This window comes from Rhipicephalus sanguineus, unplaced genomic scaffold (assembly GCF_013339695.2).
Source record: "Rhipicephalus sanguineus isolate Rsan-2018 unplaced genomic scaffold, BIME_Rsan_1.4 Seq308, whole genome shotgun sequence".
NCBI classification, from domain to species: Eukaryota; Metazoa; Arthropoda; class Arachnida; order Ixodida; family Ixodidae; genus Rhipicephalus; species Rhipicephalus sanguineus.
Genome location: NW_023614985.1, coordinates 99,401 through 171,489, shown reverse-complemented (window position 1 = coordinate 171,489; position 72,089 = coordinate 99,401).

The following is a 72,089-nucleotide window of genomic DNA, read 5'->3' as shown; positions in this document are numbered from 1 at the left end:
ATGTACATGTGAAGAGGCAGAAGCAGACACAGATCACACTCCTTCTACACTGCAAAAGTTATGCTGTTCCCCCGCAAAAATTCTTAGAAAAACTAAACAGATTGGATAGACGGCCGCTATTATTAGCAAATGTTTTGGGTCCATGGCCAACAGAAACCTTTCAAAACACTGCTGCACGCGCCCTAGTACATTTTGGAAGAGTCGGAAATATCGAAAAGATACTGATTCACATTTGTAATTATTCTTCACATGAGATACTTCTGGTCACATGTTTCGCGTTGCCTCTTGTGATTTAATACAGCTGTGTTAAAGTACGGGCAAGGGCCCAGTGACTGTTCTGTGATCGCAGCATTATACAAAGAACCGTGAGGTGAACTTCGGCAAAGTGCGAACGCTTTTGTGTGCCTTGTGTGTGAACATTGTTCTCGACACGAGAACATTATGCATGACGTGACAGCATTCCTTTTAAAAAGACATTGCCGTGAGTGAGTTTTGCAATACTCTACTTTTATTTATAAGTTCGTGACGCAAATTAATAAGTAAGAGAAGAGGAGTAGCCAGAGCCATGTATAGGCACCAACTTCTCCTTAAATACATTTAATTAAAAAGCACTGCTCTATTGCCTCCTCACTTAGTTTACCACAAAATGGCACTCGATGTACATTGAAACGGTGTAAGCATAATGTACTCTACATTCGAACAAAACAAGCGAAGGAAGGAGTGCCAATGCGGACAGCAATGCTCCGCAGAAACGTGCAAGCAGGCAGGGCGCAGCGCGTGCAAAGTATCACACAGCACTATCAAAAGAAGCTGTAGCATAGCGCTATAAAAATAAGCATTCACTCTTGTACAGAAACACCGAAGGAACACTGATGAATCCATCCCCTTCCGTACGTGAAACGCTTCAAGCTCTTCACTTGCTAACGTTTGCCTGCTTCTTCCTATACCACGCGTTTCTCCATACAGTAGTGCGCAGCCACACGAAGCACAATGGAACGGCAGGTGTGAACACACACCATTCTTGATCAACAATCATGCTCCCCCAGGCGATCAATAATGCAGCAGCCGGTTTGGCCAACATATGGCTTCCCACAGCTCAACGGAATTTCGTAAACGACGCCCACCCTGCAACACAGAACTGGTGGGCAATCATCTGCAGTTTTTAGACATGAACCTGCCAGTAAACGCTATACATTCGTGCTGAATGTACAGCTCCTGCGCTCGTAAGGACCTTGTGCCTTATAAATCTGCTCCCTCAAAGACTGTGAAAAGAACTATACGAAACTGTGTCTCCACTCTGCGTTATTGAAGTCGTGCGAGCACACTATGGACGACAGTCTCCAGTTACAGATTTCAAGGCTCATTGCAGCCGGCTTCCTTCGGTGGTCTTGACCAGTGTGTCTGAATGTTTGCTCCGGAAGTTGAAAAGATGAAGCAGGCAGCCCGAGGCCGTGCAAAAAAAAAATCCACAGCATATCCACGGGGTGAATGATGATGAGTGGGGCGAAGCTCCGGAGGAAATCATCGGTAAAACGTGAATACTCCGAGTAATTCGCCCAGCATATGATGAAGTGAACACGTGAGAAACACCGTGATATATAAAAAATCAAACTTTTTGTACTGTTGGTTTACGTGGTCCCTTCATTACAACGGTCCCCCTAGCGTACGTCGCCGTACTAAATCGAACGATTGCCTTCCACCAATGACACGCGCCATATGTGGATATTCCGTGAATTCTGCCCAGTACATCATCAGCGACGTGAGATCGGGCGCGTTTATACTAAAGGGTCGATGAGAGTCATGGCGACTTGCAGCTCACTTTAATTTGACATGTACGCTGTGAATTGTTGTTGTTTAATCACGCACAGGAGAAATCTCACACGGGCACTACCTTGGAGGTCAAAATCCAGTGCCTATATATACGGGGTAGTCAGTGAACGGTTGTGCAGCGCGAGCAGTCGGTTTTTTCAATGAAGAAACTCGCTAGCAGACGATGCCTGCGTCGGCCTCGCGAGGCGAGAGGGGGGGGGGGGCGAATAGAGCACGCATCTGCAACGCAGCGAGCGCGGAGCGTCGGCGTGGCGAGGCGAGAGAGGCGGGGGGGGGGGATTAGAGCAAGCATCTGCAACGCAGCGAGCGCCTCCGCGCCATTTTGGGATCTTTCTGAGAACTAGAGGTGGCTACGACAGCGCCATCTAGTGAACATTCCAAGAACTAGAGGTGGCTACCTACTACTATTAATACATACTACAGAGGAGGGTCGACCCACACCCAAAGGAGCTTCGCCCCTAAAAGAGACCACCGGTTCTCCTTTACATGAACAGAATCGTCCACAGCTTCGAAAAATATTGCAAACAGGCAAGATGTTCTGGTGGTTTCCTCGGCACCCAACAAGCTGTCGCAGCTTTGTGCCCATATGTCTTCACAAAAGTGAAGCTCTCGTGCAAAAAGAAGCCCGCCAGTCCAGTTCTGCGTTGCATGGTGGGCGCCGTTTACGAAATGCCATTGAGCTGTGGCAAGTGGCGCGCAGGCTATACCGGCCGCTGCGGTAATATTTGCCTAAGGGACCATGAATTACCGATTAAGAATGGTGTGGGCTCACACCAACCTTCCGTTGTGCTTTGTGTGGCTGGGCACCACTGCTAGGAGAAACGCTTGAAGCATATCACATAGAGAACAAGAGTGAATGCTTACTTTTTGACAACGCTGTGCGATAGCTTGCATGTACTGTGACGATATGCGGAAAATGAAATAGCTGAAATGTCTGGAGCCCTATCCTTTGTTGGCTCGCATTTCTTCCTTCTCAGTTGCGCAAAAAATATTTCACTAAGCTTTGCACCAACTCACTCAATGTAGAACTCTGCCTTTCAGAGCACTGCCAGAAAGGGGACCGCCAAAACCACACATATCTCAAGGGTAATTCCACGAGAGATCGAACATGCAAGTTCTGGCGATAAATATTTTTGTTTTGTCTGTTTTTTATATGCTATGTGGGCACATTCAAAGCGCATGGAACCAAGAATTTTATTTCCGGAAAACGCTTCCAGCACGGGTGTGTCGCGCGATCCCTGGTGACATGCTAAGACACCAGTGCAGTTGAGCTCTATTCATGCTACTGGGTGGAGCTGGGTCTCTTCCATGTCTCTTTGCTACCACCGATCCGGCGTGGCCATGCCGGTCATGTGACCCGTGCCTCGCGGACCAATAGCCATTCTTCCCCCTCCTTAAAACCACCTGCAATAAACTCGGGAGAGCAGTCTCCCGTCAGTCTCGCCGAAGCTTGGTGTCTGCGTCGTCACTCTCCCGTCGTTCGGCCTCTCCGTCGCCCGCCGAGGGTCACGCCGCGCTCCTCCCTACACAACATGGCGACGAGGTAGTTGAACCGCTACGCTACTACGACAGGCGACGCCAGGAAGAGCACGACGTAAGTGACACTTACGCGAGTCACATTTCTCCTGCGCGTCGGTGCTTTGTCCTTCCTGCTTGCTACATAGGCGTCGACCTGACTTTTCTTTGTTCCCGCTCCGGCTCCCTCTACGACGCCACCTTCCTGCTTGAGCCTACTCCTACCTCCTGCACACATGGCGGCCTTTCTTGCAAATCTTCCTCCGTTTCTCAACGTTCCCGGCAAGCCTTCCATTCCTTGGCATTTATGGAAAAAGATTTTCGAGGTACACTTGAAGGCGGCCGGCGGAAGCGGCTGGGAGGACGAAAGACGCGCGTGAGCGCTTCAGCGCGCTCGGTGTCGAGGGCCAGCGGAAATGCGCTCGGTGTCAGCGGCCAGCGGAACGTGTCCAAAATGCTCCACACACAACCAGCACGCCGGCGGCGCTGGGCACGGGCGCGGTGTCGAAGACGGCGACGGAGTACGACACGTTGCTACAATTCCTGGACGGGCTCTTTGCCGAGACGACGAACGTGCTAGCCGAGCGGCACCTGTTCACGAGCCGCGAACAACTGCCCGGCGAAACCTTCCTCGAATTTGTCGCAGCTCTCAAGGAAATGCCCTCTCGTGCAAGTTTGGCGCCACTTACGACGACAGAGTGAGGGACGGGGTCGCCAACGCACATGTACGGGCCAAACTACTGTCGTACGGGGAAGGCCTTACGCTGCAGAAAGCCGAAGAAGTTGGACGCGACTTGGAGGCGCTCAACAAAGCCAACGCGGCATTCGGAGAGAATCAACGGCTACTCGGCTCGCTCGCCGGGGACGGCGGTAGCGTCCAGCGCGTCGCACGTGGCTTCGTAGCAGCTTCACAAAATGGCGGGTCGGCTTCCTCGGCGGCCCTGCATGTGACTCAACATGGCGGCGGCTTTCCCCGCAGCGCGGGTGGCCGCGACCAAGATGGCTACGCGGGCTCGTCAGGGTGCCTCCAGGACGGCGTTTGCGGCCAAGAGGGTCAGCTGCTTCCAAGCCTCAAGTTGGCCCTTGTTTTCGCTGCGGCAAGTCAGGGCATTTGGCGACTTCCAGAAATTGTCCAGCCAAAAACAAAACTTGCCAATTTTGCCGCATCAAGGGGCATTTCGTGGCAGTCTGCCGTGAACGACAAGCGTCAGTGCAGGAAGTTGCCCCGTCCAAGACGCTGATCCGGCACTGCCAGAGTCCTGTCCGTGCAAGCTGCGCCGACTAGCCCAAGGGAGTTGCGCATCCCTGTTGTCGTAGGAGGACATATCCACATGTCATTGTTGGTGGACACCGCAGCCACAGCATCGATGATGACGAAGAGGGACTTCGACGCGCTTTTCGCTTCGAAACATCGCCTGTTGCGAGCGTTAGCCCACTTCAAAATTATTTCGAAGCACCGCGTACTGGTCCTGGGACGTTTTCGCACAGACTTGCAGCACCGTGGCAAGCACGCCTTTGACACCTTCTACGTGACAGCACACGGCACTTCACTGCTGGGGCTCGATGCCATCCAGCAGTTGGAACTCCTGATCGACGGCGACACATTGACGTGTCGTCTGGCTACACCAGTTTTCTCGCAGCTTCCGCAGGTATACCTCCGGGGTTCCAGCACCTGCCTGGTCGGGCCAAGAGGCGGCAGCACATCGTGCCAGTGTCTTTTTTTCTTTTCTTTTCTCTTCGAGCCTGATGGCAGACATGTCACCGCCCCGTTGTAAAGGGGACGCTCATAGCATCCATCCATCCATCCATCGTCTGCCAAGCTGCGTCGGCTGCCTGTGGCGCTACGGCAGCAGAACGCCAGCGAGCTGCGCCGGCTCCAGGACGACGACGTCATCGTCGACGACCGCATTCGAGATTGGACATCAGCAACCAGGTGCTCCCTGCGCAGGCCATTCGCGGTGGCCCTGCTGTCCAGTGCGACTCTACACCTACTGAAGCCCAGCTTCAATTGCCTGCGACCCAGTATCGCCCGTTGGGACGTCAGGAGGAAAGTCCTCGGTATTCCTCCTCACCTACAGTAAATGCACCGAATTCCAACACGGGGGAGGGAAGTAATGTGACTGGGTCTTCAGAATCGGCTCACGGCAGCCGCAACCCGCCAAGTTCTTCTTGGAGAAATGGGGACAGGTCTTCGAAGTCGGCTCCCGACAGCCGCCACACGCAAAGTCTTCCTGGGGGGCCTGGGTCACGTCGCCTAGAGCGGACGCGTAAGCCCCAGCCTACAGCTCTAGTGCGTGTGTGTGAATGTTCAGTGAACAGTGCAAGCTGGCACTTGTGTTAGGTGTCGGTGAAACGAATTTTCTGTAACCTACGTTGTGCTGTGTTCTCCTAGGACTGAACTTCTGCGTTATTGCAGGTCCCATTGCAATCGGAACTCGAATGTGAATTTTTTTTAGTGTTGTTGATGTACCACAGTTATACTTCAAGGATTGTATAAGGGTGCAATTCTTCCCAGGGCGGGACGATGTTGTGTCGCGCGAGCCCTGGTGGCATGCTAAGACGCCAGTGCAGTTGAGCTCTTTATTCATGCTACTGGGTGGAGCTGGGTCTCTTCCATGTCTCTCTGTTACCACCAATCCGGCGTGGGCATGCCCGTCATGCCCCGCGGCATGCCTCGCGTACCTGTGCCTCACGGACCAATAGCTATTCTTCCCCCTCCTTAAAACCACCTGCAATAAACGCGGGAGAGCAGTCTCCCGTCAGTCTCGCCGAAGCTTGGTGTCTGCGTCGTCACTTTACGCGCCCTCCCGTCGTTCGGTCTCTCCGTCGGCCCGCCGCGGGTTACGCCGCGCTCTGCCCTACACAACGCACGGCAAAAAATATTTGAAGGCGCCGGCGCAGGCGTCCTTTTTGCTTACCACAATATTTTCCGATTCCATGGATGAATTTCATTAGAGTGATAAGCGTGTCGGAAATGTTTGCTGCCGGTTTTAATACGCGTCACTGTGAATTACATCCATGAGTTCCTTATGCTGTCTTCAACACAGAAAAAAATTTGAAAAAATGGCAAACACGGCCCAAAACAAAACAGTTTGCAAGCTTTCATGCGCATTGACGTGTTTTCTCTTTAGCAGAGAAACTTGAAAAAAAAATGCCAAATATAAAACAAAGCCTTCGCAACATTTCTGTAAAAAATCGTTTTCTACAGGCCGCGCAAAGAAGAAAAAGGTAATTGAAGAAGCAAGAATTCGTAAAAAAAGCTCATTTAAAAAAAAACGCAGGTCTCGGTTTTAACAATTTTTTTATCTAATAGCGCTTATGTGAGTCAAAACATGGTTTAAATATTATGTATCCTGAATTGCTCTGTTCTCAAATTGGAAATTACTGCGGTAAGTAAAAATTGGACGCCGCGCTTCCACATTAAAATATTTCTTTGCCCCCGCTGGGAGCCTTTTTTTTACAAATTTCGGTTCCATGCACATTGAATGTACCCACACAAGATATAAAAAAACGGACAAAACAAAAATATCGTCTGGATATGCATGTCAGACCTCTCGTAGAATCACCCTTAAGGAATTACAGATACAGGCGTGACTTCCAGTACACCGGACTACATTGTACTTTGTCGTTACTGTGTGTTCTGTCAGTGCTTTTACGGCATTTTGTCCTTATCCGCATCATTCCTACTTTGGCGCAACTGCTGTTAAAGTTGGATATCTCTTCATTGTAGACAGGGTCTCTTACCTAGTCTGCTCAGCAGGTGTAAAAATGCCAGAAAGGTATTTTGACAGCCTGTCCTTTTTTTACGAGTGCGTGCCACAGTTCACACATAGGAAGTTCAGCAACCTCAATGTTATATTTACACAGCACGTGTGATGTCTTGCACTTGAGGAAAAGAGCGAAACTCTCCTGTCAAAAACTGGAAGGCTGGAAATGGACAAACGGTGTCCCAGAGCATTCATGAACTCAAGAGGGTAACCTTCATCAAAAGGTCTCTGCATATTCGAAGTCTGGTTTTCAGATTTCGTGCAAATGTGAGTGGTCCAATGGGAAGGCAATTAGTTTCTTTTAGTGAGTGTCAGGATGTACGGACATGAAGTCCAGGCAATCAGTATACGTACTCTTTTTGTAAACGTTGAAAGAATGTACCAAGTCCCTTTCTAGAAACATATCCAAATACTGCCATATGGTCTGCCCCATCTCCACCGTGAACTGAATGGAATCTGCTTGATTGTTTGGATGCGTTGTGGATGCTTGTGATTGTTTGGATGCGTTGTGGATGAAAATTGCGCGAGGAAAGAGAGCGAACTTGTGGACATTTATATGGCTAGGTGGCTGCCTAAAAGTTTTATTCTGATTCGTCCTGGCTGAAATTTTTGAAGGTTGCTGAAGATAACGTTCCCGTGATAATTTGAAGTCCCCATGATAAAGTTGGTAGATGAATTTTAATCTGGATACTATCCTGCGCTGCTCAAGTTTTTGTAGGCTTGCCCTATTACGTAGATTTGTTACACTATAATGTCGGGAGTAAGCGGAATATATAAAGCGCATAGCTAAATTCTGGACTCTTTCGATTTTATTGATCAAATATTGTTGCCAAGGGCTCCAAATAATGTCGGCATACTCCAATTTTGGTCGCACTAGTGCTTTATATGCGTTCAGTTTTACCGTGGGAGGAGTATTACGCAGTTTTCTCTTCAGAAAGGTCAATTTCTTCAGTGCACCCGTACAAACATTTTCAACGTGCATTTCCCAGCTGAGGTTACTGCTAAGTGTGACTCCTAGATATTTAACGCGATCAGCTCTCGTTATGGTAGCATTTCCTAATGAATATGTAAAGTTAAGGGGCCTCGATTTGTTGGTAAACATAATGGAATTTGTTTTTGAAGGATTTATTTTAGTCCCCACCTTGCACACCATTCATTAATTGAGCGTAAGGCATCATTAAGTTTAATTTGGTCTTCTTGATTATTTATGGATGTGTATACTACGCAGTCGTCCGCAAATAGTTTAATTTGGATCGGTGGCTCGACGCAAAGATGAATATCATTAATATAAACTAAAAAAAGAAGAGGCCCGAGGACTGAGCCCTGCGGACACCTGAGTACACTGCCAACTCCTTCGAGAGACAGCCATTTATGGAAACACGCTGTCTTCCGTTTCTCAAGTAGCACGCGATCCATGCTACAACTCTCCGTTCAATGCCTATAGCTAATAATTTTGTTATTAAATTCTGATGGGGAACGACATCAAATGCCTTCGAGAAATCCAAAAAAATGGCATCGGTCTGACCTTTCATATTGAGAGTGCTAATTAATTCATCAGTTATTTCAGCCACTTGGGTAACGGTAGATAAACCTGACCTAAATCCATGCTGTTGGGTATAAAGTAGTTTGTATTTTCTAAGTAAGTGTGATGGCCTTAAATATAATGTGCTCAAATAATTTACAGCAAGCACTAGTTAAGGAAACAGGCCTGTATGTAATTGTTAATTTCCAAAACGGAGCCTGATTTATATACCGGGATTATTTTTGCCGAGCGCCAATCATCAGGAATAACTGCAGCGTCTAACGACGCAGTGTAAATGCGATGTAAATATTTTGCCACCCAAACAGCATATCTACTCAAAAACGTATTTGATATTTCATCAGGACCAGGTGATTTCTTTACATCTAGTTTGTGCAAAAGGCAAAGAACACCATCCTCAGTTATTTCTACTTCTGGCATAAGACAATCGTAGTCGTATGACTGCAACTGAGCATGCGTGGCTGTCCGTGTGAAAACGGACAGAAAAAAGTCATTAAATTTGTTGGCAATGGCAGTCGCGTCAACAATACTTTCACCCGCGACTCTAATCTCTGAAATGCTTCGTTTATCTTTTGACAGATAGCGCCAGAATTTTTGGGGTTCTTTCGTCATGAATGACGGTAGAGTAACTGAAAAAAAGTTTTCTTTTGCCGATCGCGTTAGTTCTCGCAGCTTCGAAGTAAGGCTTGAAAGATTATTCGTGTTTTGACGCTTGCGCCGACGCTTAATTTTCCGTTTCAAATGAATCATTTCTCGCGTGAACCACGGACATTCCCTATTAATACGTTTCTTTTTTAACGGCACATATTTTTGCTCGCAAGAGAGAACTATTTCTGTAAAATTTGTCCACATTTCATTGACATCGTTAACTTGGCTAAAACAATCAAAGCGCGATTCCAAATAGTCTAAAACAGCGTTATCATCCGCATGAGTGTAATCTCTTATGAAAGTATCCGACGGCCTAGTAAAAGCACGTGTACCTGAAACAGGACATGACAGAGCAATCAACTTGTGATCGGATATCCCTTCTTCTACACTGGCGGAACAACCTTGAAGTGAGCTGCTAACGAGTGCCAAATCAAGAAGAGAGGATGATGAGCTGTCCACCCTGGTAGCCTCAGAAACTAGTTGTTGTAAGCAGAAGTTGAACGCGGTCGTGATCAGTATTTCTGAACTTCGGGATTCTTTGCCATCATAAGAATATACGTAGCGTTAGCAAAGGTTCAGCTGATTATTCTTAGCTTTCCAGATTGTCTAGGATTAGCATGATTGTCATGCTTACTACTGCTCCAATGACACACACACGGTATACGTATTATGTGTCCCATGCATATTTTTTTGCTCAACGTCAGGTTGCTTCTCTATCGCCTCAAAGACGGCTCGGTGGTCACTGAAGTAACACGCTGCCGTCGCATGCATCCTGGCGACGCCGCTTTGCTAGGCGTTCCTCCCTTTCCTCCAGTGTCTCCGCAGCACGTTTAGCCTTCTTCTGGTAATTCTTCGTACGCTGAACCGCTAATTGCCAGGAAACTACTTCTGGATCCAATGAGATAAGCTTCTCGGCTCTTCTGGGCCGTCGAGCAGCATTTGCGCTCACCTTCTCCATGGCGTTACCCACCTGCAAACGCCAGTTAGAGGCGCTAGCGGCCCCAGCGCAGTGTCAGACGGCGACTGCACAGCGAAGGCGAATAGCTGCGCGCGTGCTGGCGCCACTGTGTCAACGACGTCACTCCTCTCGAATGCGGCGAGCCGCGCGCGGTGGTGTCGGAGAGCGCGTATGATGCCAGCTCCGGTGACCCAGCTGTGTGACATCACTAATCCTCGCACATGCGCAGCACGGCTCATCACGCTCCACGCGAAATCGGCTCCAGCTAGGTAAGTTAGCTAACGCTACAAAAGGCCCGCTACTTTAAATAGGCCCACGGTGCCTGCCTGAGTGACCGCTGCGAATCTGATGATGCATGGCTGGAAAATCCTGTCCTCGCTTTTCAGTCCAATACCTAGTATTCTGGTGTACTGTGTAGGCTGTTCTTTATTGAGTGATTAAGCTTGCTGCTTCAGAAGCTTCATCACTCAACTACATTGTCAAGATCAAATTGAGGTCACAGGATAGGTGGAAACTGACTAAAAACGGCCTTTTTGGGATGTGTTGGCAAAGGAAACACCCTTACAAAAGCTATTTCGACAGTTTATAGATTGTGTAAACCCATTTTAGACAATCTATACACTTTCTAAATATATTTTTGTAAGGGAATGTAGCACTTTCCGCCTGCATTTAGAAAACGATACGTGGAGTGTGCATATGCAGATGATATATCCCATTTTTAAGGAGTGAAGAAAGGTGTTATGCCTTTTACGAATATTTAGCACTTATTCGTATTTTCCGGCGCCCGCTTGAACAAAAAAACAAGCAGAGCGATGGTCTTTGGAAACATCACATTCGCCCTTGATGGTGAAGTTCATTGGCAAGAAGGGGCCGAGGTCTTGGGAGTAGGTTTCCAGGGCTCTGGAGAATTGTAGCAGGAGACGTGGAGACACCTGCGGTCAGTGGCTTCTAAATTGTCATTGATCCTAGCCGAAAGCACCTACTTAGTAAAATCCAGCATTTGCGCGGCCTTCTTCTACGCTCGCATAGCGCAACCCCCACGCAAAGCTTCTCAGAGGCTAGTCATATACGGTTATTTCCTATAGGAAAACGAAACGAAATTAGTGGCATGTCCACTCCTACACCTTCCAACGCATCTAGCGGGCTCCACCATTCCGTGCACTACAACGATAAGCTCAGTCCTGGCAACTGCGAGTTTCTCGACCTAGTAAACAAGCCGAATACACAAGCAGGAAGCTAGTTCAATATTTCCTAAAAACTTGGAGAACGCTTTCATATCAAAAAAGAAAAGGCAGCTCCGACGGTGGAGCAGCCTCCACCATTTTACAGATATTGTGAAAAACACTTGCGTCCGTAGAATTGGCTTTACCTGATGTGGACGTGGCTAATACACGTGGGACGGAAGTAGTTAGCTGTAGAGCGCTTCACACCGGAAGAGCGGCAGCGAAGCAGGAGCGTCAGCTGACGCAAGCTGACCACGTCGGCCGAGCCAGCCGAACTACGAGACTTCGGGTGGAGGCGAGGATGGCCCATTTTGCCCACACGGAAATGCACTTCAGCTTGGGGAATAACCAACAATGACAGCTGCCCACAGTGCAAACAGAAGAAAACGTTGCAGCACGCGTTGTTTGACTGTACAGAGGCTAAAACATTTTAGCTCTTGATGTGGCGTATGTTCCACGTGCGTACAAATTTGTTATCGAGCCCGCGCGCGCTCTTCGAGGTGGTCTTGTGGTGTGTGGGTGCATTCTTCCTGAGGCGGCAATACGGCCCCACAGCGCTGCAGGCGAAACAAAAAAAGTATGTTGCTGCTACTGTGCAGTGTGCACAAGCTAATGTACGAGGACGCTTGTGCGGACATGATTGATTTTAGTGAGGCGCAGTTCCCACGAAAACGTTCGACACACTTTATACAGTTTCGCAAAAGGCGCACTACAACGCAGATGTTGGTGCCTTAACTTGGTAATTTTGCGGTGGGCCGCAGCTCCTGTCACACCGGTATGTCACCTTAACGTCTGCTTTTATTTCAGTCGTATGCTTCCAGGTGTCTTCTGATGTACAGGTGCCCACAAAATAATTCGGAGCGCTGCACCGGTGGAAATTCGTCGGCGGAGCGCGCCGGCGAAAAAGCAGCGCCAGGGGTCTGCGCATGCGCGGTATCCCTAGGTAGCTCGCCTCGATCACCAGTGCATTTAAATAGGTGTTGCCTTGCTCCGAAAGAATATAGTTGGGTAACCTTTAGCAATTCGCAGGGGGGGGGGGGAGGGCGTGCGGATGCGGTCTCTAAAACGCCCTCTGTGCGCATATGCACGCGGTGGAGCATACGCGCGTATGCATGCGCGGTAATGGTAATGGGCATCGACGCCTTTAAAAGCGAAAGGCTTAACTGAGACATTTGTCTCGGATTGTCGCCATTTGGTCGCCCGTCGTCGACAACACTTGCGGCAGCAATAAGTCAGAGCGTCATATTGCGCATCTATCCTTCAGTAATGCGCATAAAAGTGAATTGAGCACCAAGTAACTAAGAGTAATTCAAGGGTCACAAGACTAATTAAATGTAATTAGGGTACTAAACAAGACCAAAACACCGACACCACATGGTACCTTTATGAAAGCGTGCTAATGTGGGTTAATAAGTGTAACTGCCAATAATTAAAATGTATTTATGGTTCGCGAACAGTACTGGTGATTACTTAACATCAACTCGAGACTCCTTGATAAACTGGTCACGCCAAATAAGACTAATTGAGGGTTCATTTAGGTTAATAATTAATACGAGTTCATTATTAAAAGTCCATATTTAAGAGTTAATTAAGGTCATGCCACAATATTTTCCTGCATTTATAGATTACGCTGCACAGTGCGCGAGCACGCTGTATCCTACAGGCCCCGATCCCTCGTCGGATGTGTTGTCGCAGCGCTAAGAGGGACAAACCGCGTATTTTTAAACGCAGTACAACGCCTGTCTTGATATACTCGGGAGTGAAGCTTGCTTGCGGAATGCCGATCACGTACACATGGCTGTATGTTTACGCGGATGTGCTCGGTCGACGAGTGGCCAACGGCCCGGCGCTCCGAATTATTCTGTGGGTACATGCACGTGCCATTCTCGTCGTCATGCTGCCAAGTATATTCGTTCATCAAGTATACTTCGAAGTCGCTCAAAAGCCGTTGTCTGTGTGCGCAGCTCATGCGATCTCTCTTTGACCAATGAGGTCTAAGCGCACGCAATTTCTAATCTAGCGGCGGATTTACGACACCACGTGATATCGCTAGCCAATCACATCTACTCGCGCACTTGACGGCGTGCAACTGGCTGAACTTCTTTTTTATGCGATAGCAATTATATGACAGTCTCGGCTGGATTTTGCCGTCGCCGTCGCCGCCGTCATGCACCGTATATGTATAAGCATGATTATATATAAAAGCCCCAAAGAAAAATAATTCAGAAACATGCTTCCGAAGCGCGGAATCACACAAGGGACCTCTTGCTCCGCAGCGAGTGGCGCTAACCACTACGCCACGAAACGCAGATCCTCCACGTAGCTAGCGGCGAGCGTTATATACACACCCTTTACCGCTAAACGACTCGGAGACGGCAGGCGCTATAAGCGTTTCTTCATTACCAGCGAGATGGCGCTAGGAGCGCGACGGGCGCATTTAAATGTCGTCGGCTCGCTCGCTCGCGCTCGCTTCTTCTTATATTTGCGCAGGGAGAACCTTGCCCTTCCGCTGTCAGCTCGCGCGGTTTTCTCGTGGTGAGGGGAAGAGGGATGTTTCAAGCTTTCACCGTGTGTCCGCGCTCATGTTACGGAGCGTACGAAAGTCACTCGAGCTCAAGGGACGCCGCTAAACGACAAACAGAAGATGAGCGCGAACTATCAAGTGTCCAGCTCGACACTTGAAGCACGCTAGTTTCCTTCGCTGCTTCGGCCGCCTTTGCAACATGAGCGCTGTTCAAACTGAGAGCCTCACTTCGTATAGCATTAGTTTGTTGCTGTCGCATTCATTGCTTCGCCCTTGCGGAGAAACTGTGACTTTTTTATTCGGCGTCACTGGGCGCAAGTGACTAAAGCCGAGTGATGACGTTCATCCGAACCGAGATTGTTTCCGGGCATGGGGGTACGCGGTGGGGCGTTATACTTACTTTTGTCAGATGTTGATATACCGCGAAGTACTTGCCATCGCTGGATGTTTCTTCCGCGTGGTACGACAGAAACGTAGCGCCACCGAAGGCGCTCGCAGTGTGATTGACCTGCGCCACTTTTAAACCTCTTTCTTTACAAGCCGGGCCAGCTCATCGCGGAGGAAAACTGGCCGTGCAGTGGTGGTATAATGAGGCTAAAAATTACCATTTCCACAAGGAAAAGGCGTCGTGTAGATTATTTCTCGTGTTCCTGAAACCACGCATGGATTCATATTCCCACGAGTAAAGATCGCCTAGCACTGTTCTTGGCAGGCTTGTATGTGCCGCTGTCGAAAAGATGATGAGGACGAGCTCGTGGAAAAGACGATGAGGTCGTTGTGCCAGTGATCGGACCAGCCTGACGTTCTGCTGTACTGCTAGTTACAGGTTCCCGTTACAGCATCACGTGACATTACTGGTGGAGGTGCGGGTAGCAGTCTATGCACTGCGACCACCAGGAAGGTCCCGCACCAACAGCGACGCCTCGGAAGAACCAGCTGACCTTCGGCTAGTCGGCGGCAATTAGGCCTCCACCCCAATTCGCCCTCTTCCAGAACGCTCTAGAAGCATGGCAAGCGCGACAACGGCAAGCCAACGGAACAGACCATGGCCCCGTCTGCCCCATGGCCTTTCAACGCCCTGCGAACCCCAAAACCCTTCCATGGGGACGCATACGAAGACGTTGAAGACTGGCTGGACCAATACGATCCAGTCGCCGTCGCCAACGAATGGGACGAGCATCGGAAGCTCCGGTATGTTTACTTCTATCTGGACGATTCGGCGCGCATTTGGTTTGAGAACCATGAAGCTGCTTTGACAACCTGGCCGGAGTTTTGTACTCAGCTGCGGAACACGTATGGAAGTCCCGACCGGAAAGAGCAAGCAGAACGTCTCCTCAATTCCAGGAATCAAAGACCAAACGAAAGCGTTGCCATGTTCGTTGAGAGATGTCTCGGCTGTTCCGGCGAGCTGATCCCGCAATGGCAGAAGACAAGAAGGTACGCTTCCTGATGCGGGGCGTAAAAGAGCAGCTGTTTGCAGGACTTGTGCGCAACCCACCAGCTACTGTGGCGGAATTCCTCCGTGAAGCCACAACGATGGAGCGAATGCTAAGACAGCGGTCTTCTCAGTATGAGCGGCCGAACAACCTTTCATGTTTGTCATCGGCTTTGGCAACACCGGACGTCGCGACCATCAGGGACCTCGCGGAGCTAGTGCGCAGCATCGTACGCGAGGAGCTGCAAAAGTTTCGCACAGTGTCTCACCAGCCCCAAGTGGCTGCTCTAACGGACGTAGTCCGCGAAGAGGTACGGCAGCTGTTACAACCGTTGGTGGCGCCTCCAGCCGAAGCTCCTCTCAACGTACGCGGAAGCTTTGCGCACTCCTGCGCCGGCTGTCAGCTATTCCCCCCGACCTTCGACCTTGCAGACGCCGCAGTACTTCTCGGGCCCGCCGCATGACCAGAACCCGCGACTTAATGTGCGGAAATCTAGTGTGTGGCGCGCCCCCGACAATCGGCCCCTTTGCTACCATTGTGGTGAGCCAGGACACTTGTACCGTGAGTGTTCGTACCGACACATGGGCCTCCCTGGCTTTCGGCCAGATGCTCGTCGACCCCGTGATGGTGAACGGCCCCGCGCTATTGCCGAGTACTTGGCAAGCCATCTGTCGCCAGGTCTTCAGCGACGCCAATCCCGCTCTCCGTCTCCTCGACGTTCTACATCCCCGGGTCAACACTCCACCTTCGCCGACGTTGTTGCGGGACGATCGCCTAGGTCCCCTAGCCCACGCCGGGGAAACTAGGAGCAGCGGCCTCCGGGGGTGGGACCGCTGCTGCACGATCGTTAAAACATCCTCCTCCGACTCGTCCGCCGACATACGACGACACCCCCATCGACGACAACGCGTTTCTGCTGACATTTCCATTCTTATAGACAAATCCAGTAACTGCTCTGGTCGACACTGGCGCCGATTATTCTGTTATCAGCGCTGAACTCGTTGCTCAACTAAGGAAGGTTACGACTCCTTGGGGCATGGACCAAACCTCCGGACAGCAGGAGGTCACCTCTGGACACCGATCGGGAGATGCACCGTCAGGCTGCAAATCCGTGAGTCGACATTCATCGCTTCGTTCATCGTGTTGCGCGAATGTTCCCGGAAAGTTATCCTTGGCATGGATTTTCTCCGCGAGCACGGAGCTGTTATTGATCTTCGAGACTTACTCATAACGTTGCGGACGGCCATGTCCCGAAACCAAGGGTACCATTGTGCAGAGGACAGCGCTTCGCATTGTCGACGACGCCGTCACACTTCCGCCGCGAACCAGTATGTTCGTGACTGTACAGAGCGACACAGATCATGGCAGTAGCGGTATCGCCGAAGCAAACCTGTCGGTGCTCTTGGCTCGGCAAATCTGCGTTGCCCGCGGCATAATCCAAATCCAACGTGTGATGACTGAGCTCTTGCTTACGAATTTCAGCGGCGAATACCAACATTTGGCCAAGCGGACGGCCGTCGCTCACTTCGAAGCAATTGACGATGAAGCATGTTCAACGATTGCTCCGATTTCCGCAGCCGTCAAAGGTGACACCTCGGTGGCCAATACAGTCGATGTCAATCCGAAGCTGTCATGCGCGCAGAAGCAAATCCGCTGTATGCTACACATGTGTAGTGACTGTTTTCGTCTACATCCAAAATAAAGCAAACCCCGACCATGAAGCACCGCATTATAACGAACCCTGCTGAACGACCAGTACGCCAGCACCCTACCGAGTGTCACAAAAGGAACAAGAGGTTATACGTTCTCAGGTGAAGCAGATGCTCGACGACGACGTAATCCAACCCTCGACCAGTCCATGGGCGTCCCCCGTCGTACTGGTAAAGAAGAAGGACGGCACTCTTCGATTTTGCGTCGATTACCGGAAGCTCAAAAAAGTGACGAAGAAAGACATTTACCCTCTTCCACACGACGACTCACTGGATCGCCTTCGACATGCACGATATTTCTCCTCCATGGATTTACGAAGCGGCTACTGGCAGATCGAAGTCGATGAACGCGACCACGAAAAGACAGCCTTCATAACTCCTGATGGTCTGTACGAATTTAAAGTGCTGCCATTCGGCCTGTGTTCTGCTCCCGCTACATTCCAAAGAATGATGGATACAGTACTGTCAGGTCTTAAGTGGGAACTTAGACGACGTTGTTATCTTTTCACAAACGTTTGAGCAGCACTTGCAGCGGTTCCGATCTGTCTTTGTCGCAATCCGTACGGCAGGCCTATCACTGAAACCAGAGAAATGCCATTTTGGTTACGATGAACTAAAGTTCCTCGGCCACCTTGTTAGCCACGATGGTATTCGGCCGGACCCAGAAAAGACATTGGCTGTCGCTGCATTCCCACCACCTGCCAACAAACGTGACGTGCGTCGATTTTTAGGCCTCTGCGCATACTACCGACGTTTTGTGCAAAATTTTTCAAACATAGCCGAACCTCTGACCCGTCTGACAAAAGATGATGTTCCCTTTGTATGGGGTCCTGAGCCATGAGTCATGAGTGAAATCAGCACAGCGAATTCCAGGCACGTCCGACAGCTTGGAAATCCTAATAGCGTTGATAATACAATACTGTGGATGCCATTGCCAGTGTTCGTGAGTTCGGAATTGTAGCTTAAATTGAAAGGTACGCATATTCCATACTTAAGGTAAATTGTGCTGAAAAGTTGTTATAGCATCTACGACGAAAATAATTTTGTATTCACTACTGGATATAGCTGACTTTCTGTTAATGCTGCACTCAAAATTCTTGAAATGTCCTGGAGGAGGAATAATTTAGATGGAGACAGGTAAGGGTACTCTAGTCCCGCACCTTAAACAATGGCTAGTAATCACTGCTGCTGAAAAATGTTCTGGGGTTTTTAAAATTAGGAGTGTTTTGAAATTCTTCAGAACTTGAATTTTAGACGCATTTCTCGTAAACGAAATTCACTGTTCTGCTCTGCCTTTATTTCCAGCTGTCAGCGACCAGAAACCAAGTGGTGACAGCGTCACAGTTTATCCCGTCGTGTATGAATATCGAGAAGACATCCAAAGGAAAGTCGTTGTTTTTAATAAGGAACATTCACTGGAATTGGAAAGAGCATCCGTCCTGGCGCCAAGAGTTCTGCTTCGTGACTACACCGAAGATGGTGTCCATGACAGATACGTTAGTACCTATACATGTGCATAAGACTTTCCCTCACAACTCCGCTTGGAGAAATTTTTTTCGATTGGCTTATCACGTGACTTACACTGTGTAAAATTAAAGTAAAAAAGAACCAATGGAAATATTGTGCGGATTGCAGCGATCCGCACTTACGGGATTCTGCAACCCTTGTCAAAATCACGTAATAAGAAGCCTCACCAGATGGGTCATCTTCCATCACAAAGACAACGAGAAAGCCAACAGTCTACTTAGATAGCGCTTTGGATTACATTAGCAGGAAAATATTGACACCAAAGAAGAGGCAATCATGTCACGATGAGTCTTTTTTACACGAAGGTATGTCATGTTAGGATCCGTCAGGAATTTACTGACGCCAACGCTGTCTTGCAAGCCGACGACGCAAATTAACTGCTGTCAGGCCGTTTCTGTCAGAAATGATCGCTGAGATAGTGGACGTCAGGCACATATTATAGAGAGCAGAAAACAGGTCCATGAAGACACGGTGCGTTGCCCGCGCCGTAGCAATAGTACCTCGGAGAATGCAGGGAAAAAAAACGTAAGGCAGCTTCTTGCTAGTGGTGCCAAGCCTGAGGGAACCGCGGTGCTGGGCTGATTTTCCTGTTTCTTTCTTCCTTTATTTCATTCTCTTTCTTGCTCTTTATATATTTTTAACACGAAAGTATTTTATGCCGGGGTCCACGAAGACATGACGTATTTCCATCATGAAAAAATGTCAGCGCAATGCACACGATCAAATGGCAAAAAAAAACTAGAAGAAACAATTACACCACCTCCGCTAAAGGGAACCATGTGTTGATGCGAAGCAGCGGGGAGATGGTTCGCTTGAGCGGAATATGGTGTAACTTTTTTTTCTTGCGTTCTCGAGCCTGTGCCTTCCACTGGCGTAGAATCAGCACTGTCTTCAACAAGGGTGTTCCAGTGTCCACCAGCTCCCGCTGCGTGGAACTTCCGGCGTCAAAGGTATTCGACTCCCTTAAAGTCGCAAGATCATGTGCGCCTGCGTCTCTGCAGTCCATGCCATTGGTGTCGTCGTGGGATTCTTCAGCGAGGAAGAAGAGCACGAGCGCCCCGCGTCTATACTCCGTTTCACAACTTGTTGGCAGCGTTGTGGAAGGTACGGGTGCTCTCAGCCAATCATGACAGAGCACACTTCATAAGTGTGTTCTTACGCGGATGTCGCGTCCGTTAATTCAACCGGTGGCCCCGTCTGTATGGAAGTAGCTGTACTATAATAATTCTTTTAATTTTTGTAGCACATGGCGCTTGGTACCTTTTTGATCTGTTTTCATCTCTTTTGCTCATTTACGGACGGGACGACCAGCGTTGCAATGAAACTGGCCCGACCTTCTCTATTTATCGTCACCCGGTTCGTATGAATTCTTGGGGCGTTAGATGTTTTTAATTGTTTATGCACCGTGTGTAAGAATAGTTACTGCACTCACTGAATCACTTAACGAACGAATGATTGAATCAATCAATCTGAAGCTTTATTTTCACTTCTCAGTGTGACTTCCTTGATTCCTTGTCATAATAGCAGACAGTTCTGTGTTTTCATTTTGGCTACTCTCACTACGATAGTACTCAATGATCCTGACCTCTACGCACACATGTAATGATAGACGTGAGCTTGTTACAAGAGCTTGCATGTCATGGTCCTCATCACAATTGAAGTCTGAACTGCTCATTGTTTCGTCCTCCAGGGTGATTACGACAGCTGCATTAGTGTCAACAACATCATCGATGAAGTGGTCCAGTTGACTCATTACATCTTCCTGAGCGATGACGTGCTCCGCATATCTCTTCCACTTCTCAGCGGTTAATTGCCTAATTCCTTGCCACAGTAGAGTGTGAACGTCTTGAAGCTTAAACGTCTTGTTTGCCGCTGCTACGAAGCCCTTCATGTCACTCCAAACAAGCTCTATGGGGTTAAGCTTGCCGCGGTAGGGAGGTAGGCGCCAACGAGGTGGCCAGCAGCCTCAGCGATGCAGTCCACACGGTATCGGTCCCCACTTGCGTGTGCGTTGTCGACAAGCTTCATGAGCTCCGCCTTCACCATGTCACTGCTCCACGGAACACCTTTTTCGGAAAGCCGCCTGTATGTCTTTTTTAGGCTACTCATACGCGGCACTTTTTCCTGCTTCACAGAATGATAAGGTGCGTTATCCGGGACTATAACACTGCGAGGTGGTAGTAGTGGAAGCAGCTTCTGGGAGAACCACTTTTCGTAGTGGTCCCCGTTCATTTCTTCGTGGTAGTCACCTGAGCTTTTTAGGGGCGATTGATTGATTGAATACTTTATTGGAATATATACAAAGTGCTCTCGCTTGTTGGCTTCAGCACCATGGTGTAAAAAAATGGGAAAGAAAACAGAGTAAAAAAAGATAAAAAGGTGATTTTGTCAAACTGGTGATCTTGTAGTGCTTGTTATTGCTGGGCAGGGGATGGCCGTCTTGCGCAAGTCATTGCACCCTATATTCAGCCTGGCTCTGATGAGTGGATCTTCGAGTATCCAGTGGGTGGTTTCCTCCATGTCTTGCTGTAGGTGGGGCAGCGTACGTTGGGCTCTTTTTATGAAAGCAGCTCGGCTTGATTCATGAATTGGGCATTCCCAGAGGATATGCGCCGTGGTTGCTGGGGCTTGGCAGTGGTCGCAGTTGGCGACAGGGCATTTAGTCGGGTACATCTTGTGAATTACTGGATTGTTGCGAAGCTTCGTGTTTGTAGTCTTCTGAGTATGACCTCGTAGGGGCGGGTGGATCTTGGTGGCGGGGCGTCGTGTTTTGTAGCTTCTTCTAATTTAGCCCTTAACTTTCGCCGGCGCTGGAATTTTGCTCGGTAGTTGGCTTCATGGGTGTCCTCTTGGATTAACGTTGCGGTCTGCTTCGAGCTGGCATCCCCGAGTTGTTCCTTACTTTGATGCTGCAAGGCTCGGTGATGAACTAGCTCGTTCCCCGGCATATTGGTGTGCCCAGGAATCCAATGAATCCTTACCCGGATGGATCGTTCTTGAAGTTGGGCGGCATAGTTGAGGATGTGCCTGGCGTATTTTGGTAGCTTCGAGTTTGGAGCGTTCGAATCACTTGCTGCGAGTCTTTGAAGATGTGAATAGCTTTTGGCGATGATTCTGTTTGAGTGTAGTGGGCTAGAGCTTCCGAAATAGCGTGCCCTTCGGCGGCTTCGGGTAGCAAGCAAGAATGCGTAATAGAGAATGAGGATGCTTCCCCTGTTCTCAGGTTCGAAAATGCCCCAGTGTTGTGCCCTTCTAGAGTGCACGAGGCATCCGTGTAGATGATTCTTCTTCGTCAGATACAGTTTTTAGGTACTCAATATGCCGCTGAGCGTATTAATCTCTTCTCTGTTTGTCCGAGGCTTGGTTCATATGTTTCGGAAGCGGCCGATTGTCTGTCACGGTAATATCTTCCCATGGTGGAATGGTGGGTAGAATTTGAGGTAGGTCTTCGTTGCTTAGGCTTAGTTCGCTTCTGATGGCTCTCCCCCACGGATTAACTTGAGGCGCTCATTTTGGGCTTGCAGTGCTGGCTCAACGTAGTCGCCTATTGGAAGTAGAGGACCTGTTCCGTACAGGTCTTCGAGCTTGGCGCACTTCGGTAGCCCTGTGGCGATACGAATGCACGTTTTGTTGATGCATTCAATTATGTCAAGCTGGGTCGGCGTCATTGGCAGGAAGGGTATCCCATATAGGAACCTCGAGTGGACCAGCGCTTGTGCGAGCCTTTTAATTTGACCTTCGGATAGGCCCGAGGCACTGCTTGTCAGCTTTCGCAGCACTCTTATTGTCTGTTTCGCCGTGTGCAGCGCTTTTTCTACCCATTGAGTAGACCTTGCATTTTGTTTGTATATTATACCTAGAATCTTAATGTGCTCTTTGCGTTGTATGCTCGTGTTTCGAACAGCAAGTTGGATTTTATCTCGAATGAATTGCTTTCTTGTGGTTTGTGGGTTTGAGAACCACTACAAAATCGGTCTTTTCTGGTGAAACCTGGAGACCTTGTCTGTCAGGGAAATTGGTGATAACATCTATTGCTTTTTGGAGTTGCTGTTGTTGCGTAGACGTGTCTCGCGCGTTAGACCATATTGTAATATCGTCTGCATAGATTCTCACCGAGATGGACTGCACTTCACTTAAAAGATAGGCAAGTGGACGCATTGTTATGTTGAACTGTGTTGGGGAGATAACAGCCCCTTGCGGAACTCCGATTTTGTTTGAATATGGTTCACTGGTAAATGAGCCTATTTTTATAGAAAAGGTCCTGTTCTGCAGAAAACTTCGAACGTAATTGTACAGCCTTCTACCTACAGGTAGTTCTGACAGCTCTCGTAGTATAGTGTCATGGGGCACCGAGTCGAAGGCCTTCCTTACGTCAATGCCTACAATAGTGCTCGGCCAATACGGTGAGGGGTCCTTTAGTACATCGACGTATAGGCGCCGGAGTGTGTCCTGCGTAGATAGGTAGGGTCTGAAGCCAGTTTGGGTCCAATGATAGTGTTCCCCATTTTCCAACATCCATGTGAGGCGTTTGTTTACCATCGCTCCATCACCTTGCCGATTACTGAAGTTAATGAAATGGGACGAAGGTTACTGGCACTTGTAGGAGGCTTGTTTGCTTTAGGGAGTGGTATAACACTGGAATATTTCCACTCCGTAGGAATTTGCCGTCTTCCATGATAGATTGATGATGGCAAGAACGGGGGTTAGTTGGTTTTCTGTAAGTTACTGTAATTGTTTAAACGTGATCATATCGGGACCCGGAGCTGTTTTACTATTTGACTCCTTTAGTGCTGTCATAAGTTCTTGGATTGTGAAAGGAGCATCCATTACGTCGTTGCTTTGCTTGTCTTCTGGCCATTTTGGATACCCCGGATCCCTTGCCGGCTGTGGAAAAAATGTGTTGGCACAGGTATCGGCGGTGGCTTGGGCTGATGAGTGGGAAGCCAAGCATAGGTTTTCAGCGGCTGTTCGAGTTTTGCCCCGGCCTTCCTATGATTTGACAATGTTCCATAATCTTTGATTATTATCCGACCGTGTAGCTGGTTGCAGCAATCCTGCCACTGCTGCCTACGTAACTTGCACGCGTACTGATGTTTGTCTTGTGAGAAACTTAAGCTTCAGACGATTACGAGCTGATTTTAGGGGCGAAGCTCCTTATAGCGGCACCCGTTCGTCCCTCGTAGCGTAGTATGTAACCAGTCTTACGCTTTGACCTGCAAGGTGGTGCCGGTGGGAGATTTTTCCTGTGCGTTGTTGAACAATAAAAAATTCGCAGCGTTAGCTAAAAGCCGACTTCTTCTGTCTCCATTCCCATTAGCAGCCATTGCTAGCAGCCATTGATGAAATAAACCAACAAAAGACGCCAGATGTTTTGTAAAAGCAAAACGAAAGAACGCCAGATGTTTCTAAAGCAAAACGAAAAGACGCCAGCTGCTTAACGAAAGACGCCAGATGTTTTCTAAGCAATGGTTTTCTAAACAATGAAAATTCACCGCGTACATGTAAAATTAAAGTGCGCTGCAAGTCGTCATAACTCATCGAACCTTTAGTATAACGCGCCCGATCTCACGTCGGTGATGATGTACTGGGCAGAATTCACGGAAGATTCACGGTTTACCGATGAACCTCCGCAGCTTCGCCCACTCATCGTCATTCACTCCGTGGATATGCTGTGATTTTTTTCTGCCCTGTATGCATGCAAAGCAGCTATGCGTCCCTCCCATAAGTTAAGAAGGTGCTTGTCGGGCGCAGGCTTTCGAGGTGCTTTCTTGTAGGTTTTGCTTGTCTTCCGTGTCGCTTGTCGTATATGTTCTGTAAGTTCGTTAAGGGTCGCTGTTTCTGGGCATCCGTCCATATAAGACCGGTACTTGTCCCAGTCAATGAATGAACCCTCCTTTGCCTGAGAAAAAATCCTGCCCCAGGCAATCACAATTGGTAAGTGGTCACTGCCAATATTGTCGGGCCATATGTCCCAGTGAGTACCTTGTGGTAGGTGCCTAACCCACATGAGGTCCGGCGATGTATTATTCTGCTTCGCGCCACCGATCCTTGTGTACTGGTCTGGCGTGTTAAGAAGAGTAAAACCGGCGTCTTCCAAAGCTTCCTTGAGTTGCTTCCCTTTAGGAGAATCTTTTGAGTATCCCCAGAAGACGCTAGGCGCCTTAAAGTCTCCCAATTAAAGCTGGAGCTTTAGTGTCCATTTTACTGAGGGGAATTTTCGCATTACTTGATTTTGGAGAACTGTAGCAGTTCCTTATGCCGTGGATCTGTCCATCCTCCGTTTGTAGCGTTGTAGTAGCCACCTCTAGCTCGTGAGAAGCGCGCGTTCTGGTAGGCACTAGAAGAAGAAGACGACGTTGACGAGTGAGACTCGTGCGTGTTCGCCTGTGGTATTCTTTCTTCTTTACTGCGCGCGTTCTGGTATGCAGTATTAGAAGAAGACGACGTTGACGAGTGACACTCTCGTGCGTGTTCGCCTGTGTGGCGTTTCTTCTTTACTACGTCTCGTGTTTTCGACGACACCCGAAGACAACATTTCAGAAGTAACGCGCCATGAGGGTCCCTCTTGGCACGCTTTCTCTTTAGCTCGGAGTCGCCAGATGGAAGACAAGGCTGCGGAACGGAGGCACGGAAGGCGGCGGCAGCGCGCGCTCGCAGACAGAATCCTGAGGTGAGAGCCCGCGAGGCCCGAAGCTGCCCGTCGACGCCGCGAAGCAAATTCCGCAGTTCGAGCCCGCGAAAGCTGACGACAAGTCACGGTGCGGCGAGAAGGGACCCCGCCGTTCGAGCCCGCGAGGCCGAAGCTGCTCGACAAGCTGCAAGGCTGCGGCGAGAAGACCCCGCCGTTCGAGCCCGCGAGGCCGAAGCTGCTCGACAAGTGCAGGCTTCGGCGCGGCCGAAACCCGCCGTTCGAGCCCGCGAGGGCGAAGCTGCACGGTTGCAGGGCGCCGAAATGGATCTCCAAATGTGAAGGACCGTGACTAGCACGGAGACCGGAAAGCGCGCGTACCGGCAGGCAGAGCCGAGGCTGTGCGAGCCACGTGAAGTGGCTGCAAAACGCATCAGGCAGGCTCTTCCCGAAGGCGCCGACGGCGCGCTTCCAGCGGGACTTCCTTGACAACAGTTCGGCCATAGTTGCGGGTTGTGTGCAACATTGTGGTTCTCAAACAATCTAGTCACAATTCTTCCATCAAGAAGGACCACGCTCGCGCCAATGCATGCCGTGCGGACAGCGCGAGTTCGCTTCGCCCCAACTCCTCATCATTGCACCACGTGGAATGCGTGATTTTTTTTAGCTTGGAAGACTTCGCTGCGCCTTCAACGAAAAACCGTTCGCTACCGCAGTGCGTGACAATCAGTCTACCTCTTTGCACTGGGGTTTCGAAGACAAGTCGAAAACCAAATCGACGGGCTTCGTACGGATTCTGGACACTGCCGTCTATACACACCCGACTACGCGTATGACCAGCGTTGACCTCGTTTAGTCGGTGAAAACAATTGCCCTACCCTGGCGTCGCAGCTCCGCATTTGGCGCAGTACGGCGGCGACTTGGACAATGTGCGTCGCTTCTATGAGAAGGGCGTTCCGTGAGCGTTTCTTGTACCTGAAGCAAGCTTTTTGAGCATACTCGCATCACGTTGTGGACACGGTCGGTAGCGCCTCGTCTTCTTTGAAACGCGCACACTTGGCGATAGTTGGAATTTCGCCTTTCTCAAAAAGAAGTGCCAGGCACTCTTCGCAAGACGCTGAAGTAAAATCGTCAGCTTTTTTTTCCGCTCACGGCCTTTCGCACAAGAAACGCTTCTTCGGTGGTAGGACTTCCCCGGGTCTTCCATCTCCCTTTTCCACTGATACAGCGTTCGCTCGCTCACCTGGGTCAGTTTCGCGGTCCTCTTGATAAGGCATCCACACTTGCACTGTCCCGCACTCGACGCGAATCCCTTCAAAAACATTTAAAGCTATTTGCTCGCCAGCTTGGGAAAACGCGCACATTCGAGGATGGCTCGCTGGCCGCAAGCCTGAGAGGCATCTTGCACAATCCAACCAACTCGGGCGACGCCAGATTCCGAAAGGCTGCGATCACCACCTCACAACAAGCCCCGCAGAGATGCGGCCATGCGGGCTTCTCTTTTAATTCCACTAATATACAAAACACTCTGACGCTTTTGAAAAGTGCATCCTAACATATTTTCAATTTGTTGTAGCTTTTCGAAATAGACTGGTTGCTAAATTTTCAGGACATTTCCTGTGGCCCCTACAGCCCTGATTAGACGAAGAGCTCTACCTTTGGCTGCACTGCCAACAGCTTGTGAAACAGAGTATAGAGCCTAGAAGCACAGGCGGCCATCGGCCACTCGTGCCACGTCAAGACGCCGGAGGCGTCCCTGCTGCCTACTAGTCGCAGGAGAGAAGGAGGCGCGCGAGCGGGGGAGAGCGTAGGAGAGAGAGAGGGGACGCGTATGCGCTGGCGCATCATCACCTTCCACGTGGTCCGCCGCGGGGGAGGAGTGAGAAGGCGACCGAACCCTGCTAAAGTAGGGAGTGGGAGAGAGTAGTGCTGCGCAGCGAAGCGCTGACGCCACCACCGTCACCGGACACAGCCCAGAGCAAAAGCTGCTTCGAATCTAAAAAGTTCCGCAAGCGGGAGATGAACCCACGAGTTCTCGGTCGGCGACGATAGGCGATGGACGCTCTAACCACTGTGCACGGTCACACCTTCATCTGACAGTGCTGTTGGTTTTGCGGGGTGGTGTCGCCGTCGGGGTGGAAATGTGAAGTAATGCCGTCCCATCGGCGTAATTTTGTCAACGCCTTACACCACGAGATAGCGCCTTTAGCCTAACCCTCGTCAGAGCTCCATCCATACTAAAAACGCCAGCCTGCGCGGAAAGCGCAGCACAGTTACAGCGAAAGCTGGAAGAGCGGCATTTCTAGAACCTGTATGAACTCTCTTCTGGCCAGTAATACAAGTGCACTAGCAACGTACCCACTACTCCACAGATCATAATTTTTTGAAGTTGTGAAGCACCCACCACGACATATTCGTCATTCTGCGGAGAAGCGAGGTACCATCTTTAAAGCATTATGTGCACTTGTTGATGCGACAGTTGATGACGATGAAGAATTATGGCTCAGTCCTTTGTAATGGGTTGAAGCTTTCGACGACCAAATAGTTACGTAAGTCGCATTGGGTGACGCCCGCTCGTTATTTAACTCTCCCACCACGCTTTGTAACATATGTTAATTGTGAAGAGAGAGAGAGGAATAATGTATTGAGACCATGAGGAAATGGATCATGGGAGCCATATCGGCTTCCTTGGCAACTAATAGAAGTGCACTTGCGAGGAACCCACTACGCTATAATCTTCGTAATTTTTTTCACCAGGGATGCAGCCACTACGCAATTTTTCGTCGTTCTGCGGAGAACCGTGCTACCCTCACTACATTACATATGTTAATGCGGCTCCTTCCCGGCATGCAGCCTGTATAGGGTCTGTATAGTCCCTGTATTCTACCGCAGAGCCTGTACCGGCATGGCTCTGAGGTAGAATACTGGGATCGCACGCAGAGGGCCCAGGTTCGAACCTCGTTCCATCCCCGAAGTTCTTTCTTATTTAGTTTTTTTTTTCTTGTTTCGCTCGATAGTGGTTACGGACACCGGCGCGGCGGCGGACAACTACGGCGCCAAAACGGCCCTTGTGATCTCATAACCAGCTTTCGCTGTAAATAGCTCTGCGAAACTCGCAGGGCTGTCACACCCACTGGCCCCTGACCCATCCACTGTCACACCCACAGCGCACACGTTGCAATTTCTCTCCTCAAATGACGACGCTTTGAAAGAGTGCATGTCGAGTAAGTGTTTTCCATGTTGAAGCCATCTTTGAGCGAGATTCACCATATGCTGTATCCAGGTATATGTTAACTACTGCCACAAAGGTTTAATCATGTTCATGGATGTTAGTCATTCGGATAGAGATGTGGTACCAGGCGTCGACGTGGGTTTGTCCATATCAAGCGGTGCTATAGCTTGTCAAACCCAATAGAATTGTACAAGCCTTCGTATATCAATGTATAATAACATGTATAATAAACATATATAGTTAATAAACAAGCTGTTATGAGTTCACAACAGGGCCGTAGCTGTCCGTCTCCACCGCCACCGCGGCCGCCGCCGTGGTCCATAACCACTATCCCGCGAAATAAGAAAAAAAAAACTAAATAAGAATTAATATTCGGGATGGACGGGGTTTTAACCTGGGTCCTCTGCGCGGGAGCCCAGTATTCTACCTCAGAGCCATGCCGGCGCTTGAAACTGCTTTGCAAAAAGACCCTATACAGCCTTCATATCGTGAAGGAACTACATTAACATATGTAATGTAGTGTGACAGAAGAGTAAAATAACAACCAGTCGTCACACAACGCGAATTCTGTAACCAGGCGTCACACATGCGAACTGCGCAACGGTTGAATGCTTCCAACCCATTACAAACCCTGCCATGATTCTTCATAGTCAACAGCCACACCATCAACAAATGCGCATAATGCCTTACAGGTGTTTAGCGCGTACCACGATTCTCCGCAGAATGACGAAAAATTGCATAGTGGCTGCTTCCCTACTTCACAAAATTATGATGATTTATAGCGTATTGGGTTCCTCGCGAGTGCACTGCATTGGTTGCGAAAAAAGCCCATAGGGCCAACATGATCCATTTCCTCATGGTCTCAATAAAGTTAATTCTCTCTCTCTCTCTCTCTTTCTTACGTTAACGTATTTATAAAGCGTGGTGGCTGAGTTAAATAACGACCGGGCGTTACACCGATTACAAAGGCTCAGCCATAATTCTTCATCGTCATCAACAGTCGCATCAACAAAGTGCGCATAATGCCTTACATATGGTACCTCGCTTCTCCGCAGAATGACGATAATGTCGTGGTGGGTGCTTCCCAACTTCACAAAAATTATGATTTGTGGCGTAGTGGGTACGTTGCTAGTGTACTTGTATTAGCAGCCACAAGAGCTCATAACGGGCTCTAGAAATGCCGCTCTTGGAGCTTTTGCTGTGACTGTGCTGCGCTTTCCACGCTGGGCCTGGCGTTTTTTATGTCTTATCAAATGTGTCAGTCTTTTGTCCGCCTTTGTGTTTCTCAGACTCCGCAACTCGTGATCCCCTTGCTTCCGGCATCGTTTTCGTGTAGGCGCAGTGGAACCAGCCTCTTGAGCAGAGGCGTACTTCTGCGGCTTCTCGTGATCCGCAAGAGGGGCACGTTCCGACGCTCGCCGCCGCAGTACCACCGCCTCTGCCCCGAATATGACGTCGATGCACCGGGCGCGTGCATCCACATTTAATTGGACAAAAACCAGCGGGAAACACGAACCACAGAAAAATAGCACGACGGGACAGGCTGGCACTTACAACTGATCAAATAATGCTTGAAACGCAAACCTGCACCCCAAAAATTATACCCCGTTTTTAGCCAATGCGACATGTACCAACTAGGCGAATCCATAACCTTGAAACCCACATTTCTGCCCACTTGTGTATGTTACACTGCGAACCAATAATTCGTTGTAAACTGTCCGAGGGCGCTTTCTCCAATTACAGTTGCGAAGTACCCAGTACGCGTCTTTGAGGCAATAGGCGCAGCTACGTAGCTGCGGACTATGCTGATGCTGTGGCTGATGACGATTATTATTTATGCCTCAGTGCTTTATAATGGGTTTGTAGCTTTCAACCACCAACTCACTGTGCAGTTCACATGATGTGACGTGTGGTGCGATTCTACCCTTCAGCCACGCAGTAATATATTTGTTAACGTACCTCCTTGCCCGACATGACGACTGTATATTCTTTTCCCGAAGCAGTTTCAAGCGTGACTGTGGTATAATACTAGACTGCCGCGCAGAGAACTTGGGTTTCATTCAGGGTCAAGCCACGATTTTCGTTCTTTAAATTTATCGACGTGGCTATTGTATAAGGTCCTTTTTCCAGAAGCAGGTTCAAAGCGCTGTCATGCCTTTTGTGTAAGAATACTTACTGCCAAGCAGAGTTCTTCGGTTCAATTCCGCCTGAAACCCTGATTTTTCTTTACTTGCGTCGGGATTATTTGGGAGGGCGCATGTTTCGCCAAAGTCACTGGCAGCAACACACACAATGCTTTCGCCTTAGAAATTGAAAAGTTTTGACGTCACGTGTTTGAATCCCGAAGCACAGGTGCATTCGTGGTCCATCTTTCTTTGCATCTTTAACTTGACGGAGCAGATGGACACGAGCTTCTAACTTCCACTGCGACGAACCGTAGGCAGTACGTACTGCTGAATCGTGTCAGAAGGGATTCTACCAAAAGCTAGATACCATTACGCTCGGGAAAGGTGGGCGATTAGCGAGCCTGACGGGCGTGAAATCTCCTTTGGAATTTGTCTAAGGGAAGCGTAAACGTGCAGTTGTATTGCAGTTTTAGTCGGGCGTCCGTACCAGCTCCGCGGATGCAGGCAACCAGCCATTTTCAATGGCAGCTTGCGTCCGTTGTGCTGTTGTGGACGCCCAACTACAGCTTTCTATTGACAACTGCGGCCTTCCCAGCGCTCTTTCCGGGCGGCATCGGCATTTCGTCTTCATTGTAACTTTCGGTAGCATCTTCAGCGGCTTATTAAAGAACGCATGGCGAAACGCATCTTTGGCATGATATTTTCACAGAGGCGTACACTGTAGAGGCTTATATTCCCGCCGGCTCAACCAAACTATATGAAAAAAAAAACATCTTGAATGGCGGAAGTTGCAAATCCTATTCCAGCCGAGTCCAGCTTTCATGCCCATAACACACAGCGGTATACATGACAGACCAGCGTAGATATTGCGACTAAATTCTGGGCCGTCCAGCGAGATAGGAAGCCGCGAAGGGCCGGAAACCCTTGGCCGAAGCATACGGGGGTCGAGACCACCCACCTCGCAGGGCACCCAATAAAGCACCTTGATCTGGTCTAATGGTAAAGAAGGGGAGTGTGCGCAGTGGTAGTACTTTATGGGCAACTCCTGCCTTAGAAATGGTTTATTCGGATGTTTTGCAAACTGGTACACAGCTTTCTCAATGGCATTTTTGCTTAGCTTCGTTGCTTCAAAAGTTAGTTACTTGATCTTGCCTAGTAAAGCAATTAAGCAGAACAAAAATAGTGTAACTTACGCCACGCAATAGTCAGCAGCATGCATTTGATCGCCTTCGTCATAGGTTGCGCTGGCGTAGGTTTAAACTCTGGCTAGAGTTAGCTGGGGCACCCTGTATTGCGCGTAATGTGACGAGCCCCCTCACTGTAGTCATTCCTACCGAAATACGGTAGTGCGTTTTGTGAACCTAAGGGACGTTGCGAAGTACTCAATACGCATCTCAATGGCAATATGGTCACCAGCTTAGCTGCACAATTTCTTCATGTAGTGTCTCAAGACGATAATGCATTATGGCTGAAGCATTTGTTATAGGTGGGCAGCTTTAAACCACACACTCGTTGCACAATTCACAATACGTGATATCTAGGGCAATTTTACGATTCTGTCACGCGATATCTGCATAGCTCTTAACGTGACTCCGCGCTCCACATGACGCATCTGTGGAGTGGTTTACGGGAAGGGTTTCAAGCACTGGCATGGCGCGGTGGTAGAATAGTGGACACAAACAGAGCATTTCCGGGTTCGATTCCAGCTTGAATCCTCTTTCTTCTTTTTCATCATACGTGATAGCTGCGACGGACACCGGCGGCAGCAGGAGATAACACCAGCCAAACCGATTTTACAGAGACAGCTGTTACGAGATCACGACAACAGCCGATCTTGATGGCCTCGTTGTCCGCCGCCGCCACCGCTGCCGCCAGTGTCCGTAACTGCTATCGTACGAAATATAAAAAAAAACGAAAAAGAGAAACAAATAACCAGGATCGGACTTGAACCCGGCGGCGGCGGACAACAGTAATATTGACTAAGGACGAAGCTAAAATTTGCAGCGTGTTCGAAATCAAACTACGAACGAGCTGCCTTATGACGTGTGCCTATCATATTTTGTAGTAGCTCATAGCTTACGCCGTAAAACGAAATATGTTCAAAATAGGTCTTGTAATATAACAGACAGACTGCTATAAATAAAAAAGCGTCTTGTAGTGATGTCTGCAGGGTGGTGTCCTTGCATGAAAGTCGCACTGCGGCCCTGAATCATTGTATGTGGCGTAAATATGACGTGCGCATTTAAAATAAATAAAGTAGATACATACACTTACTCTGTTACTAGGGTTATGATGACCACAAAAATACATATCTCTCATACCGTAGAACTCACGGCACTCATTTTAAGATAATTGGAAACGCCATAGTATCAATCATAAATTGATGCGGTTAATCAGCAGAAACATAAATCCATCTTTCAGTAGAGAACATAATTGTACTGCAACTGCAAGGTTAACAAAATTGTCGATTCAGGTAAACGGAGCCTACTACGAACGCCATCTATACGGAAACGCTGAACACAAAGCCTCTCTGATAGTGAAGCCACAAGGAAGAGGACGTTACCTTGTCGTGAGTAATTTGTGCTTAAACACATGCAAAACTTATAGGGTTGTAATTATTAGCTCCGTAAATATGTTTGTTGCAGTGATATAAGTATATTTTTCTGTAGGATCCTAATATCAGCATTCCTTAATCTGTCTCTTGTTGTCACACAATGACAGAAATCATGGACACTTTGTAAATTTCAAAGTGTGTTCGGCAAAATACTGTGGCCATTCGACTGAATATGCCATGGTATCGGGGAATTCCCATTCTTGGGGCGCTTTTCCGAACCGCTTGCGGTGGAATCATCACCAGGCAGCTTGAGAGCCGTCCGACTAACTCGACTGCTGCGACGAGACGGACGCCGCCGCTGGACGCCACCGCCGCGTTGCGCAACAGTTGCGCAACACGCGTTGGACGGAGCAGAGCGCAACTGTTGTTATGCGCCGCTGTGCCATCACGTGATTGCTGAGAGAATGTGAGGGGAAGAGGCCACAGCTGGCACCGTTCCAGGGCATGGACGTGCGGACGGAGGTCGTGAGTATGAGACATTAAAGGATTTCGCCATAATATGAGTTCCATAGTTCCATAATATTAGTTCCATTAGTCACAGATCACTGCTACCATTAAAAGCAAAGCTTGCAATATATCATGCTTTATTCAGTTCACATTTAAATTACTGTACATTAGTGTGGGCCATGACGACACAAAGTAATCTAAGAAAGATTTCTGTACTACATAATAAAATCATTCGCTGAATTTAACCTTCCTCACAGACATAATACTCAACACTTGTTTACTGAGCACAGTATCATCAACGCTTTCAATTTATACGATTATAGACTGCTACGGTACTATAATAGAACAAAAAAGACATTTGTCTACTTTGTCAGGATTAGCCGGTACGCAAACTTATAAGTCACATTACCAACATCGTAATCAGCCACGTTGGGTACTTCCTCAAACAAGAACAAATTATGGACTGCAAAGAGTATCTTATCAGTTACCGTCACAATTAAATAAACTTCATTTGGCGGGCATTGAGATTACAGACATTTCACTTGCGCAACTCCGCGAATTTCTAAATAAATATTCAAACAGTTAAAGTATATCATTTGCCTTACCCCTACTTAGATCAACTAATGTGTGGCATTTTCTGTTTTTCCTTGAGGCCAAGTTCTGGTTCTCTTTTTTCTCTTTTTTTTCCCTTTTTTTCTTGTAGTGTGGAGCGATGCACGAACGAGTATCGCCTTGAAAGATGCGAAAAGACGACCCTCGCTCTGTATTGCACCGATAAGCCTGTACCCCTCCGTCGCCTTGCACTGCGTTTGCCGTACGGTCCTTTTTTCGTTGCGACCTCGTTGCAACTTCATTACTCCATAAACCTCTCACATTTGGTGGAGTTGCTGAGATCCCAAACACCTGAGCTCCGCTCTCGCAAGTTGGCCGAAAGACCACCGGAACAACATGACTGCGCATCACTGCCCAGCAAGCACACCGGTCTGCCCCCCCCTTGCCCCCGAGCTCTACCCGTCACGAGACCCCCCATCTTCAGCGGAGTGGTGAGCACGACGTCGAAGACTGGCTCTCCTTATACGAACGCGTAGTGCCAGCAACAAGTGTGGACGACGCCTCTAAGCTTGGCTACGTTTATCTTTACTTGGCTGACGTCGCTAAACTTTGGTTTACCAACCGCGAACCGCCATCGCCAACTGGTCAACTGCCGTTCACCTTCAGACCCTCGTAACTGAAGCATTTGGCCGACCAAGGTCCGCAAGCTCCGCGCTGACCAGCGTCTACGCCACCGAGCGCAGCAGCCTGGAGAGACATTTCCCAGTTACATTGAGGATGTGCTAGACCTATGCAGGCGGGTTAACCCATCTATGCCGGAAGACGAGAAGATCAGGCACATCCTCAAGGGTATCGAAGATGGCGCATTCCAGATGTTGCTGGCGAAAGCCCGACCACTGTGGAAGTGCTCGTCAGCCTGTGCCAGAGCTTTGACGAATTGCGTCGTCAGCGTTCCATCGCCCCAAAGTCTCCCTCACCAGATTCGTCTCGGCCGTCGCAGTCGCAAACGGCAACGTTTGCCAGGGCACACTTACCAACCAGATCAAGGACTTCATCAGAGAGGAAGTGGCCCGACAGCTCTCCCCCTCTCATCGCCGCCAACTTGTTGATCTCCTTAACAAGTTTATCTCTTCTTTCGACTGTCAACAACCTTCGTTAGGCCGCACCACGACTATCAGTCATACTATCGACACCGGCTCCCACTCGCCCCTGCGACAGCGGCCTTACCGCGTTTCCGCCGAAGAGCGCCGCGTCATTACGGGGCAAGTGGATGACATGCTTCAACGTGGAGTGATACAGCCTTCTCAAAGTCCTTGGTCATCACCTGTGGTATTGGTAAAGAAAAAATGATGCACCATTCGATTTTGCGTTGACTATCGCCGCTTAAACAAGATTACGAAAAAAGACGTCTACCCGCTACCGCGAATAGACGATGCTCTTGACTGTTTACAAGGCGCCGAGTACTTTACATCCTTGGATCTGCGTTCTGGGTATTGGCAGGTGCCCATGGCTGAGTGTGATCGCCCTAAAACAGCCTTTGTAACGCCCGATGGCCTATATGAGTTCAATGTCATGCCATTTGGGCTCTGCAACGCGCCTGCAACATTTGAGCGCATGATCGATACCATCCTTCGAGGCCACAAGTGGAAGACTTGCTTGTGTTACCTGGACGACATAGTAGTCTTTTCAGCAGATTTCCCGACACCCTTGATCGTCTGCACGAAATTCTCACGTGCCTAACTTCTGCGGGCCTACAACTTAACACCAAGAAGTGCCACTTCGCAGCACGGAAACTAACCATCTTGGGACATCATCTCAAAAGACGGCGTTCTTCCGGATCCCGAAAGCTTCGAGCTGTCGCCGAATTCCCAAAGCCCACATCGATGAAAGCCCTCAGAAGTTTTGTCGGCCTCTGCTCCTATTTTCGCCGCTTCGTGCGCAACTTCGCGTCCATCATCGCACCTTTGACGAGTCTGCTTGCCAACAGCAAAGGTATCTCTGCATGGTCACCTGCATGTGACGCATTTCGCCAGTTGCGCCGCCTGTTGACCTCACCACCTATCCTTCGTCACTACGACCCCACTGCTCCCACAGAAATTCACACCGATGCAAGTGGCGTCGGTCTTGGTGCAGTTTTGGCACAACGGAAAGGCACCAAAGGTGAATACGTTGTCGCTTATGCAAGTCGTGCTCTCAAGAAGGCTGAATTGAACTACTCCGTGACAGAGAAGGAGTGCTTGGCGATAATCTGGGCATTGACGAAGTTTCGCCCGTACCTTTACGGCCGTCCTTTCGATGTGGTTACAGACCACCACGCTCTCTGTTGGCTTTCCACCTTGAAAGACCCGTCGGGACGCCTGGGCCGTTGGGCACTTCGATTGCAGGAATACGACATTCGTGTCGTATATCGTTCCGGTCGCAAGCATGCGGATGCTGATGCACTCTCCCGCTCGCCAATAACACCAGATGTGGCTTCTCTGTCACCCCTCTCTAACACCTGGTCACCACTCGACACCACTGACATGCTTTCGGAGCAGCGTAAAGACGCATACCTTGCCTTGTTGCTCGACTACCTTACCGATCCTTCTGCTGTCCCTTCGACGAGAGCGCTACGCCGTCAAGCAGTCCACTTTTCCGTGCGAGACAACATTCTGTACCGCCGCAACTACATGCCAGGTGGTCGGAAATGGCTCCTTGCTGTCCCTAGTCATATGCGCTCTGACATCTGCGCGAATTTCCATGCAGATCCCCAAAGTGCTCACGCCGGCGTCTTGAAAACCTACGAAAGGCTACGTCAGCGATATTACTGGCGAGGAATGTATCGCTTGTGCAGAAATACGTTCAGTCTTGCCCTACATGCCAACAAAGCAACACATCTCCGCGACACCTTACTGGCACGTTGCAGCCGCTCCCGTGCCCCTCGCTCGCCATTTGACCGCGTGGGTATCGACCTCTACGGCCCCCTCCCGTATAGTGGCTCTGGAAACCGGTGGATTATTGTCGGCGTCGATCATCTTACGCGCTACGCTGAGACTGCAGCTCTCCCGGCAGCGACCGCCCGCGAAGTTGCACTTTTCATTCTCCGCAGCTTCATTCTACGCCATGGTGCTCCGCGGGAACTACTCAGTGATAGGGGTCGCGTGTTCTTGTCAGAGGTCATCCAAGCCCTCCTCGCTGAATGCAACATCATTCACCGGAAATCCACCGCCTACCATCCACAGACAAATGGTCTCACCGAGCGGTTCAACCGCACACTCGGCGACATGTTGAGGATGTATATCTCCTCCGACCACACCAACTGGGACACTGTACTACCTTTTGTTACGTTCGCTTACAACACCGCGACGCAAGCGACTACCGGCTTTTCCCCGTTCTTTCTCTTGTACGGCCGCGAACCTTCCCACCTACTGGACACCATACTCCCGTACCGCCCTGATGCCTCTGAGTGCACTCCAGTTTCTGAAGTCGCCAGATACGCCGAAGACTGCCGTCAGTTGGCTCGTTCCCTTACAGCGGAAGCTCAAGGTCGACAAAAGACGCATCATGACGACGTTCATCACCCAGCTCCTACGTTTCCTGCTGGCTCCCTTGTTTGGCTTTGGGTACCCCCCCACGTCCCTGGCCTTTCCTCTAAACTTCTGGCGCGGTACCATGGTCCGTACCGTGTCATTCATGCCACCTCGCCGGTGAACTACATCGTCGAGCCCTTCACACAGTCGCCAGATTTGCGCTGTCGAGGGCGCGAGACTGTACACATCGACCGTCTCAAGCCCTACTACGACCCCCTCATTCTACGTACTCCATGAGTCGCCAGGATGGCTACGCTTCACCCCGGGGGTATTGTAGTGGAGCAGATGCACGAACGAGTATGCGCCTGTGAAAGAGGACGAAAAGACGACCCGCGCTCTGATTGCAGAGCCTGTACCGCCTCCGTCAGCCTTGCACTGCGTTGCCGTACGGTCCTTTTTTCGTTGCGACCTCGTTGCAACTTCATTACTCCAATAAACCTCATCACATTTGCTTTGTCTTTGCTACTCTTGTACACATGCCTGTCAATGCCTATTGCAATAATAGGAGTGTATATAACCTGTATTGCTTCCATTTCAAATCACTCAACTTTATGTATATCCCATTATTTTGTATAACTAGGGCCAGTTATTCCTACATTCTATGTTATGTCGCCACCACTACCCCTGCCTGATGTAACTGGGGGGTGGGAACTTAGTCAAGCGGCTAGTCGCTTTTTTTCCTCACCCCCTCCATCACACTGTATTGGGGGGAATAAATGTAGTAGTATGGTTAGTAGGCATCACACAGTGAGAAGTTCTCAGCTTCTTCTGGGGGTTCTTGTTTTTCCTAGGTCTCTGTTTACCATCAAGTGACCTGTTTTTAGCAACTGAATATTGTTTTTGGTCTCTTCATACTGAGTGGGATATGCGCGCTCACTACCTATGATTACTGCTTTTATCGTGCTACCTACTTCTATGTTCTGTATTGAGCTTTGATCGCAGTACATTATACACCTATTTGGTTGTTTCTTTTTCCGTTAGGGCTTTTCCATGTGAACTTTCTATTCATATACTTTTTAAAGTCATCAATATGCGGATACGATTTTGTTCTGGGAATTCCATTGCAATCTCCCCTCTATTATTTATAGAATCGATGCCATAGTTACCGATTACTCTTCCCCTTTCTGTATTTTTTTACTGTCGCATTGAAGTCGCCGATGACAATAGTGTGCTTGGTTCGTGCGTTTTAGAATTCTAAATTATTATCCCAATAAAATGTATTTCTAATTTCTCGTCATCATGGCTACGCGCGGGAACGTACCCTTTCAGTTTATATCTCCGACTTAGTTTTAACACGACGCCTCCTAACCTTTCACTGATGTTGTACAATTCCTGAACGTTACCCGCAACATTCTTTCTGCATTAAAAGCCTCATGCTATACTCTTATTTCTCAGGGAGCCCATGAGTCAGCACTGCTTGTGCGCTGTCGGTCCTCACTAAGGCCAATAATGAATCAGCGCCTTCTAACTCCTCTAGTAGGTCCCACTAACCTAGCTCCACTAAGGCGCAGTTATTTCCTCCGACATCCCGTGTGGGGATGGGGGTGTATGGCCCCCTAGTTTTTGTGAAAGTGCCCCCTTAATTCGCCAATATTTCTTTTTACATTTACGCCTGAAGGAAATTTTGTGTATTAGCGCCATAAAATTAGCGCTAGAAAAAAGACGTGTGTACGCGAAAAGACATATTGTCCATAAGCTTGCTGGTGATAGGACATTCCAACAAGGAAGAAAGCATGGCGAATACGACGACTGCCCCGGTTTCAAAGCGTCGGAGCGCAAGCCTGGGAAGCGTGCAGCAAGGCGTGGTGACACCAAAGATGAACATCCGTGGCGCGTTGGTCTTGCGGAGGCATAGAGCAACGCGCTTTGCAATCGCAAACTTTCGTTATGTTTCCATGTGCTTTCCTACAACGCTTGTTGCGCATGTACTCACTTACGCGAAGTGCCCTCCAGAGATGAAATTGTACCAGTCTCAACACGTCCATGCTTCCACGACCAGCGGTAGTGTGGACATTTTCGACGTGCGTACATATCTACGTAGCAATAAGTGGGTGTTTCTGCACGGGCCCTACCAAGTGCGCCTTTGTGAGCAAGGCAAGTGCTATCGTATTACTGAACCTATGCAGCACTGACGGATCAAAGTGGACAATAGCCAAGATGTCTCGGCGAAATAAATATTTGTCGCGAACGGCGCCTTCTCGGTTTCGTGAATTTAAGGCAATGTTCACGACGTGTAAACTAAATGCTTCAAAAACGTCCTTGGAAAATGTAAAATTGCCATACACGCAGAAGAGCGAAAGAATTTCACAAATTCTAAACTCCTACACTAGAAAAATCCGGCAGATCCCACGAACTGTGGGAATCGATGTAATGCGAAGCAACCAGCAAAGAGCTGCATACAATCGCCTTGTTTGACTTTGAGCCATATGAAATCATTCATGCCATGCCATCTAGTTCATCATATATCGCATGTTTGCCATGCACGCATGCATCCACAATCTGGTATATGGCATGCTAATGAGACGTATATTCTGGTATGTACAATGCATGACCTGTCGTTTATGTTCATCACGCACTCGTGTCATGCCATACGAGTGTTAGTAAATATCCAGTTAACAAAACAGCCTAAAGCGCACCATGACAGTGTAATGTATATCATACCGTACATGACATGCATAACATGATTCGCATGTTAGGACTTGTCATTTATGTTCGTCGTACAGGCGCATCGCGCAATACCAATTTTGGTGTATATCAACGAGCGAAATGGCCGCGAGTGCACCATGAGTATGGCATGTAAATCATGCCATACAGGACATGCATATTGAAGCCAGAAAATGCCACTTTGGTTACAAAGAACTTAAATTTCTGGGCTATGTTGTGAGCGCAGACGGCGTTCGACCTGACCCCGACAAGACCACCGCCGTTGCCTCCTTTCCTGTTCCCCGTGACAAGAAAGCAGCACGTCGCTTCCTCGGCCTCTGCGCCTACTATCGCGCTTCATCGCAAATTTTTCTAAGATTGCCGAACATCTGACTCGCCTCACACGTGAAGATGTACCATTCACCTGGAATGAAGAGCAAGACGCGGCCTTCACCGAGCTACGGGAGCGTTTGCAGACGCCACCAGTCCTCGCATCACTTCGACGATGATGCTGCCACAGAAGTTCATACCGACGCGAGCAATATAGGTCTTGGCGCCGTCCTTGTCCAACACCAAGAAGGCACTGAGCGAGTAATAGCTTACGCCAGCCGTACCCGTCTCTCGCGCCGAGACGAACTATTCTACCTCAGAGAAGGAGTGTCTCGCAGTAGTATGGGCCACCATGAAATTCAGGCCTACCTCTGCGGTCGTCACTTCAAGATGGTGACCGACCACCATCCGATGTGCTGGTTAGCCAATTTACGAGACCCGTCAGGGCGGTTGGCACGATGGAGCCTCCGTTTGCAAGAGTTTGACCTTACCATCGTCTAGAAATCAGGCCGCAAGCGCGAAGATGCTAATTCGTTGTACCGTGCACCTACTGAAGTTTGTGATCCCGACACTGAGGATGACAGCGGCTCCCTCGGAGTTCTCACTGCAAGTGACTTGATCGCATGACAACACGAGGACGCCGAGATCCGCGCAATCATCGACAATCTAGAAGGACGCAACACTCCCGTACCCAACGACACCTTTCTCGCAATCTCTTGTCATTCTGTCTGCGAAGTGGTGTCTTGTACAGAAAAACTTGAACGGCAACGGGAAAGCCTACCTGTTAGTCGTCCCTTCTGACATGCGAGACTACATTCTTCTTGCCTGCCATGACGAGCCCACATCCGGTCACTTAGGTTCTTCACGAACCCTCACCAGAGTTCAACAGGCGTACTACTGGCCCAAACCTGCTGCATACGTGAAGCGCTATGTAAAAAGCTGCCGTGAGTGCCAGCTGCCGCGAATCTCCGCCACTCAGCCTGCAGGCCTGCTGCAACCAATCACACCACCTAGGGCGCCGTTCGATCGAATAGGAATAGATTTACTGGGGCCATTTCCCGCTGTCATCTGCCGGCAACAAGTGGATCGTCGTCGCGACAGATTACCTGATGAGATACGCCGAGACAGGGGCCCTAAAACGAGCTACAGCGTCCGATGTCGCCCAGTTTTTCATCGACCAGATCGTTCTTCGTCATGGCGCCCCGTCGTGCGTGATCACTGTATAGAGGAAACAGCTTTCACGGCCCAGCTTATTGATGACGTATTCAAACACAGCTACACGAAATCATCGCAAAACGACGGCGTATCACCCGCAGACAAACGGCTTGACGGAACGATTGAACGAAACCATCGCCGACATGTTATCCGGGTATGTGGACGTTCAGCACAAGACGTGGGATCAGGTCCTGCCGTACGTACATTTGCGTACAACCACTGCCATCCAGGAAACAACACGATTCACGCCGTTCCGTCTGGTCTACGGGCGTGAGGTCCAAACAATGTTGGACGCTATGCTGCCACACGATACGACGCTTCGCTTACACCTGAAGCTGAGCAGCTTACTCAATACGCCGAAGAAGCTCGCCAGTTGGCACGACTCCACATCACGCAACAGCAAAACTGGCAGATGCACACCGCTATAATCTTCGCCATCGCCAAGTCGAATACCACCCAGGAGACCCAAGTTTGGGTATGGACTCCGGTTCGCCGCCAAGGGTTGTCCGAAAAGCTCATGAGTCGCTACTTTGGACCGTACAAAGTGTGCGTCGCATGAGTGATGTGAACTATGAGGTTGTCCCAGATGGAACCATGTCGCCCCAACGTCCGCAAGCACTACCCAGAGATTATGCACGTTCTACGACTGGAGCCGTACTTCACGCGTTAGTGCGGCTGTGCCTCGGCCTTCTCATTTTTTTACTAAGTGCCCACTTGCACGAGCATCGGGGCGATGCTTTTTTTTTCAGTGGGGGAATAATGCCACCTGGATGATGAACTGCGGCGAGCACGAGCACGCATCGAGCAAAAACAACGAAGAAGTCGTTTGAGACAGGCGCACGCTCTCGCTCTGTCTTTGTTGGTTCTTTTTTTTTTGGCGCGGCCATATTGTTAGACCTGCGTCAGTCTTTCTGCCAGCGTGGTATTTCTTGCCCGGGGACCTTCTTTTCGCACGTGACAATATCATGGTTTTCATAACCACCTGTCACTTATATATACGTCATACAGTCACGTCGCGAAATACAAATTTTGGTGTATATCAATCTAGCGGAACGGCCGTGATCGGACAATGAGTGCGTCATGTAAATCACACCGCAAATGATATGCATATCATGATTTTCAAGATCCTACCTGGCTTTTATGGTTGTCATACACTCGCGTCGCGCAATACCAATTTGGTGTATATCAAGCTAGCGAAACGACCGCGAATGCACCATGAGCAAATGATTTCGTACATGAGTGCAATTTCATTATTTTCATGTTACCACCTCTTGTTTACGTTCCTCATACAGTCGCGTCAAGCAATACCAATTTTGGTGTACATCAAGCTAAGCGATACGGCCGCGAATGCACCATGAGCAAACCATGTCGTACATGACTTGCATGTCGTGATTTTTATGTTACCACCTCTGCTTTACGTCCGTCATAGAGTCGCCTCGCGCAATACCAATATTGGTGTACGTCAAGCTAGCGAAACGGCCGCGAATGCACCATGAGCGTGGTATTTAAAGCATGACATACATGACATGCATGTCATGGTTATCATGTACCAACAGTTATTCATGTTCTTCATGCAGTAACATCGCGCAATGGCACTTTTGGTGCATATCAATCTAGAGAAATGGCCGCGAGAGCACCATGAGCAAATCATGTCGTACATGACTTGTATGTCATGATTTTCATGTTACCACCTCTCCACTGATGTTCGTCATACCGTCGGGTCGCGCAATACCAATTTTGGTGTATATCAGCAAGCGAAGCGGCCGCGAATTCACTATGAGCGTGGCATGTAAGTCATGACATACATGACATGCATGTTATGGTTTTCATGTTACCACCTGTTATTCATGATCTTCATACAGTCACATCGCGCAATGCCAATTTTGGTGTATATCAATCTAGCGAAACGGCCGCGAGTGTGCCATGAGCGTGGCATGTAAATCATCTCGTACATGACATGCATGTCATAATTTTCATGTTACCACGTGTCAGTTATGTTCGCCATGCAGAAAGGTCTCGTCATACCAGTTTTCGTATATATCCATTCATTTAAAGAGCCGCGAGCGGCCCGAGGTCATGTCATGTAAATCATGCTGCACATGACATGCGTGTCATGATTTGCACGTTAGGACCTGTCACTATGTTCGTCATGAACTCTTGTCATACCATACCAATTTTGGTATATATTAAATTAACGGAACGACCGCAAGAACCCCAAGGCCGTGGAATGTAATCATGCTGTTCATGAAATGCATGCCATGGTTTTCGTGATATGACCTGTCATTTATGTTCGTAATATGGTCATGTTATCCCATACCAATTTCGGTATACATCCTATTAAAGAAACGGCCAGGAGAGCACAAAGTCGTAGGCGGCTAGATAGATAGATAGATAGATAGATAGATAGATAGATAGATAGATAGATAGATAGATAGATAGATAGATAGATAGATAGATAGATAGATAGATAGATAGATAGATAGATAGATAGATACGCTCAAAGTCGCAGAAGTTCACTAAGAATGCTTCGCATTTAAAAGAAATCACAGTTTAGAATGTTCGAAATTGTAACGTTATACAAGTTAAGGCTTGCAGCTCACTCCTTTTGGCTCCGATCTGGCGTAACACTACGAAACGCTGGTGTAAGGAACACGGCCGCTCCATGGAGCGAAGCGATTTTCGTGGTGTCTGTCGTCCCAATTCGAAGTAAAAGGGTGTACGAGCCGTCTACTGATGTCTGTCGAGATAGCGCGTGCGCCAGGCGCTTGTGACCGTTCCCTCGTGATCAAAATTCGAACGCAGTCGCTCCACTTCCTCCAACGAGCGCCCCTTCATGCTCGTTCGCCTGACGAAAGACGGGCGGGGCATTTCCTCTCTCTTTGAGGAGCCATCGACGCCAGGTAGGCCAATACTCGCAGGCGGGGAGATGTTATCGCATGAAGCCCTTCGTGAGACAGAAATTGCTGGCTCGTTTCACGTCTGCCTCAGCCGCGCTCGTAACCAGTGGTATGAGCGCGGCTGAGGCATCGCGTAGAACACGCGATTCGCGGGGACTTTACACAGAACATAGCGGTGACGGCGTAGGCAAAACCCGCAGAGTGTCCACATAATTGTTATCGCAATAAAAGGCACGAAGGCTTCACGCAGTACGTGCTCAACATGGTCCGAACCTACGTAAGCTAAAAGGAGCGCGCGGGTGACCTGTCTGGTACACGTGAGCTAGGAGTCCCTGCCTGTCGTCTCGAGAAGTTGCTAAACAAAAGTATACATAATACATAATGCTCCCTGCGCGCGGTACTTCATCATACGCGTGTTTGACGTTGCCATTTAGTTTGCATGGCAACTTGCTGGTTCATTGGCGTTTGTGCGCTTCGCTGTATTCCGATGCTGAACCGCCGCCATGATGATGCATTCCGCAGCTGCTGCAGCCTGGAGGCCAGGATGTAGCAGAAGGCATCATATGAGAGGAGTGGCTCGGAAGGGCATCAGGCAGGCCAAGTGTTATGCTGGTGAGGTGTTGAGACAGACCAAATAGGCAGAAAGAGGTGCTGTCCTTCCGGTGTACCACAAAGCGTGCGATGGAACAAAATGATAGGCTTAACTTCCAAAGAGAGAAAAAGGAGATATCTGATTTGATTACCGAACAAACAGCAGTGTCTATGTCCTAGAAGATATAAAGAGAAAAAACTGGACCTCAGCAGCCCACATGATGAGGACAGATAACTGATGGTCATTTAGCGCATCTCAGTGGATGCCAAGAGACAGGAAGTGCGACTGAAGCGGTAAAAAATGTGGACGAGCAACAATAATAAGGAAATAAAAATGGAATGAGCTCACGTAGGACATGGCTGGTTGGAGGTCTTTGTGAGAGACCTTTGTCCAGTAGGGGGTAATATAGACTGATGATAACGATGACAACACTACCTTATTGCAAAAACTACCACGGTGGATACTGGAAAATGCGGTGGATAAAGTGGAAATAATGCTGGGTATGCTGGAAAATCATGGGTGTTTTTAGCAGGAAGGACCGACAGCGGCGGTTGGCATGTGTGAAGGATGGTGGGCGATGTTGGGATGTAGCAGCAAAATACTGGGTAGTGTGGGGGTGACTGCGCCTGCTATCGCGAGAATGCTGGGACGCAACGAGGGAAATGGTGGGTGAGGAAATTATGGTGTACCATGCTGTACTATGCTGGAGAAGCTGTGCCCAACACGGTAGTGTGTCCAACACATTCAGTATGCTAGAAAGCAGTGGGAAGTAAGATGAGTATAATGTGAATGGTAACTGTGGTTCTAATGGAGAGAATTTTGGGCGAATTGGTGATGCGTAATGGAACACTGTAAAGTTCAATGAACAAGATCAAATTTGTGTTTTATTGATCTTAATGCTCTCTTTGAGAGAACTTTTTCGTTATGAAAGCGAAAGCCTTAGATGCCTCACCAATCGCGAAAATTGACCGGCGTCCTGCGTTGACGTTTCAAGTAGGCTGGCGGCTTAAACACGAATGATTGCAAAAATCATGATGTGATGACGTCACCATAAGACGCCATCATGACGCCACAAACCGCCATCATTTGTTTACGTCATCATGAGATCACATAACGTGACGTCTCATGGTTACATCAACACATGACATCCTTGCTTAGTCAAATGTAGGACGATCCTGGAGGCAGTGCAAAAGAAAAATCTGAGGTGCAGAAAGCTTACAATGCCTGCGATCTTATAGGCATTGCAAAACCACGTTAGTTGCGAAAGCTTTCGGAGGTGGGCGCCGGAGCTTCATCGACATAGAAGAAAGAGAAGGTGGATCTTGCCTTCGGGTCGCCTGAGGCAGATGCATAGGGACCCTGTGAGTTTTTTTCCTATTGTTTGACAGGAAATAAGTCCACATTCCTGTGTTGACTGTTAAAGTACGTTGACGCTTCCTTTAGAATGCTACATTTCTTTGCAGTCCACTTATTTTATCATGAGGGAAAATGCTCAATAGTGTATTCCTGAGTTGAGAATGTTCATTCGAGCCAAAACTGAGGGTTATTTTCCGCCACCGGGACCAGCTGACAAGGGAAATATTCGAGGCCCACAGCATTCAAAAGGCAGGGCAAAATTGCGTCAGTCAGCGGGCGATTGCACTCCATGACAATGAACTATCCTTTTTAGATTATAGTACACCGCTAACGTTGTTAAGATAAGTTGCCCCGTGCCACAAAGAAGTGCTTTCTTCTTTTTTCCTTGCCTTGTGAGAGCATGCGCAAAAAAATGTATAAGGCTGGGGTTTCTTCATTAAATTTTCAGTTGAAGTTCAGCGCTCGTGGTGTGTCCCTCCTCTACTCTGTCTTCGTTTTTTTGCGCTGTTTACCTCACCTAGCTATGAATCGTTACCAACTTGCCCAGTTTTCAATTCTACAAAAAACAAGCAGAACTATCACTGTTGCTGTTCTGATATGCTGTAGACAGCTTCATTCAGCTTAATTCAAGTTTTCATAAATAAAAGATCATAAATATAACAGCATTGCAACGCTTACTCTACGACATAATCATTTTAATACAATTTATGGTAATTGCTGTTATGAAAAAAAGCTTGTATTTGGCATTTGTATAAACAAACGGAAACAAGTTGAAAGTTTTCCTAATGTAAATCAGTTAATTTTTGAACTTCGTGGGATGTACCCAACGGAGACCACGTACTCAACGGCAAGGTTGGAGGTTGAATTGTGGCTCGCTGACATTTGTGGTAAGACTGAAAATACACATAATATACGCTACGGATGTAAAAATTGGGAAAAACGTCCGTAATATGCATGATGCGATCACATCACCTCGCCTGAACAGCTACTGATCCACACCTTCATAGCCAATGTGCGGCTTGAGCCGACAAGCTCTTTCCCAGCTTACTCCCCCTCGCTGCGACCATGCCGCAAGTGCTCGTAGCTCCACACAGGGTTGCCCTTGAGTTGATTCGAAGAGGAGCAAGGACTCAAGCTAAAAGTAGCCAATGTATCCCTGCCATTTATTCGTATCGCCAAATCTGTAGCCAAATGGTAGATGAAAGGTTTTTAGTGTTGAACAATGAATGATATCGTTTTGGATCAGAAATACAACAAAAATAAGAACAGTGTTTTTCTCCGCTTGCTTCGTCTTCAAGCCACAAGCCAGTTATAAATAAATGAACAAAAAATAAGTTCCGCGCGCCTGCATGGGATAGTCTATGTAGAATAGACAGAGTAATTTTCACAGTCAGAATAACATTGGAAAATTCCAGCCAACCAATCAGTAGGAACAGTAATCGTAGATGCACGTCATACTTGAAGTCGCCGACCGAAAATGATTCCTGTTACCATAATGCTAGTGCAGCTTCAAGTAGCGATATATGGCTGAGCATGGTCCAACTTCACTTTGTTGCGGATATCTGTTTTTGTCACGTTCACAAGTGAACACGCGCTGTGCATCAGCATTATAAAGTGGCTCGTAGCGTTAGCATCGAGGACGGTCAGCGTGAACAGCCTGCTAGTCAAGAATTTTCAACATGCGCTTAACATCGTTGGTTGATCTTAGCGCAAAGGTGCGCTTAAATTTCATCTTCAATTTTCTAGCAATATTGTTTAACTTCACAATTTTTACTTTTATTTAAATTTAGAACCAGCCAATACTCGGTATATCCCCCACAGTGAGCGTGACTCATACTGACTAGACGAAGACCCTCAGTCTTGGAAGGCGCCCAGCGCATTGCGTTGAGGTGTCTCGACAAACACCAGACTGCTGGCGGTGGAGGAAGACATGCGCATACATCGGCTGACACTTCAGATTAGCTTGGAAACAAAGGGTAGTAGATAGGCTTGCACGGTATTTTATCTCCAAATTATAAGAAATGGCTACTAAATGTGCCAAAATAGTTCAAAGTAGCCATGGCACATTCGTGTACGTCATGAAACCCTTTCTCTCAGCCACGTGTGGCACATACCCGCATACAAGAGTTCATGTAATGCGGGTATGTGCCTGCGCGTGCCACTCGGCTGTGTATATATCTAGTGAAACTTTCCTGAATGAAGCTAAGTTGCGAGTAACGCCTTACCTGTGCATCTGTGTTCCTTCTTTGTCCTGTTCGGATTCGTGCTATCCAGTACTTAAGATATAAGCACTGCATATCAGCTTACCGCGTGTGGAGCTGGTAACACCCATGTTGCTGTTGGCATCGTGACGCAACTGTAAACAAATGCTTACATAACACATATGCGACTCCTCAACATATGAGTGTTGCTCTACCACTTCCACATTTCTCTAGCATCCATCCGTGACGTTTCGCTCAATGTGGAAAATTACGCCGAGTCACCATCCCGCGCATGCTTCGCATAACATCGATTCCCACGGTACGTGGGATCTGCCCATTTTTTTCTTAACTTTACTTGTGAGCTGCTTGGTTGATCATTGCGGCATGTGGCATTGCGCACAGAGAGAGACCGCGAACACGAACATCTTTGTGTGTTCGCGTTCATCGTTTCACCCGGTGCGCGCTGCCATATGCCGTAGATTTTCATTGGCAAATTCCAACTCGAGACGTACTGCAGTCCCTGAAATTATCGCTTGCGCAAGATCAACTAGTCCTGGACATGAGCCGCCTAGGCAAAACTCACAGGGTCCCTTACCCATTCGCCTAAGGCAATTCGAAGGCGACAGCCATCTTGTTTTTCTTCAGTTGACGTATTGATTCTCTCTCGCCACCCTCCGAAAGCTTTCAGCACCTCACCTGGTTTTGCACTGCCTCCGTGATCCGTCCAGCAATCACAGAGGCAATCGAAATCGACAGATGCAATATCATGTGACGACGTCATCGTGCGTGACGTCATAATTACGTCATAGTGACGTTACTTTGATGTCACCAGTTTCGGCGATTTGTGACGTCACGGTGGCGTCGTCGCGCGATGATTTTTTTATCACTGCTGTTGACGTTGTCGAAGCGGGATACCGACGATCAATTTTAGCCTTTGATGAGGCATCTTAGGCTTTCACCTTAATAATCCGGCGGAACGCGTACATCATTTACAGTTGATATACCCGAACAGCTTTGGTTGCTTTGCTAAGTGGTTAGACGCACCAACCATATTGCGCAAGTGCGCCTTGTGGACGTATCTGACATACGAACTATATAGCTGTATGAACGAGCAAGCGAATGAATGAACTTGCGTGCCACCGTAAGCGGTTCCTTAGCGAGAGCTCCACTCGCCGATATAAGCCTCCATACGAAATAGCACGTAAGCCTTCGCCCGAAACGGCGCGTATACGTGAGGTTCCTAAATGATGAACGCACCCTACGACTCGGTAGGTCCATATTGCTTTCTTAGCGCAAAAAATGACACCACAGGAAAGAAGAGGGAACACAGCGCTGTGTTCCGTCTTCTTTCTTGTGGTGTCTCTTTTTTGCGCTAAAAAAGCAATGTGGATTCTCAGCACTAGCCCGCCAACGCATTCTGTTGACTGGGTAGGTCATTCACACTTTGCATAGCTACCTTCGCATCGCAAGTCCACCGGCTGATCGGTTAACGTAAAAGAGCCAGAAAAAGCTCTTTCCTGTGAAATAAACGAGCACACAACAAAAACCAACGGATAGTACCAGTCTTAATGGGAGTTTTCGCATTCCACTTTCAAAACAGCAGCGCCGAATCTCTGACGTTTTCCAATCACATTTTTGATCGTCCGTCCGCGTGCATGATGCTAGGCGCACCAAGCAACACCACTATGTATTGTTGACAAAAAAAAAAAGACCCCGCAGGAGCGGTAATGAAGCATGAGTGAGAGATGGCAACGTATGCAGAGTTAACTGGGACATGTCTACGGCGCTAGATCGGGCACGCGAACCTCGACGCATACTCACAGTGAGAGGCTCGCAACTTACCTCGCAAAGTCGAGTTGAAATACAAACCACAAAAGTATGGCTTTTTCGCACAAGGAAATAACGAGGGAAGAGGCCCAGGGGAGCGCAAGCTTTCAACTATCCAAGAGATAGTGCAACGAAATTATAGGCACAGACATGCGCAGCAAGCTAGGCACACATCGACAGCAACCACCGTAATCAAAACCTGTTAACTATGAACTTGCTGTCTGCCGCGAGAGACAATGATATCACTGATGCACATGAACCTCGTGCTTTTATACGAAATGCCTCCAACAGTTCTCGAGCCGTGGTGTCCCCGCTTCTAGCCAGAATATGATTCTTATTCAGGCACGGCTCACATTTGTGTGAATTGCAGTGGGTCGGCAAATGTGCCCCATCTTTACTTTTTAGCGAAAGCTCGTGTTCCCCCGCCCTTTCACGCACCTTCCCGCCTGGCCGACATACTTCTTGCTGCAGGGTAGCGGAAATTCATAAACAGCACCGGTGGCACTATTGCCACTTATAGCTCCGATTACCTGGTAATTAATATACAGTATAATGATTTACTGAAGCCTAAAGAAGGAAAACAGATATATCTAAGTAAAATAGAAAAGGGGTTCTTATCAAACACAGCGAATAAGTATAGAAAGATGATACGGGCGGCACCTCCAAGAGCTAGTAAAAATGATTGCGTTTTACGCCCCAAAACCAGGATATCATTATGAAAGACGCTGTAATGGAGGACTCCAGAAATTTTGAAGAGCTGGGGTTCTAAAACCTAATATAAGCACACGGGCGTCTAGCATTCTCCATCCATCAAAATGCGGCCGCCGCAACCTTCGGGTCAGCAGTCAAGCGCCATAACCACTAGACAACCACGGCGGGTAACGCCTAATTACTATGACAATTAAATTAATTGCCTATGCAATATCGTGCAAAACGACTCGTTGGGATGCTCATGAGAAAGACGGAGCATTTGGTATAAGAATGTAGGTCGAGTACCTTTGCTATGATGTTTAAGATGCCTCCTTACGTTATTATAATGGAAACTTAAATTCGCTATATTACTTAGTAGTAAGCACAATTTTTGTTACTGTGCACTCCAGGCACGCCCGGATTATATATTTGTTCCCAACATCCCCTTTACATAGAAGTAAATTCAAGTGGAAAAAACTTGGACCATCTCCCCGAAGGGGACCCTGATGGCATGCGAAGCAGCAGCGGTGCGCACGGCGTTAACCCGGTTGAAACGAGCGTCGACGCGGGTGCTGGAAGAACGGTTTGAAGCGAAACTCGGTGTAGCGTTTACTCGAATAAACGTTTGTTTGAAACGCAAAGACACGAGAGGCGGGTTGGGTTTCGTGTAAGTTTCATTAAAGCGTTTGGCAAGACATCGTAGTCGTTGTTTCTTCAGAGTCGAGACACGGGCTGGACCGGAGCAGGCGCGCGTTTCGCCTTGACTACCACGGGTGAAGCGAGAGAGAAGTGACACGTTCAGAGGTGCTGCGAGCGGGCGGAGCAGCCGGCAGCTGCCGGCGCTACGGCGAGCATGCTGCGGGTGAGGGAGACAGTGACGTCAGCGCGCACCTGCCAGGGAAGCGTGCGAGGGGAGCGTGACGTCAACGCAAAGCTGTGGCGTGACCTACTTGGCAAGGCTCCAAAACCTATGGCGAGGGGAACGCGTTGCGGCGCAATCGTACGGACGCACGTAACGTACGGGATTACACACGTGAGTCAAAGATCTGCTTCGCATCTAATATATGTATGTAAACAGTAGCAGAAACCGCAGACTGCGTCGGGCCTTGGGGCCCTTATATGCAGCACGCACGCTGGAAACCCGTTGAAGCAGGCGCCAGGATAACAAACGCTGCATTGGTCATGTGCGTGAAGCGCGGCAGCGTTGGAAGACGCCACAGGGGGGCGGGGTAGATGGACGCTGGCCGATAAGAAGGCAGGAGAGACGAGCCCGGGGGGGCTTTTTAAAAATCACAGCATATCCACGGAGTGAATGATGATGAGTGGGCGAAGCTGGGGAGGTTCATCGGTAAACCGTGAATCTTCCGTGAATTCTGCCCAGTACATCATCACCGACGTGAGATCGGGCGCGTTTATACTAAAGGTTCGATGAGAGTTATGACGACTTGCAGCTCACTTTAATTTTACATGTACGCTGTGAATTTTCATCGTTTAGAAAACCATTGCTTTAGAAAACATCTGGCGTCTTTCGTTAAGCAGCTGGCGTCTTTTCGTTTTGCTTTAGAAACATCTGGCGTTCTTTCGTTTTGCTTTTAGAAAACATCTGGCGTCTTTCGTTGGTTTATTTCATCAATCAACGGCGTTTTGAACAAAATTTTCATTGTTTAATCACGCACAGGAGAAATCTCATCAGGCACTACCTTGGAGGTAAACAATGGCTGCTAATGGGAATGAGAGACAGAAGAAGTCGACTTTAGCAACACTTACATTCTACTTCTACTAACGTCCTACTGGAACATGCCAATGGCTGCTAATGGGGAATGAGAGACAGAAGAATTCGACTTTTAGTAACGTGCACGCTGTGAATTTTTATTGTTCAACAACGCACAGGAAAAATCTCACCGGCACCACCTGGAGGTGAAGATCTGGTACTAGCGTTACGACTGGTTAGCACTACGACTACGAGGGACGAACGGGTGCCGCTTTAAGGAGCTTCGCCCCCTAAAAGCCAGGGGATCAGGGAACGCGAATATGGGTGCGCGACGCACCGGGCGTTTCCTCCGTGAGTGCTGTAGAGCGGGGGGCACGCCGGTTTGGGGCGTCCGCTAAAGCTAGTCGTTGGGTCGTCTGAGTTTGCCAGTTGAGTGCGAGTTCGTTTGCATACCAGCCTTTATGTTTCGCGTCGTACATTCCGTGGTTGACCGCAGTCTGCGGTGATTGTTTATTCCGGGCCTTGGTCCTTTCCTTGTACGCATTCGTGCCATGTTGCGTCGGCATTGAAGGCTTTGTGAGATTGGTTTGAGTGGTGGATAAACAAGTCCTTATTCCTATCGTTGCTGGCTCTTTGTTGTACGGATTGCGGCTCACGGACCCCCCTGAGCTGAGGTGGAGGCCTTCATCTGGCGCCCAACGTGCTTTTTTCATGTAGTTTTCTTCCTCTCCCTGGAGTTCACTTCCGTACCGCGGGAACCACCGCACGCATAAGGCACTTCGCCCAGTCGGCCCATTCCAAATATTTCAATGCATTTGCGTTCCAGTAAAATTACCGTCGTGTGCTCGAGGAGCACGAAAGAATGCGACTCTCCACATGGCTTGCTGGTAACAAAAAGCGTTTATTTCAGAGGGACCTTGAGTTAGGGACCTTGAGGCGAATGCGACTGGGCGGTTGTTTCCATCCGGTTGCACTTGTAGCAGTACTACGCCCAATCCGTAGGCTCATGCGTCTGCTGAGAGTGTAGTAGGATATTCCGGATGGTATTTTGCCAAGCACTGGTCCGAACAGATGAGGTCCTTGATGTTTTGGAAGTTTTTTCCTGAGCGGGGCCCATGTCCACTCCGACGTTTTCTTGAGGAGAACGCGGAGAGCGGCTGTCCTTTCGGCCAAATTTGGCAGGAAGGAAGGAAAATTTGGCCACATGGTTCACCATCCCTGAGATCCGGCGGACTCCGGCGACGTCTGTAGGCGGCGGGAGTCACTTGATAGCCTCGACTTTTTTAGGGTCGGGACGTATGCCTTGACTACTGATGACACAGCCTAGGAAGGTCACCTCCTTCACGCTGAAAGCGCATTTAGAGCGGTTGAGGGTGATTCCAGAGGAAGCAAGCTTCTTGAGAGTTGTCAAGGTTTCCGTCGTGCTCGGCTTGATCGCGGCCAAAGACGAGAATGTCGTCCATGAGATTGACGACTCCTGTTAGTCCGCTCAGGTATTCGGACATGCGTTTTTGGCAATACTCCGGTGCTGACGTTATGCCAAATGGAGGTCTCGTGAAACAAAAGCGTCCAACTGGCGTAATGAATGTGTCAGATCTTGGCATGCCGGGGAAAGAAGGATTTGGTGAAAGCCCGAATTTGCATCTAGTTGCATCAAACGGTTGCCTCACCTAACGAAGCGAGCGTCTGTTCAACTGACGGGAGGGGAAATCTTTCCCTGAGGACTGAAGAGTTGAGGCGGGTGCAGCCCACGCATATTCGGACACCTCCCGAGGGTTTAACTACCGGAACAATTCCGGCGCACCAGTCCGTAGGGCCCTCTACAGGGCGGATCACTCCTTTCTGTTGCATGCTGATGATCTCCTGCTCGACTGCTTTCCGTAGGGGCACAGGAATGCGTCTTGCCATGGTCACAGAATACGGCACAGCCGCGGGATTGAGGCGAATTCTGTACTCACCCGGCAGCAGACCCAGACCGTTGAAAAGTTCGGGATACCGTTCCTCAACGCGTTCCGTGGCACACAGAAACTTGACGAGTCCCAAGCTTTCGATGGCAGGTAATCCAAGGAGTGGATGTTTCAGCTGCTGCACAACGTAGACGACTTGGTTCGACCTTCGCGACCTCCACGTGATCGTTGTGTCAAATTTTCCGACGACCTGAAGTGCCCTGCCGCTCGGTCCTGAGAGGTTTTCGCTTGCTGGCTGGAGATGTTCAGGAATTCCAGAAAACGTAGACGCGACAACAGAAGCTTGAGCACCGGTGTCGATCTTTGCGATCAGTTGATAGCCGTTCAGGTCGACTTCGACAAGCCTTGAGTCATGCTGAGCTTCGGCTGGTTGGTTTACGGCCCCAAGAAACGTCGCTGAGGTTCCTTGCTCGAGCGTTGAGACGTCTCTTGACGGAACTTTTCTGCAAAACGAGCGAAATGTCCCCTTGCGTTGCATTGAGCATTCTCAGTCTTCGCTGGGCACAGAGAACGAGAATGAGGCGCCACCGCAGTAGCCGCACGAATGAATGTTTGATTTCATGGCGTTGTTATGCGGTCGCGGCAGGTTCTTGCCTTTGCTGCGATGGTTGTGGGAGACGGCGTCGAGACCGGTGTACTCTGACTTGAAAGAGGACGGTTGCCCGGAGGCCTGAAGGAGTTGCTGCTGCTGCTTGTGCACGGACTCCTTTTGGCGTGCTTTGGCGAGCGCCATGGCGAGTGTGAGGTTAGCGTCCATCTGTAGGGCTTCCAAGGGCGAAGCGGTCGCGGATATCCCGCAAGTTGCCGTAGTCGCACCTATCTGCCATGATGTATAGGGCAGTGACGTATTGGTCGACGGTCTCGGAGGGCTCTTGTTCCCGCCGATTGAAGCACGCTGACTCGTACACGACGTTTCTCGCTTGGACGAATGCGAGTCAAACATCGGTCAAAATTTTTGCTGTCTTCCGTGGAGAGCAAGAACGTGTTGAAAATTTGTCTAGCTTGGCGACCCATTACGTAAGCAGAGTTCGCACCTGCATTTCACGCTCTTGATGGACGAGACTCGATGCAAAGGTAGTCGTCGAGCTCGAGGATCCATGCAGGCCACTCGGAGGCTTGATCAAACGTAAATGGCTGAGGAGGCTTTAAAGAGAAGCCTGTCGCGGCGTTCGTAGCTGCCGTAGCCGAGTCCGTCATCGTGGTCGTTGGAGACCGTTGAGGACGACGAGAGCAGAGGCTAGAAGAGACGGCAGTAGGATCCCACTTCTGACACCATGTCGTGTGCTCGAGGAGCACGAAAGAATGCGACTCTCCACACGGCTTGCTGGTAACAAAAAGCGTTTATTTCAGAGGCGCCCGGACGCGCCTGCTCTCGGGGTGTAATCAATCCACGCACCGGGAGGGCGCGCTGGGCTGTCCGTCGTTTACACTACGCGGCGCGTGCGTGTTACAGTAGGCGAGAGCCATGTCACAATTACAGCTCGCGAAGGTGGAAACCCTACTGACCTAACATAAAGTGAAACAGGACGCGTCCGCGCCAGATATGTCTGGTATCGTCGACCAGCTGACCGCGTTGCTCGAACGCTAGGCACAGGCTACACCAGCCGACAATATTCGCTTGCAGCTCGCCGCGCCTACATACGAGGGGCACACAGACAAGAAATCGGTTGCAGGCATTATGTAAGAATTGAAGTATCGCCACGCGCAAGCCCTCACAGACGACACTCTTCTGCAACGCGTTCTGCCCGTCGCCCTTTCTAGGTCTGCCGCACGTTGGCGTCGCCGCCAGTCTTTCCAAAGTCGGTCCCACTTTGAGCAGCTATGCCGCGCCGAATGTCTTCCCCCCGACTATGCTGTTCGCACGAAAGATGAACTTGGCAGCCGTACACAAGCTGAGGAGGAAAGCCTCCAAGAATATATGTGGTCCTTACAGGAGCTTTACGAACGAGCGGACCCTTCAGAATCTAAAGCGGAAAGAGTGACTCGAGCAGTCAAGCAGTCACATCCACGTTTTCAGGCGTACTTAAGGGTTTTTCTCTTCACTTGACATTCTCACTAAAGCAGCGTGTGATATACAGGCCGTGATGCTAACGGAGCTTACATACGAACCGCCGCCCCCGCCCGATCCGCCCTCGAGCTGTCCTGTGCGTGGCACGGTCGGTCCACCCAAGCAGGATTCCGATGCTCCATCAAGCTCTGGACCATTCAGCCACTACAACCCTGCTGCCTCGGTCCTTTCCCGTCAACGACCGAGGAATGTGGGACACTCTACCGGGCGGCTGGACTTAAGGCCAACCCATAGCGGCCACCGCCCATTCTAGTGCGGAGGCACAAACAGGAACCCTCCAGTATGCTTCCATGGGTGGGTCGAGGCCACTACAAGACCAGGGTGGCGATGGTGAACCGGCCCCGCGGTCCTCTCACTATATTGTCACTGGTCGTGACTCGACGAAGGCAGCAGTCAGCACTTCCGAGATTAAACTCTTTATTAGGCCGAACTTGTGGCCGGGAAAATGAAACTCCAGCTACAGCAATAACTGATAGCGGCGAACAGAGCGTCGACCGTCGATCAACTGACAAGTGGTCAAGCGCGTCGGCTTTTATACAGGCGCTATCGAACTTTTCAGCGATATCGCTGGTGCGGCGTTATCTCTAGACAAAGCTGGAACTTCGCGTGTGGCGCGCAATCTTAACAAAACGATCTACTACAATCGGGAAGCTTCTCGAACACGCCTCGCGGACAGCGTCGAGCGTTGATAACCGTCCTTGCTGGTCAAACCCGAATACATCAAAATAAAACATGGCCGTGGCATTGCCCTCCCCCCCTCTGAAAAAACATCGTCCCGATGCTTGTGAAAGAACAAAGAAGAAAAAAAAACAAGTGCATGCATAAATATTACAATAACAAAGGAAGAAGAGTCCCAGGTTCGCTAACGCGCAAAAAACGGCTTAAGGCGCACGACATGGACGACGTCAGGTCGTGCGCGGCGTCGCTGGGAGTTTGTAATGACGCCGGGATGACCTCGTAATCAACAGCGCCGAGACGTCGAAGAACCTTGTATGGCCCGAAGTATCGCCGAAGGAGTTTTTCGCTAAGCCCACGTCGGCGTATCGGCGTCCAACCCATACACGGTCGCCGGGCTGGTATTCCACGAACGTCGTCGAAAAATTGTAGCGACGGCTCTCGTGTACTGCTCGGTCTTGATGCGCCGGCGGGCGAGCTGTCTAGGTTCTCCGGCACGTTGTAAGTAAGCGGCGGTGTCGAGGTTTTCTTCGTCGGTGACGTTTGGTAGCATGGCGTCGAGCGTCGTCGCCGGGCTTCTTCCGTAGACCAACATTACAGCGTCATCTGCGTAGTTTCTTGGACGGCGGTGTTGTAAGCGAAGGTCACGTACGGAAGGACGGCGTCCTACGTCTTGTGCTCAACGTCGACGTACATGGCCAGCATGTCGGCGATGGTCTTATTTAGACGCTCGGTGAGGCCATTGGTCTGTGGATGGTAGGTGGTGGTGCGGCGGTGGCTCGTCTCGCTGTATTTGAAGATCGCCTGAGTTAGGTCCGCAGTAAGGCGTTACATCTGTCTGTGATGAGGACCTCTGGGGTGCCATGATGCAAGACGATGTTCTCCACGAAGAACTTGGCTACCTCGGCGGCACTGCCTTTGGGCAAGGCCTTTGTCTCGGCGTTGCCCCCGTTTGGGCCAGTGTACTGCCGGCGGTGCGGTGACATGTAGCGGCCAGGCGACGGCGAGCGGGAAGGTCCGTTCTTGCCACTGTGTTCCGGTGAGGTAGTCATCATGTCGCGAGGCCGTTCGCCTGGCTGCGGGCGCGGCGCGTTAACGGCGAATCGGCGTAGCCCCATCTGTTGGTATTGGCATCGGCGGTACGTGTGGCCGCCTCCCCGCAGTGGTACGAGAGCGGGCGGTTATCAGGGGCGCGTCAAACGTCGGTCTTCCTCGGCGTGTATCGCTGGCCTGATGGCGGGCGGTATGACGTCGGTGGTGGCGGCGGTGGTGCCTCGCGGCGGAACTGCTGGGCGCCGTGGCGTCCTGGCGTGGTCGAGGAGGGGGGGGGCGTTGCGTCGGGCTGCAGCAGCATAGCTCATTGCTTGCAGCTGCGGCTGCGCTGACTCAGGGACGTCCAGGGACTGCTGAATTTTGTGTCGGACGATGTCTGCGATCGAGGCATCTTGAGCCTGGCACGACGGGAACATTCCACGAAATTCTTCGCACACTACAGCCCTTATGGTCTCGCGCAGATCGTCGGAGCCGATAGCTTGAACCGCTGTGCTCTCATGGGTCAAGCGGCGGTAGTATTGCCGGGTGCGCATTTCCAACGTGCTCTCGATTGTTGTGGCCTCGGAGACAAAATTCCTGGACTGTCTTGGTGGGTTCCGCATGAGCCCAGCGAAGAACTCTTGCCTTACTCCTCGCATGAGGAAACGGAGCTTCTTTTTCTCAGTCATGTTAGGGTCGGTGTGGCGGAAGAGTCTGGCCATTTTTTCCGCGAATTGTCATTCGGGAGCTGGACCCGTGTCTCCAGTAAAGCGGCGGCCCTTTCTTTTCGCACGACGCTTGTGAACGCTGTGAGGAAGGTGGTCCGGAAGATGTCCCACGTTGTCAGCGTAGACTCCCTGTTCTCAAACCACGTCCTGGTGCTGTCTTCCAAAGCGAAGTACACGTAGCGTAACTTGTCGCTGACGTCCCAGTTGTTGAAGGCCGCAGTCCTCTCGTACGACTCGAGCCACGTTTCTGGGTCCTCACATGATGATCCACGAAAGATCGGCGGCTCCCTTGGCTGCTGCATCATGATCGCGGGCGGTGGCGCAGTGTCTGTCATCGTTGCCGCAGCCGTGGTCCTGGCCTTTCTGTTCCGAGTGTTGTTGGGTAGAGGCCCGTACTCTGGTGCTAGGCCTTGTTGCCTACGGCTATCTCGCTGGTCGTGGTTGGCGTCGATGTCTTCTCCGCGCTGGGGGCTGGGTTCACGGCTTGACGGGGCGTCCGGATCATGAAGGAACAGCACCTCCGCCAGATGTCACGCTAGCAATAAACTGATAGCGGCGAACAGAGCATCGACCGTCGATCAACTGACAAGTGGTCAAGCGGGTCGGCTTTTATACAGCGCTATCGAACTTTTCAGCGATATCGCTGGTGGTGGCGTTATCTCTAGACAAAGCTGGAACATTCGTGTGTGGCGCGCAATCTTAACAAAACGATCTACTACAATCGGGAAGCTTCTCGAACACTGCTTCGCGGACAGCGTTGAGCGTTGATAACCGTCCTTGCTGCAAACCCGAATACATCAAAATAAAACAAGAAGTGGGAGTGGCAATATCCAGGTCCCAGAACACCTCCTTTGGCGCCTCCGTGGGCTACAGCTCGTCTTCTCAGCCCAGGCGCGCCGCAGAGGGCTCGCGCCGGTGTTTTGGTCTTCACACCATCCAGCTTCCAGGAAGGAAAGCAGCGGGAAACCTTCGACAAAACGTACGCCCACATGAAGAAATGCATCCCCTTCCGCTCGTTAAACCGCCAGATGAACAGGCAACCAACGCTCCTGCAAAGTGCTCCGCGCCCGATAGCCGCCGCGGCGTACTCGACAATATGGTGAGCTCTCTTCCGTCTACATTCACTCTCCTTGATGCCCACGCGATAAAGCACCACTGGTGACAATTTCAATGGCAGGAGTAAAGTGCCGGCTCCTTTAGATACTGGCTCAGCTGTTTCTGGTTTCGGTGATCGTCTCAAAAACGCCTGCGAGATCTAACACCTAAACTTGGAAAGTGTAAACACTAATCTGTGCGTGGCATCTGCTCATGTTGTCTCTGCTACGTCTGCAGCTCGTTTAGCGGTTACAGTCGATGGTCGAAAGCTTCGGTAACGCTTTTACACCTACCCGGGCTTTCCTGCCTAATGATGTTGGGCCATAATTTCATAGCCGTTCGGGGATAATGCTCATTCTCCGTTCGGGCGCCTACAAATATGAGATCAATGCAAAGCCACTCACGTTTGTGACTATTTCGCCACAGCCTCAGTCTGATCTGCCTGCAACAAATGTGCACCATTCTGTGAGACCAGAGATGATTTCCTTACTCTTATTGATTCCTTCAAAGGGCCTCCAGCGATAAAAGCCAGAAATGAAACAGCCCTGAAGCTCTTTGCAACAATGTTCAAAGAGGCTCCTCGCAAGGTTAATGTATTGGAACACAGGATCGACACAGGCTGCGTTCATCCTATATATATTTCAATCAGTGTCCACTGAGATTCCACATGAGGGCACTGCTGAATACTGCTCTCGACGAAATGCTCTCCACCGGTGTCGTAAGGACGTCCAAAAGCCCCTGGGCATTTCCAGTTGTTTTAGCTCCTATGAAAGACGGCTCTGTTCGCTGTGCGTCCACTACAGGCGGTTAAACGCCGTCACGGTTCGAGACTCGTAACCTTTTCCATAAATCGAATCGGTTATGTACTCCCTTGGGGCCGCCAAGTCTTCACTACCATTGACTGTAGCAGGGGCTTCCTGCAAATTCCATTATCAGAGTGCGATGCTGAAAAAACTGAATTTACTTGCCACAGAGGATTGTCGGAATTTTCGAGATTACCCTTCGGATCGTGCAATTCACCTCCATTTCAGCGCGTCATGAACATTGTGCACTGAGATGCCAAATTCAACTATGCAATGGCCCACGTAGATGACGTGGTAGTATTTTTGGAAACCTCTGATGAACACTTGATGCACCTAACCACTGTAATACAAATGATGCAGAATGCAGGCATCACCATCAACCCCCGGAAAGTTCAGTTCGTTTTAGACAGGATCGACCTTCTGCACGATGCACGAGAGTGACAGTCAAGGCGGGCCGAGTCTCAGCACGAGCTCTATTCTCTCTAAAAGGAGCCGAAGAGGGCGACCCACTAGAAAGGGCTGGAGAGACGACCCACTGCAGAGTTCCAAGGCTTCGCTACAATTACCCCAGGTACGAAAAGGGAGCCGCCTGGCGACCTAAAAGCTTGTCACTATGAGCGGGGCATGGTAGGCCTTGAGGCGATTCACCTTGACAATGTTATGGCCTGCACAGCGCATGTCCGAAGATGGGTCAATGGGTGCGATCAGGTAGTTTACAGGGATGTGGGAAATCTCCTTTGCCTCCTTTATTAGCGCACTGCGCGATACCGCCCCAACATGGCGTACGTAAGAACAGTCCAAACTTCTCCAGCCTCAGTCCCACTACTACTCTTCGTCTTTCAGTCCGTGCTGCGCGGAATTTTCTACATCCTCCGCCCCGACAATTTCCCTAATCCTTCGCTAAAGTTCTCCTGGGCAGTCTTCAACCGTCCGTATTGTCCTTTTCCAATACCCTCCCCGCGACGAATCACGTTCAGCTACAACATTCAACCTTATTTGTGTCGTCACGCATAAATCATGAACTAGTAAGCCTCGTATAATCTGATATAGTTCACGATTAACTCCTTTGAACGTCAGAGCTTTGTTAGAATACAAAAAGAAGTGTTAGAAATGCGTTAGCCGTTAAGCCACAGCGTAGATCTAAATGAACTGCTCTAACAACTACACATGGAAAAACACAGTGTAGGCTTTCACGTTAAATCCCTTCTCACAAACACGGGTCCAGCAAAGTCAACGCCGCTGACTTGGAACGGCTGTGATCGAGCACTCTGTCTTGTGTAAGATGTGCTGTTGGTGTCGAAGAAGCATTCAGTCGAAATCACTTGCACATTCACTAATCACTTCCTCAACACACTGGCCTCCTCTAAGAAGCCCACGCTTTTCACCTACCTCAGTGAGTGTAGCACCACCATGAAGAATGCGCCGATGCATGACGTTTCCAACGAGGCGTATGCTGTGCTTGTCTGCCTGTAGCAAAGCATCTTCGGCGATCTCCTCGGCATGTCTGTCTTTCTTGTGTTGCCTCATAGTTTTGTCGTAACGTTGAACTGCCTCCCTCTTCTGCGAAATGGCGACTACGGGATTATCAACCAAGCTGCACTCTGCTGATTTCCAGAGTACTTCATCGCGACCATTTCGGAAATCGATTGTTTCGGCAAACCTTTCTAGACCGACGTCTTCTTGTTTCCGAAATGGCTCTTCAACAATGCCAATAACATCCAGCTACCAAAGCTTTGTAAGGGTAAGAGAGGGTCCTCCTTCTCGTGCACGTCTGTTCGTAGCCCGCAGATATGGCTGCTGGTATACTTTCCGCCTTGTACCTCGACGGACGATGGCCCTTGGAGAGTCCACCCCATGCTTGTTTTAATGGCGATTAACGCTCTGTTATCCGAGTCCCACCGGACTTCGCTGTTATTGGGCGTGACCTTCCACAACTGGTCGGATCCAATTAGGAGACTTACTCCGTGTTCACAGCTGACGCTTGGGAAGACAACTGCATCCACCAATGGTTTGCCTTCTGCAACGATGACTTAGCGCAGTTTGTTTCTTTCCGGAGCTTCCGTCGCAGATGAAAGGAACGACGACGGCTTCTATCTGTACTGAAGTGTTGTCGTATTGGCTCCGAAGCGTAACGGTGACAACCTTCGCGCGTCGAGCAAGTTGGGATCGCTCTCGTCCAAACGCGCTCATAATCAAATCTGTTTCCCGAATCGGAGTGAGCTTGAGCTTCCTGCAAACATCTTCTCTCAGAAACGTTCTTTGACTGCCGTTGTCCAGAACACAACGTACGCAGCAGCAATGCGTCGGTGTCATCAGCCAAGCGCGAAAAGTTTGAAGAAGAACGTCTTCAACCCCCAAACCCCCCCCCCCCCCCCCCCTTGGCTACGCCCCTGCATAGCAGCATCCGAAGTACTTTCGGTTTCTGTACCAGTACCTTCGGTAGCTCTTGAGGTACACATTGCCGATGCATGCCGACGTTTACATAATTTGCACTGCACTGTGCGGCGGCAATCTCGCACTAGGTGTCCTTTCACTGAAATTGAAGCAACGACCTTGCGCGGAGAGCAAACTGCGTACTCTGCTATGCTCAGATGGCTTGCGCATTCTTCGGTACTGGGCACAGTTGCGAGGCAGAAGACGCAAGCGGTGAAATGAATGTTTGTCTTGTTATAAAGCACTGCGGCCGATGGAGGTGGCGCTATCTTCCGGGAGCTCTGGTTATCGTGTGTACGAGTCTCCATCAACTGTGGAGCCGTGATTGTGCTTCTCTCTCGGCATTCCATTCTGAGAAGAAACTCCAGCAAACGCTCCATCTCTTTTTCCGAAGACTCTGGACTGTTGGCGCCAGTCGAAACTGAACCGGTCTCCAGACTCTCCCGTTTATAGTAATCAACTACTATGTCAGCAGGGATAACTTTCAGCAGTACCTCGCTCAGCATGGCTGCGTATGACATTGCGCTAACTCCAAGGTTCGCGAGTCCTCTCTGGTTCACTTGTACTTTGTCGTATAGCTTCCGCAAGGCTGATACGTCGCTCCACGACCTGACGGGTTTTAGTGTGTGGAGCCTCTCCAGGTGCTTCTGCTCGATTAGCTTCAGATTCCCAAGTCTGTTTAATATTTCAAGGGCGTCGCGGTAAGATGAATCTGTGACCTGAATTCCGGCGACGGCTTGAGCAGCGGCTCCGTCGAGTAACGACACAGGATAGTGGAACGGATCTGTTGGACAAGCTCGGGTTATCGCGTACGGAGTGCCGGAACATGTCCCAAAACGGCCGCCATCGAGTTAAACTGCCGTCAAAGCGCAAAAGTTCTAACTTGGGCAATCGTGCACCAAACTCACGTTGACGTCGCGTCGGTTCCCTCTCTGAGGTCGCTGGTGGGTCCTCCGCAGTAGTGGTTGCAAGGGGATGCGCCGTGAAGCCGGTGAGGAGACCTTGAGCCTGTCAGTGGTGTTCGAGCAGGGCAAAAAGCTGGTAGCAGCGTCTTCATAGTTCATGACAGAATCGTGGTCTTCTGCCACCTGCTCGTCTGTCAGGAAGGTTTCCAACTCGGCGTTCAGCGCAGCTAACTCCATCCGGACCGCCTTTAACCTGCTGTGGAGGACGTGAAGCGTCACTAGCTCGAACAGTTATGATTGTATGAGCTGATTTACCTCATTCACAATCCTCGTACTCTGGGATCGACGCGACGCCCGCTTGTTCTTGGCACGCTCCATGACGGTCTGGTTGCAGGAAGACGTCCCAGATCGGAAGCGACAGCTCATGGGATGAAGGCCGCGGCTTCCCGAGTCTTCGGCACCAAAACAATGTGGGAAATCTCCTTTGCAGCCTTTATTAGCGTACTGCGCGATACCGTCCCGACATGGCGTACGTAAAAACAGTCCAAACGCCTCCAGCCTCAGTCCCACTACTCCTCTTCTTCGTCTTTCAGTCCGTGCTGCGCGCAATTTTCTACAGAGGATGTGCGTTCGACAAGTAGGGACCTTGGTATTTGGGCAGTAGTTTTGAAGACAGGCTAGTCGCAATGGTAGGGATCGAGATCCATAGAAACGCTCCAGGGAGGAACGTGGTCTGAGATGTGGTTGTGTCACCGCGAATGCTTTTCTGCCGATCTTGGTCATGTGTAGCAAAAGTCTTGGCGAGTTCGCGACACTCTTCAGCAAGTGTGGTTGTGGCAGAAATAGGCGCATACTCAGATCCATTCGGCTTGTATGGAAGGATTGTGTCGATTGTGCGACGGGTGCCTGCCATACAGTAAGAAAAAGGGGAAAACCAGTATGCTCTGAGGGGTGGTATTGGCATTGGGGACGAGGGGCAGAATGGCATCCCAACTGGTGTGATCGGCGGCGACGTACATGGATAGCATGTCGCCGAGCGTACAGTTAAATCGTTCGGTGAGGCCATTCGTCTGTGGTAAGCAGTTTTTGCGGTGAACAATTTTGCACGCTTTGAGATTGGCTTCGACGACTTCCGACAGGAAGACACTGCCTCGATCACTGAGCAGCTCCTGGGGTGGACCGTGACACCGCATCAATCGGTGCAGCAGGAAGGAGGCCACATCGCGCGCTGTAGACGCTGGGAGGGCGGCTGTTTCAGCGTATCGATGAGGTGGTCTACACCGACGATGACCCAGCGGTTACCAGCGGACGTCAGAGGAAGTGGCCCATACAAATCGATGCCAACGCGCCCAAACGGTCGGTCAGGCCAAGGTAGAGGCTGCAAGGCTGCAGACATGCCGACGACAGGTGCGTTGAAGTTTGTGGCGCTGACAAGCGAGGCAGGAGCGAACTTCTGCACGTAGCGGTACATACTTCACCGAAAGTACCCTTGGGGAATGCGGTGGTAAATTTTCAATACCCCAGAGTGTGCACACTACGGATCAGAGTGGAATGCCTCGCATATGTCATAACGCAGACTGTGGGTATTACCATGGTGTGATTGTCGATGGAAGAAACGGCAAAAGCGAGACACTGAGCTGTGGGCATTGTCGTCAGGCAAGCGAGTCAGACAGTACCCCCGCAAACAACAGTGAATTGCTTAACTGGCTTTACTCCGGCAGCCATCCTACTAGGTCGCGAGCAAAAATTTCCTATTTCGCTCACCCACGACTGCGAATCACCGCGCCGCAACCACGCAAGTTTCGCGAAAATATTTCCAGTCGCTTGAGGGAAACTTTGAGGGAGGCCAGGCAGAGCTTGGAACTAGCCAGCCTGGAACATTGCAACTAATATAACAAGGGCATGCGACCACGAGATTTCACGGTCGGTGATGAGGTGCTCCGCCGGACGTATGCACTCACTGATGGAGCAGAAGGGTTTGCTGCCTCCCTTGCTTGCACTACGATGGGATGACCCTTACGTGAATACAAAGCAGATTTCTAGGTTGGCTTAATTTCTTAAAAACAAACGCGGTGGTCGAGTAACAGTCCCTGTAAACGTGTGCGACCTTAAAGCTTGCTACGAGCGCCCACTAGATGCGTAGACATATTTCCCTGCTAACGTCGACATTGCTGTCCTACGTATGTATTGCTTGTCAATCATGATGCGATGCTTTTATCTTATCCTGCGGCTGTATTCTTGCCTTCCGCAAAACAACCCGCGAAAACTTCACTGCCCAACCCTCTGGGCTGTTACGGTGTCTTCGTAGCCCACCGCTTACTCCGTCGTTCAGCCGGGGTACTCTGGTGTGGGTTCTGCACCGGCGGCGAAGCGCGCCTACTTTCTGCAAACTCAGACGCCTGGTGCGCAACTCACCTGTGACGGAGCTCAAGGCCGACACCCAACAAAGAACGCCGATACCGTCTCCTGTTGACACCGACGCATGCTGCGTGCAGGCTCCGTTCTGCGCAACCATCGGGACAAGGACATGCCACTAATTGGGATGTGTTGTGGTGCCCGACGAACTATGTAGAATAATCCGACACTGATTCTTATTTGACTCTTTTCTATTGATGTGTTCCCTAATCGTTTTAGTAGTGTGCGGACTACGACACTCAGCGGAGTGTTCATTCTTGTGTGGGGGGGAGTGTCGGGCCTTTGGGCCCTAATCTGCAGCACGTACGCTGGAAACCTGTTGAAGCAGGCGCCAGGATAACACACGCTACATTGGTCATGCGCGTGAAGCGCGGCAGCGTTGGACAAAGCCACAGGGTGGCGGGGCCTATGGACGCTGGCCGATAAGAAGGCAGGAGAGACGAGCCCGAGGGCTTTTTAGCCAGGGGGCCGGGGGAATGCGAACATGGGTGCGGGACGCGTCGGGCGTTTCCTTCGCGAGTGCTGCAGAGCGGGAGGCACGCCCGTTCGGGGCATCCGCTAAAGCGAGTCGTTGGGTCGTCTGCGATTTCCAGTTGAGTGCGAGTTCGTTGGCACACCGGCCTCTATTTCTCGGGTCGTAAGTTCCGTGGGACCGCCAGTCTGCGGTGACTATCTGTTCCGGACCTTTGGTCCTTTTCTTGTACGCGTTTGTGCCGTGCTGCACCGGCATTGAAGGCTTTGTGAGATTGGCTTGAGTCGTGAAATAAACCAGTCCATATTCCTAGCGTTGCTGGCTCTTTGTCATACGGATTGCGGCTCACGACCCTCCTGAGCGGAGGGGGAGGCCTTCAACAGTTAAATGTAAGCTCGACACTTAGAGCGCACTGCTCAAACACAAAGAAGGATGCACCAAACGAACTCACAGGTATACACAGGACGAGCGCGAACTAGCAACTGTACCAGTTTTTACTTCGTGTTTGAGCAGCGCGTTCCTTTCGCAAACGCGGCCGCTGCAGCGAGCGAAGAGATGTTCGTGCACTCTAACTTCAACGCAAGCTTTACAGTGAAAGCAGAAGACGAACAAAACGTCCCAATACGACATAAGCGCGCACGCGCGGGCGACTATGCCCTGTATATGCCAAGTACAGGGGTACACGTGTTAGCGGAGCGCGTGTATTGCAACGTGCGGGGCGACGACCTTTAAAGCGTGCGCCCTTAGCGCCATCTCGCTGGCGACGCAGCGAACACGCTGAAATGCCCCGAGATCTGCGTACCGCCAGCGGTAAGTGGTGTATATCAATCGCTCGCTGTTAGTATGCCGAAGAAGGAACGTTCCGTGGCCTAGCCGTTTAATGCCACGCGCTGAGGAGCGATGGGTCGCCCATTCGAATCCGTGCGTCGAGAGGTATTTTTCTTTGTGCCTATATATATAATATATAGGGTGTGTGATGATATATATAATATATATATAATATATATATATATATATATATATAATATATATATATTACTAGACATGACGATGACGGCAAAAACCATCCAAGCGTGTCCCTGTAATTGCTAACACAATAAAAACTGTGACAGGGCCTTGAATGTTCTCGAAATTCCTACCTTGAAGCCTGTATGAACCCTGACTTTCACACCACGTGCCTTGAGTTCACGACTCCTGGAAAGTTTTGTGGAAGTGAAAACACAAATTTTTCTTTGTTTCATACGTTCGGACTCAAGAGCAAAGAACAAATTTTATTACGTAGAAAATGAAATAAATGAACTTCACAAGCAGACACCGAAATAATAAACGAGATTGGTTATTTAGGTTGGCTCTTTTTGTGTTGAGCAGTTCCACTCCGTCTCTAGCGCGAAATTCAAGGCGAATAGCACGTCATTCCTTATACCCTCACTTAACCCTCCGCTTTATCGGGACTATGTGCTTTAGGTGCATCTGTTCGCCATCCTCAATCCAATAATTCTATCTTACTGCGTAGAAGATACAAATTCACATGTAAAAAATGCGCTGCAAGTGCGTTCGGAGCAGGCGGCCGCGGAGCCAAGCTAGCGCGGGTGCCGGGCTGACAGCGACGGCAGCGCCGCACCGCGAGATAGAAAGGGGACACATTTTAGTGCGCGGCTCGGGTGGTTGTTGAGGATGTGGTGGAGGATATTTCCTTCGCGCAAGCCTTTGGTTTTGTAATATTTCAGTGTATGTGGTCAGGTGGGCCGGAGTCCCTGCAATGAAGTTAGAAGTCCCGGGGTAAGAGAGCTCGGGCGGTAGGATGCGCTAGCTCAACTCAGTAAAGCCGCACAGGTACCTGGCGCCGCTACAAACGTTATCATATCCCAACCCACACGTACTCTTCAAAATCGACGCGACAAGTACCCTTCACCAACATGCAGGCTATGCAACACTAATCATGCTACACTTTATCACATGGCATGGGAAGTGCCAGTGCAACACATCCAAAACAGATGTATTTAAGGATTCAGTACAGATGGATGGCAGGCGGGCGGCACTGTCTAGCCCGGACCGGGGGGTCCAAGGCCCTGGTGGCCGTGCAAGGACCGGGGCGCAAGCCAATGGGATCCCGGACTAGGGTCTCCACCCGTTCAGCAATGTGTATGTAAAAGTTTGTCATCTATCCATCGGGCGGTTTGTTACAAACTGAACCTAATCTAGTAGCGTTGGGGCACTGTGGCATGTGGCGTCGCCATATCGCCACTTCACCATAGGAAAGGGAAACTACGTAGAGCGCAAAATATGGTTCACTAAAAGTTCGTGCTGGGCGAGTTCGTTCACACTTGCAAGAAAAAAATGGGTGCGCGCAAACGATTGACGAGGACGCAGAAGAGACAAACGAGAGCTACACGCACACGAGCCTTGCGCTCGTCCGTGTGTTCTGCGTCCTTGCCAATAGTGTGCGCGCATTCATTCTTTCCTTGCAAGAGCGGAGGCTGCCATAGAGCCATGCAAGAGATTCAGCCATGCGGCCGAATTGAGAGCAAAGGATCGAGAGAGGGTTTTCACCTCTCGTGAAATGCATTGGGACACCAAGTGGTCACTTACGATAGTTCGCAAGTTTCGGTTTTGTTTCCGTGCGCGCACAGTTTCAAATTTTGGAGCGTCCTACGTTCTGTTTTGCTTTTTTCTATCGCTACAGCCGGTCTCTGGGCAACATTTCGAAGAAACCAAGGTGATAATTTTTTTTATGACAAGAATACACGAGATTACAAGAATTATTCACAAGTCATAAGTACAGCTGCCCCTCTAGGCAACGCGCAACTCAGGAAAATAGAGGAAGACGTCCTGTGATATTTGTTTTCTATGGTAAAAAAGCCAGCAGAAAAAAGCCCACATATTCAATATTTATTAAATGCAATCGGCCCTCTCCGTTGTAGCCACAACCAAGTACAGAGCAGTTGTTGCCACGCGGAGCCACTGCTTGCCCTAGCTGAAAAAAAATCGAAATATTTGTCACCTCAACATTTGGGTCGTGTGGGAAAACTACGACGAGATGAGAAAGGGCACAACCGTTTAACGCATGAAATTGAAAACAATCGCCATATTCTTTTACGAACATCGCATTGCGAGGATTGCTCTACGCTTTCACGATATAAAGCGTTACATTACACCGATCTTATTCTATCGCGCCTTCAAACCAACGAGCACGCATATCTAAGTACGGCTCCGCATACAGTGCTACGTAGTACAGCCCTAACCGGCACTTTATCACACATGAAATTTTTACATGAGCACGAAATAAATGCGCGGAGCGATATCTTTTTCGTGCCCAATCAGAATTTTCGAGGCACGCGGTACTTCGCGCTTCTGCAAGCTATCTTGCGCCACGCGTTATAGAAACGCGAGAGCGACGCGCGTTATCACTTGTTTGCTTGAACGGTCATTGCGTTTTCGAACGCTAGTACATTGTTTACACCGAACTACGTCATCTGATAACGCGAGGGCCAAAGGAAAAAGCATCTGGGGAATATGAAAATCATCAACAACCTTCGTAAGTACGTCGAAGCGCCGATTCCTAGTACGGCGCAGATATCCAACGTACCCTAAGCCTAACTACGCAACGCGGGTAACACCCGAACTACGCAGCACATCGAGGTACACAAAAGTGAGAGTTCTCACCTGCTGTCATCTGGTGCAGACGACACTGTATTGCGTGCTGAAAAGCGGCACTGTCACAGATATCGCTCAATACCACGACTTCTCGGAGTGAATAAGTAAAACAGATGCCACCGAAACACGCACGACAGTGGCCCTACTTCAATATGTGCCATAGCTCGTTGGCGATGACGTCGTATCGTCGGTGTCGCTTGGTGGCGGAATGTTTTTTCACGAATTTTCAACTTATCGTGTAAGAAAATGTCTACACGTGGAGGAAACAAAAAAAAAAACGAACAAGCTATACATTGAAGTTGCACACCACTTTTTTCTTGCTCAAATTGCGCCAGCTGAACTCCGCTTATGTTCTCTGTCGCTGTGATTTGACGCGAAAGTCTTGAAAGCTATCGGGAGACAAGGTGGCAGGGAGAGCTCGATCCGCTTATCGCTGAGCGTCCCCTCTTGTCTTGTTTCCCTTTCACTTTGCTTCCACTTTTTGTTTCCTAACATGGGCGCGTGCTGCGTTGGTGTCGTGGTTGTGTTTGCGCTG